At 35.0% G+C, this 72,089-nt stretch overlaps 4 protein-coding genes across 4 annotated transcripts; 2 read left to right on the plus strand and 2 right to left on the minus strand.

Annotated features, from left to right (window-relative positions):
• The first annotated feature begins 31,074 nt into the window (after positions 1–31,074).
• LOC133037307 (uncharacterized) lies at positions 31,075–36,428 on the plus strand. The gene is made up of 3 exons (XM_061114320.1): positions 31,075–35,082; positions 35,165–35,272; positions 35,363–36,428. Exons 1-3 carry the CDS (start codon positions 34,288–34,290, stop codon positions 35,627–35,629), a joined length of 1,170 nt encoding a protein of 389 aa, XP_060970303.1. The 5' UTR covers positions 31,075–34,287; the 3' UTR covers positions 35,630–36,428.
• Positions 36,429–37,095: 667 nt separating this feature from the next.
• LOC133037305 (uncharacterized) lies at positions 37,096–40,375 on the plus strand. Its single transcript, XM_061114317.1, has 2 exons — positions 37,096–37,943; positions 38,094–40,375. The coding sequence occupies exons 1-2, from the start codon at positions 37,429–37,431 to the stop codon at positions 38,338–38,340; spliced, it is 762 nt and encodes a 253-aa protein (XP_060970300.1). The 5' UTR covers positions 37,096–37,428; the 3' UTR covers positions 38,341–40,375.
• LOC133037076 (uncharacterized) lies at positions 39,113–41,776 on the minus strand. The gene is made up of 3 exons (XM_061113890.1): positions 40,435–41,776; positions 39,724–40,232; positions 39,113–39,586 (listed from the first exon to the last, which is right to left on the minus strand). The coding sequence occupies exons 1-3, from the start codon at positions 41,774–41,776 to the stop codon at positions 39,113–39,115; spliced, it is 2,325 nt and encodes a 774-aa protein (XP_060969873.1).
• A 16,728-nt stretch (positions 41,777–58,504) lies between these two features.
• On the minus strand, positions 58,505–59,697 carry LOC133037308 (classical arabinogalactan protein 9-like). The gene has a single exon (XM_061114322.1). It carries the CDS (start codon positions 59,313–59,315, stop codon positions 58,839–58,841), a length of 477 nt encoding a protein of 158 aa, XP_060970305.1. The 5' UTR covers positions 59,316–59,697; the 3' UTR covers positions 58,505–58,838.
• Positions 59,698–72,089: the final 12,392 nt, after the last annotated feature.

Here is a 72,089-nt window from a genome sequence, read left to right on the forward strand (position 1 = left end):
GATTCTAATATATACCCCTATCATTTAACATATAGGTCACTTTCAGATATTTTTCTTGACTGTCTCCTAATGTTCCTTGTTTGATTACATCTTAGATGGCTCCCACTGAACAGTAGGAGTCCGGTTAAATTCGTACATAGAAGTAGATTTAACCTCTTACTATTGTTTCTCAGGGACATCTTGTTGTGACGTATTATCTTAGTCTGAAACTGTAAGTTTCTTCTAGACTAAGTTATCAACATAGCAATCTAGTATTAATTAATGTAAAATACTTGCTTAAGATTAAGTAATCATTAGAGATACCATACAAAATTTCATGAAGATTAGGGAATTTTTGCCTAAGTCAGTCGAATGGACTATGCAAAAATTCTCCTATCTTATCCTCAAAATTCTGATAAGTTATTTCTATCCATATGAATGGTTAGATTTACTTTCGCAGTTGAATTCTAAAGCTCATATCACAAGTGTCATCCAAATAAAGATGGGCTTAGAATTTTAAAATCCTCCCACTCAAATAAGGTACTGTGATACTATGTCCGAGAACTTTATTGGTATCAATTTCTATTACAATACTAATATATTAATTGGAACAGAAATACAGGATCAAGAATAAGTTCTAATAATTTGCTAATTTGATCATTATATTACATCCATGATTAATCAAAAACATGTGTGCCATAGAGATATGTGGTGTATTGAGTATAGTCTAGAGTTCAAAATGAACTACATATGTCAATAGCTTTATCCACCCCTAAGTGTTATAGAGATCATGTGGGGTTATGAATATAAGCCAGAGTTCAATAGATATAAAAGATCATTGAACTGCATATATTATTCTTAACTTCTTCCACCCCTATCAGATCAAAAGATCTGTTTATTAAACAAAATCTTAATAATTGTTTAAGAATTAACAATTATTCATGAACTTCGAATTGAAAATTCTAGGTGTTTATGTGATATTATCTCTTTGCAGAGAAGAATATACCATAGATTTTGTATCAATAATAAAACACAAACACATACAAACATTATAAATATATAAATATAATTGGTATTGGCATACACAAGATAAAGAAAAATAAAGATCAATTCATAAATGTAATTCATTACTAAAAGAGAAAACTTTATTATTATTCTCAAAAAAAAAAAAATAAATGAATTGCCTGCATAAAATTGAAACAGGGAATAAAATCCTAAACCAATAATTGAAATCAAATTGTTCATAAATTAAAACAATTAATTTGAGAATTATTTCAAGAAGATTTCGAGCTTCATTCTTCAATCTTGGAAAATCTCCACCCTTCTGTCCAACCATCCGACTCAACTCGCTAGGATAGCAATCCAAGTTTAAGCAGCTGGAGCTGAAATAAGAAAAAAATAAACATGGTTAGTAGATCCAGAATTAATAACCCAAGGGGATAATAATTCTCTAAAATACATGAGTTTATAGCATAGAAAGAAATACCTTGTTTCTTTGCTAGAAACTTAGGGCATTGGGGTTTCCAGTGGCCCTATTCATTCCAATAGAAGCATTTTCCTTTTGGCTTTTCTTTGGGATTAGCAGCCTTTTTCGTTTTAACTGTTTTCACAGCTTGATCAGGCTTCTTGCTATTCTTTCACTTCTTCTTGTTGTTGGGTTTTGAAGTAGAGGCAATGTTTGCCTCAGCCTTGGCTGTACCATTAGTATTGCTAGAACTGGGAGCTTTAGATCCTCCTTTCTGTGGTCCTCCATTCAAATTTTCAAATGTTTGAAGGTTGTTGATCAACTCGTGAAAGTCAAGTTCCAACTTGTTCATGACATAATTTGAAGTAAAGGGCAGAAAGACTGAAGTCAAACTGTTCAAGATCAGACTCACTTGAGTTGTCTGATCCATAATAGCTCCATGATTCTCAGCCTCTTGGAAGTAAATCGTCATCTGGAGAAGGTGATCACGCACGCTCTAATGAGGTCTCATCCGTGCATTGATGAAATTCTTTGTCGCCTCAAAGCGAGCTTGAATTGATGCAATCCCGAATAGTTCAGTAAACTTGTTCATGATGTCTGCAGTCGTGAGAGTATTCGCAAACCTTGTTTTTAAGGTGTCGACCATACTAGACAGCATAAAATATCGAGCTTTGTTGTTGGCATTCTGCCAACGCTCGAACTTTTCCTTAACTGCCTTGGTTGCATTCTCACCTGGCTACTCAGGAGCCTCTTTAGTCAACACAAACAGGGAATTTTCACCAATGAGAGCAATATTAATATTCTCTCTCCATTTGACAAAGTTATCTCCATTGAGCTTGTTGTCAGTCAACAGTGACACCATGGGATTGTTCATAGTCATATTGGATACTACAAATAACAATAAATAGAAATCAAGTAAAGTTCAACACAAAATCACATTTAGAAATTATTAGCACTTAGCAAGTAGGAATGACAAGTGAAAATACTAAAACATACAATCCTAAATAATTTCCAAGGTCTTTAACAAACTGATATCAGTGTCCCGTTTAGGCGAGAGTCAAAGATACCATCCATTAAATAGAGTTGTCAGCTCATCTAAAATGATAAACATTCTAGCAACCTTTTATTTGATCAAGATGAGAATCCAGCGTTGTCCCGTTTAGGCGAGAGTCAAGGCCATTCTATCTTATGAGCTTCTACCATTGTTTCATACTTTTGTAAGTCTTACTCTTAGTCGCCACCATTAGGGTGATCCATACTAAGAATAAAACACTTACAAATAATACTTATCTTTCGAGATTCTACGGCGTTAAATTGCTAATGAACGTTCATCCATTAGGGATGATTACTCACTAAAACAAGAACTATGTAGAACCAACAATGGAGATCGAATGTCCTTATAATAAAGCTCATTATTTAAAGTGTATTTTCTTCTAATATTTATTTTAATCTATTTATTTTTAAATATACATATTTATTTAATTAAAATTTCTAATTTAGAAAAAAAATTCTAAATATAAATTTTAATTTAATATTTATAAAATTATACTTAGATTGATCTGAAAATAAATTAAATTATTTTCCATCTTAGTAATAATTTTCAATAAATATTTCGAAAATTATTCAATTTAAGTTGATCCAAAATTAATTTTCAACTCAAATTTAATTTTCTATAAATATATTGCAAAATTCGAAAATCCAATGTATTTAAAATAAACACATTTTTTGAATATACTTTAAATAAAATAAAATAAATCCTGAAAAATTATTTTGATTTATGTTGGTCCAAAATTAATTAAAAAAATTAATTTTTAACACAAATATAATTTTTCTATTTAATTAAATATTAAGAAAATTATCAAATATTTAAGTATCATGAATAAAATCAACTTAAATATTAATTTCATATTTAATTAAATATAACTAGAAAAATACTTCAAGCAAACAGAAAATAACTATCTAGACTTTCACTAACTAATTACTTTACTTTCTAATTATAATATATATTACTCCATTTATTTTATATAATCATTAATGAAAAATTTATTGATTTAAGTTGATCTAAAATTAATTTTCAACTTTAATATATTTTTCAAAAAAAAATTCAAAAAAATTGTCTCCATTAAAATAATGCAATTTTGAATTTATTAAAAAAGGATTAATAAAATAAAATAAAATAAAATAAATTTAAAAAAATTATTCAAATTTAAGTTGTTCTAAAATTAAATTTCGAACTTAAAATAATTTTCTATTTAATTAAATATTCTGAAAATAATAATATTTAAGTATCAAGAATAAAATCAACTTAAATATTTAATTTTCATTTTAATTAAATGTATTAATTAAATATTAGAATTAAATAATCAAGAATAAAAATAACTTAATTATTAATTCTAATTTAATACTAGGAAAGATGTTCTAATTTAAGTTGGTCCGAAATTAATTAATAAATAATTAATTTTCAACTTAAAATATTTTCCTAATTAAATATTAGAAAATATAATTAGTTACTAGAAATAACTATCTAGAATATATCTCATTAACTAAGTGTTTTTCTAAAATTAACTTTAAAATATTCAATGAAAAATAAATTTCATATATTTTAAAGTTAATTATGTTACTAATTCAATTTTTATTAGGTTAGATTAATATAATTAACCTAATACAATTATTTAGATAAGGCAAATGGGCCTTCACAATTGGGGTAGTTCATGTGAGGGAGGGCTGGGTTCAGTATGTCGTACCCACTTCTATGGCCCCCTAACTCTCACACAAGGCCCAAAGGAGAGGAATTTAACCTTTAAATAAATAATTTTTATTCATTGAATAAGCCCAATTCTAATTGGGCCTAAATAAAATTACTTATGTGAAATTTTATTTAAGCAACCTAGTCCATTTAATTAATTAAAACTTAAATGGGCCTCCTATATGCATCTAAGCCCAAATCACACAGGTCAAATGATTTGGATGGGCCCTATCATGTTACTAGGTTTACATAGATGAGAGAAAATGCAAAATTTACCTGTTACAAATAATTTATAAGATCTATCGTCAATTGAACTATGATTAAAATCAGATCATTAGATCTATCAACAAGTTAATCATAGCAATTTAGATCAAATAAATAATAGGTTTGTAAAAAAAATTAAATAATTAAATAACTAAATAAACAAACATTACAAACCAACATGTAACAAATAACTGGAAAGTAGGTTAAGATATTTCTATTTCAAAATTTAAAAATTAAAATTTAAAATATATCTTAACTATAATTAAAAATTTAGGTTGTTAGTAAATATTTGAAAAAAATTCAAAAACAAAAAAACTAACAAAACTCCCAAATATCCTAAATTTTAACTTAAATTCAAATATCTAACCAATTTTTCAAATTTCAAGTTTATTTGAACAATTTAAATTAATTAAATCTCTAATAATATAATATAATATAATATAATATCTTGAATTATAAAATTTAAATATTCCTAATATTATATTCTGAATCTTATAATTGAATAAATTAAATATTACAAAAATAAATAATTTGAAAAATAAGATATTTTATGGTTACGATATTATCAATTTTTTTAAAAAAAATATCCTAAGTTTGAAAATTTTATGGTTAGAAACCCTAAAATTTCTATTCAAACCTAAACTAACAAATTTTCAAAATTTCATGTTATTTTGACAAAAATGAATTTTAATAAAAAAAATATCTAATAAGATAAAATGTTAAAACTAATATTTTTCAAATCTTATAATTTTAATTTAATAAAGTATATTTCAAAAATAACAAATTTTGAAAAAATATGATATGGTTGGCAAATTTTGAAATTTAAACTAGATTATTTTAGAAAAAAAAATATTTTAATATCAAAATAAGATCATTCAAATTTTAATAATAAAATAAGTAATATCTAATCTTATAATTAAAATAAATAAAATAATCAAAATTTCAAAATTAACCATAAGGCTATTTTTGTGGAAAAACAAATTTTCAAATGTAAAGCCTACTAATATCCAAAACTAATTTTAATTAATTGAAAAAAATAATAAAAATTAATTTTATTCTGATAATTAGATTTTTAATTGAAAATTTAGGTTCTACACAAAATTCTACCAAAATTTGAATTTTGTTTCAATGAATAACGATTTTTGAATGAAAAATTATGACGAAAATAAAATTGGTGCACAGGGGTATGCATTACATACCCTTGCGCGCGCAGAATGGGAGGAGTGGCCGAGAAAGGAGGCTGCGTGCAGCCTCTGACGACCAAAGATGCTCGGCGTGAGCACCCCTTCAGACAGGGGTGTCTGAGAATTCTCAGTCAGCTCATGTCTGAAGAGACGTGTTGTCCGAGTGACGCCTAGGGTCCGCGCGTGCACACGTGTACATCCGATTTCAGATATTTTCATCTAAATTCAAAAAAATCATAACTAATTCATAAAAATCCAAATTGGATTCTGTAAAGCCTAAATTCATTAATTATTTGTCTACTTTCCAGTAAAAATATTTCCAGAACGAAATAAAAAATATTTTACAACATACATTGCGATTTCCAAACAATCATCAAATAAGCACATAAAGCATCATGAAACCATCCAAATCAATACAAACATCGTTTTAAATCCATATTTTATGAAAGTAAATCATTACCATGGCTCTGAGGCCAATTGTTGGAATATATTTTACCAGTATCTAGATTTACTACCATGTATGTTATTTAACATCCTAAATATGAATTTCTAAAACAACGTAAATAAATACATATAAAGTTTGAGAAATCTTATAGTGGGTGCAGCGGAATGATAATGGCTCCTTCCGCTCAAACTCTAACCCTTGTATCCTGTCTGTAGCAGAGTATCACCAAGATCTAAGCCCGAATCTCCTTCTCTTGAATTTGGATTCTTCACAGCCTTACACACTATGATTAAGTACCACTTGATGTGTGTGGGCACTTACTCTATCACTATAGGGTTTGAAAAATATGAAGAGAGAAAGAGAGAAGAGAGGTCCGAATATGGTAGAAGAGATGGTTCAAAATTTGAGTGAAGGCTTGAATGTTCATCATCTTTTGATTTGAGGTCATCACTATCTATTTATAGGCAACCACCTAGGTTTAAGTTAGAATTATTTGGCATTAAAATATTGAAAAAATAAATGGAAAGATACCTCTTAAGTTAGAATTTTTTTCAACTATTTATCTTATTTTCCAGAAATGCCATTTTTCCAATTAAACCACTTAAATACCAGAACTATTTATTTAATAATTAAAAATAATTATCAAATAAAATTTCCATTTAATATATTTATTAATTAGACTCCATAAAGTCTCTTAATTAATAAACAAGCCTTAGAATCTCTTTTCTTCAAAATTAAGCATTTGCTTAGTGAAAAATTCTTAAACTAGACATAGTCTAATTTTAGAATTATAATTGATTAATTAAAATCAATTAATTGAGTCTTACAAGCAGTATGGTCTCAACTAGTATGGGGACCATGGGCCTATACAACGGAGCTTCCAATAAGCAGAACTAGAATTTACCAAGTAAATTCCCTAACTTATTAATTCCTTAGTGCATCCACCATAGAACTTAAAATTACACTCTCAGTTATATAGAACGCTCTATATGTTCCACGATATGGATACGCTATAAACATTTAACCATCGTTCTAATCCTAATAATCAAAGATCCTCTATAGATGATTTACACCGAGTGGGGATAAATTTACCGTTTCACCCCTCAATGTATTTTATCCTTGAAACACTTAGCTTCCTATAAATGATATTTCAGTGAACTAATATAATCACTGAAATAAGAGCTTTTCCATTTATCTCTCTTAAGCCAAGCTCGAAGGAAATCATCGTTTCACTTCTATCTCTAGATAGAAGCTATAGATTCCATATCTATGTTGAGCACTCCCACTCAATTGTACTATCATGTTCCCAAAATGTACGTATCACCCTGACCAAAAAGTAGGCTTAACTAACAAATCAAAGAACATGAAAAGCACTCCTGAGATTGAACCTAAGCATGTCAGGATTAAGATCTTTTGATCTAAGATCAACCAGTGATATTGACTTAGATAGATACAACGGTAAGATTATAATATCTTTACCAAGATCAATATTGGTCCCAGTCCAATGTATACTCCATACATCCGAAACTAGCATACTTTGCCAATGTTCTGGAAAGAACACAACACTTATCCAAGGTGTAAGTGTACTTTATCGCTGATTATCACATCAGTGTAAATCTAGTGCACTGATGAATCAGGGACATTATCTTTTGAAGCATATAATCACAATCACATTCCACTGTGTTGACATCACTGTAATTGTGAATAACTATATGTTCTGGACTTAACAAATTTTGTACACATTAAACCATAAACATGAAAACTATATGCAAACATAAATGACTTCTAATCTTTTTATTGATAACAAATCAGATTATATTGAAATGAGTTTTATTTAGGGCATAAAATCCCAACATTACAGCCAGTGGTGTTGGTCGCAGTGGTGGCTTCAGTGGGTGGTGGTGGCAATAGTGGTAGTTGGCTACGATGATGGTGTTGTGGGAAGAAGAAGAAGAAAGTAAAAAAAAAAAATAATTATATTTTATTTTTATAATATTTAAATAAATAAAATAACGTGGAGTAATGAAATCATGCCACCTGTACAGCATGACATATTTATTTGGCACTTAATAGCCAAAAATTAATAGAGTAGTAGATATCAAAACAATTCCGTAGGTTGAAGAGTTTAACCCTAATTATTTCATTAAGGGGTTGATCATGTCAAACTCCAAAAGTTTAGGAAATTTGACTGCTAGTTATCTAAACTGTAAATATATTCAAAAAAAAAATCATAAAATAAAAAAAAAATCTCCATATGACTTTCTCTATTGTTTTACTATAGAATTTTTCCATATATTAAAATCTCCTAATAGGTATTGTCTATAGATAAATACTATTAGCAAAATTTTTAATTTTATGTTTATTTTTGTTAATTAATAAAAAAAAAAAACATTTTTACACTATATGTGGATTGAGATTGTTCCATCAATTAAAAGAGATTAAAAAAATTAAGTTTGAGTTAGATAATTTTTATATAGACATCTTTTTAATATCGTGTAAAAAAATACTACTATAAAAAAAAAAAAAAGTCAATAATTATTAAACAGTATATATAAATATGTTTTTATAATTTATTGAATTGTCTCAATGAATTGACATGCCATGTTTGAATTTATTAAATTTGATCAGCTCTCAAATTAATGAAGTTAACCACTAAAATATAAATATATGATTAATATTAATATTTATATTACACTAATAATAATAAGCAACTCATTTAATTCATTTCAAAAATAAATAAACACTCATTTTTATTTTTCATAAATTTCAATCACACGTAGCATTAATTCAATTACATCTAGGTTGAACTAATACCGAATATAATCTTAATCACTACTACAAAAATAGTTTTTCTTTACGTTTTTAAACATTCGTTTAAAGTATTCCCGTCGTTTTCTATAACTGTCGCTATACGGCCGTAGCAAAAGGGGCAAAATAGACAACGGTTAAAAACCGTCGCTAATGTGGACTTCCCGACAGTTTAAAACTGACGTCTATAGTATAGGGTACGGTTTAAAACCGTCCCCTATACCCTGTTATAGGCAAGGGTTTAAATCGTCAGGAATGTAAAAAAAATGAGAAAAAAAATACTAGAAAAATCTGTATTTTCCCCTATTTTTTTCTCTTGCATTAGTTTTATAATTTTACCTAAATTAAAATAAAACACCTAATTAATTTTGTTACAATAACAACTAACTATAAAACACATTAAATTTATACAATAACAAAATAAATATATATAATAAATAAAAAAGTATATAAATAAATAAATGTATTTATAACGAGCTCGGAGAGAGAGAGAGAGAGAGAGAGAGAGAGAGAGAGAGAGAGAGAGAGAGAGAGAGAGAGAGAGAGAGAGAGAGAGAGAGAGATGGACGGGAGGTGGTGGTGGTGGTGGTCTAACATATGAGATGGAGATGAGAGGGACACCGACGGGAGGTGGTGGTGGTCCGATGTATGCGACGGAGAGTGGAGGGAGACCGACGGGTGGAGGGGTGGGTGGAGATCGATAGAAGAGAGAGATGAGAGGAGGGCGATGGTGCGGAGGCGTGGGTGGGTTTTGGAGAGTTAAGATTTTTCGTTTTACGGTGTGGGAAATGGAGAAGAAATTAAGTGAGAAGAAATAGGTGGGCATGTGGGAAATAGAAAAAAAAAATGTAAGAGGGCACGTGGAAAATGTGGCGAGAAGTAAGTGACAATTTTTTAATGGACCCTTATAGGCGACGGTTTAAAATTGTCGCCTATACTATACCCAACGGTTTTAAACCGTCGGGTATAAGGCTCCATTAAAAAATTGCATTTTATTAAAAAAACGTCGCCTATTTTGTTTACTACGGTTTTAAACTGTCGGGAATACTAAATTTTTCTCGACGATTTTAAATAGTTACTTAATTTTTTTAGCGACGGTCTCCAAAAAAATTATTTTTAGGACCGTCGCTAATTTTGATATTTGTAGTAGTGAATTCTTAAGAAGAAGCAGTTGGTTATTATGGGTGACCTAAGACCAAGTTCCCTTTGTAATGTTTTATATAAGGTGGTCTCTAAGGTGTTAGCCAACCACCTTAATTAAGATTATTCTTCTTGGTATCATGTTGGACAATCAAAGTATATTTATAAAAGGGTGGACTCATCTCAGATAATATAATGGTCATGTTTGAGGTTATGAATTATTTGAAGAGGAAAAGGAAAGGAAGGAAAAACTATATGGTTTTGACAAGATAGAGTGGGGTTACCTTCGAGCGGTTCTTGAATGAATGGATTTTGATGGTTGTTGGATTAATTTGTTGATGCAATGTGTGAGTTCAGTCTCTTATACCATTGTTCATAGTAGTAGGGAGATGGGTCCTATTATTCCAGTGTGAGGCATTTAGCAAGACGATCCACTTTGGTCTTACTTATTTACCTTATGCGCAGAAGGGCTATCTATGGTTATATGACCCAACCACCAGGTTTTGTTGACAAAAACTCTCCTAAACTTGTCTGCAAACTAAACAAGGTAATCTATGGTTTAAGACAAACTCCTAGGGCTTAGTTTGACAAGCTCAAATCAGCTCTCAAAGTATTCACTTTCACCTCTGCCAAAGCTGACCAATCTTTATTCATAAGTGTTGCCCTGAAGTTCATCCAAAATATGTGGACCAACGCGACTGCGACACGTGGATTTAAGGAATATGGTCTTGAGATAATTTAGCTAAGTCTTTGAGTTAAGAGGATTAGCAAGAAACAGACCTCCCAAAGAAGGGATGAGAGGTCCACGTACTCCCGGACGGCAAAGCTATAGCAAAGCACTTCTGGGAGGTATCAAACTTCATCTGAACAGTCACCTCGCATTTAATGCCACATGGGAGAAAGCGTATTGGAACTGCCATAAGTATTAAGTCTTACGGCGTAACCCCCCTTCTACAGCTATTACACTATGATTAATAAGCCTAGTGACGGCTACTTTATGAGGAATCATATCAGTCAAGAGGGGATAATGGATTACATCCACCTAACCCCTAAAGAACCTAGGGGATAGACCATGCATTTCCTATATTACTCTTATTGGGAATGTGTGATCCTACTGAAAAATACAGAAAGACATGTGGCTCGATTCTAAGGATTACCCCACAAAAACACTATAAATACCCCCCAAACAGATTCAGGCAGGGGGTCGAGATTTTTGTGTTTCATAAGAACCAAAGAGAGAAAAAGCTACCCAGAACATTCTCTGTAATAAATACTCGCATAAATACTAAAGACTCGTGGACTAAGGCTCATTAATGCCCCAACTGTTGGGTTTTATGCCCTAAATAAAACTCCATTTCAATGTAATCTATTTTATTTAACATCAATAAAGAAATAGAAGTATTTTTCATTCATTTGTGTATGTTTTGGTTCACTTTATCAATTGCTTGTCTATTTGATTTATAAATTCATCTTAAACCCTTTTCACATACTTGATCCTGTTTATTGTGTCGTCAACACATTGGAAAGTAAACATGACTATGTGAATAAAGTTTCCTAGATTTATCAGACACAGGGTTTACTGATATGATAATCTACAACAAGAGTTTACTTGCATTTGGAGAAATGCTATGTTCTTTCCAAGACATTGGTTAAAGTAAAGCTCAGGTTGGATGCATGGAGTATGCATCGGAAGGGACTGATATTGAACTTTGACTTAGATTTAATTAAACTTACCGTAAAATCTATTCAAGTCAATATCGCCTAGTTGATCCTAGATCAAATGTTCTTAATCCTGTTATGATTAGGCTCAATCTTGAAAGGCTATTCGTGTTCTTTGACTTTTTAGTTAAGCCTACTTTTAGGACAGGGTGATACGTACATTTTGGGAACACGGTAGTGCAATTGAGTGGGAGCGCTAACATAAACATGGAATCTATAACTTCTATCTGGCGAATAGTAAGCAAAGGATGATCTCCTTCGAGCTCTACCAAACGAACATAAAAGGTGGAGTACTCATTTCACATAAGCTGAAATATCATTTATACGGGGTCAAGTGTTTTAAGGATAAAATACATAGTAAGGTGTAACGGTAACCTAATCCCTTTACAGTGTAGATCTTCATATAGAGGATCATTGATCAAATTAGGATTATAACAATGGATAACTAATGATGTGTCTATATGGTTGAACATATAGAGCATTCTATATACTGAGAGTGCAATTCTAAGTTCTATGCGTGGATTCAACGAAGAATTAATAAGTTAGTGAATTTTAGTGATAAATTCTTGATCTACTTATTGGAAGCTCGGTTATATAGACCCATGGTCCCCGCACTAGTTGAGATAATATTGCTTGTAAGACTCATGTAATTTGTTTTGATTAATCAATTATAATTCTCAAGTTAGACTATGTCTATTTGTGAAATTTTCACTAAGGGCGAAATTGTAAAGAAAGGGTTATTAGGGGCATATTTGTTAATTATGGTACTTTGTATGGTTCTATTAATAAATATGATAAATGACAATATTATTTAATAATTATTTATGGTTATTAAATAGTTAGAATTGGCATTTAAGTGGTTGAATTTGAAAATTGGCGTTTTTGAGAAAATCAGATACAAAAGTGATAAAACTGCAAAATTGCAAAAAGTGAGGCCCAAATCCAATAAGCCATGGCCGGCCACTTTTATAGGAGTCTTACCTCTGATATTTTCATTATTTTAATGCCAAATAATTCAAACCTAACCCTAGTGGAATGCTATAAATAGGTAGTGAAGGCTTCAGGAAAATTACACTTCTCATTTAGAAAAACCTGAGCCTCTTTCTCTACCTTTGGCCGCCACTCTCTCTCTCTCTTCTTCCTTCATATTTCGAAACCCTTAGTGATTAGAGTAGTACCCACACAAAGCAAGCAATACCTCAATCATAGTGAGGAAGATCGTGAAGAAAGATTTTCAGCAAATGGAGTTTCAGCATCAAAGATTCAGAGAAAGAGATCCAGGTTCAGATCTTGATAATACTCTGCGACAGAAAGGATACAAGGGTTAGAGATCTAAACGGAAGGAGTCATTTAATTCCGCTACACCCAATGTAAGGTTTCCTAAACTTTATATGTGTTTATTTTATCGTTATAGAAAGTTCATATTTAGGGTGTTAATCAACATACTTGTGAGTAGATCTAATATCCTGGTAAAATAATTTCCAACAACAACCACGTAAAAATCTCGTGCATTAATCTTCCTACAGCTTTTTTATATATTATTAAGTTGGTTGCCGAAAATCTCGGTCAACATTTTGGTGCTTTCATTGAAAGTTGAAGAAAGCGTCTGCAAATAGACAACAACCTTATAACCTAAAACAACAATGGTGGAGACTCGTAACACGCGTCAACCCCGTCCTCCTCAAGACGCCCAAGATCCTGAAGATGAGGAGGTGGCCTCAAGAGTTAACGTGGGCTCTGAGGAAGGAGAAGGAACATACGACGACGAATATGAAGGAAACTTCGACGAGTATGACGCCTATGACGAAGGTAGTTATACGGAACTAGTGCTCTTAAGACAAAAGGCTGCTGATCACGAAGCTGAAATCACAGCCCAAAAAGAGCAAAACAAAAAGATGCAAGAGGTGATGCTTGCCATGCAAAAAGCCATGGAGGCAGCAGGAATCCACCTGCATCCTAAACCTATCCCTGCTGGACTTGGAGAAACACCAGAAGAGTCCTCACCAAGTACCCAAAAGCAGAAGTCTAGGGAACCTAGCCCCATAAGGTATCCCTCTGAAGGGAACCAGCAGAAAAATTCTACTTCCACTCCTGGGAAAAAGAAAAAGGCGCAGGATCCCCAAAAGGTCCGCTCAGATTTCCCGAAAGGGAAAGGTCTGCAGAGGGGAAAACTCCAAAAGGAGAGTCTTGGCCCTCAGGATCGAGAGGACCGAAAGAGCATTTCTGTGCACCAGGAACCCGAAGGTAGAGGAAGAAGGAACCAAAGATACCCTCCCGTCGATCTGAGACATCAAATTAACGGAAAACACGGTGACCTCCGGGATCACCTGGACCAGAAAAAACACGAGTCAGCCGTCTCCACGGGAACGCTGAACGAAAGAATCATGGCCGAGCTCGCCATACTGCGTAAGGACATTGCTCGAGTCTTCCGGAGACAAAAAGGTGATGACTCCGACTCTGACTGTGAAGACCGTGAGCCATGTGCCAGGCACATCCTGGAGGCGGAGCTCCCCAAAAATTTCAAGATGCCCGAAATGGCAGCTTATACCGGGAACTCAGATCCTAGCGATCACCTGTCACGGTTCAACCGAGTAATGACGGTCATGAGAGTCAGCAATGACGCCAAATGTTTATGCTTCCCACTAACGTTAAGCGGGTCTGCGGAGGAATGGTTCAAGAAACTGGAACCAGGATCCGTGGACTGCTGGAACAAGCTGCAAGTCAGCTTCCGGAGACATTTCGTCGCCGCGAGAAAGGTTAATCTGGAGGTCAGCGCCTTGACAAACATCAAGCAGCTGCCCACGGAGACGCTGAAAAATTTCATAAAGAGGTTTAAGGAAGAAGCCTCAAAGACTAAGAAAGTTGATGACGGACAACAGCTCGCGCTTCTTCAAGCAGGGATCCGTACAGGGACTCCGTTCTGGAACGAGTTACAACAATAAGGAGCTTCTAACCTTCAAGACTTCCAGAAAAGATTCCAAAAATATATCAACTTAGAAGAAACCCAGATAGTGGCTTACGAGGGATACTCTCCGACCAGAATAGTAGGGTATGTACCCGGAGCCCGGCTCCCAGGGGCCTTACCGGCAGCTACTCCACCAATGAGCGGCATACAATTTTCCGCTACCCCAAGATATAATCAGAGCCAGGCATTGGCTCCTGCATCTTCTCATTACGAGAATCCTTCTGGGATAAGTGGACAAATCCCGTCTCACTCTGCTCCAACTGCAAGCCTAGCAGGTCCTTCTCAAGGCTCTCGGAGCAAGAGGTCCTCGAAAGGCAGCAACCAGACGGAGGACAAGCGGCAGAAAAGGGGGTACACTCCCCAATACACCCAGTACACGGAACTGACGGACTCCCAGGAACGTGGGTATTTCGCTACTAGGAAAAATACGCACTACCGGAGACCGCCTCCTCTGTACAGAGACAGCTCCTGAAGGGATCCCAACAAAAGGTGCGAGTATCATAACGACATTGGACACAGCACCAACGAATGCAAAAACCTTAAAGATGAGATCGAAAACTTGATTCGATTGGGCCATCTTTATGAGTGGATTAAGAACCGATTACCTCATCTCAACCCGGTTCAAGCAGCAGGACCTTTGCCCCAAGGAACATCAGGGGGTGCGCCCGGAGCATTGGCACCAGTCGCTCTCCCGGGGGAGCCACATCATGTTCCAGGCCTGCCACCAAGATCCAATGGACGAGTAGCTATGATCTCCGGAGGACCCCATATTTGAGGGACTACTCGAAAGGAATGAAAACATTACGCTGGGGCCATAAAACATAGTGAGGTCTGGGAAGTTACGCAGCTCCCAGCTCAAAGGCCCCGACTCATGGATCAACCTATTACATTCACAGAAGAGGATGCTAAGGCAGTGCATTTTCCTCATCATGACCTTCTGGTCATAGAGACCCCTATCGCCAACAAGATTGTGGCCAGAATCGTAATCGACAATGGGAGTTCTGTGAATTTATTATTCAAAGAAGCCTTCACGGCAATCGGCCTCACAGACCGGGATCTCTCGCCGAGTGGTTCCCAGCTCACGGGGTTTAATGGGACAACACTTATCCCCATGGGAAAAGTGAGGCTCCCAGTCACCTTGTGCCCAGACACACCCCAGAGCACTTTCAAATATTGCACGTTTGTGGTGGTGGACTGCCCGACAGCTTACAACGCAATCCTCGGCCGACCGACCCTGGTGGATTTTTGCTCAGTTACATCAATCAAACACGTGTGTCTAAAGTTTTCTACTCAGGAGGCTGGGATAGGGACCGTGAGAGGAAACTAGGGAGAGGCCAGGCAGTGTTACAATGTTGCTGCCCACCTACCCGTATTGATGGTCCGCGAAGTTATTGAGCCAGGAATGGCGGAAGAAGATGAATTGGATCCTCCGTGGGATCCGAAAAAATTGTAGAACCTATGGAGGATGTCGAGGAAGTATCGGTGTGCGACCTCGATCCCACCAAGGTCCTCCGGCTAGGAAAAAGCCTAGAGCCAGAGGAAAATGAAAAAATAATTAAAACGCTAAAGGCAGCTAGCCACGGACGTTTTCGCGTGGTGTTAAGGGGACATGACCGGCATAAGTCCCCACGTCATAAATCATGTCCTTAATGTTAACCCGGACATGCCACCGGTCCAGCAGAAGCGACGCCCCCTCAACTCAGTAAAGGCAGAAGCCCTAGAGAAAGAGGTGGACAAATTACTGACTAGTGGCATGATTCGAGATGTATATTATCCGGAATGGCTGGCCAATCCGGTACTGGTGCCGAAACCAAACGGGACATGGCGGGTGTGTATAGATTTTACCGATCTAAACAAAGCTTGCCTGAAGGACTGTTTCCCTCTACCACGAATAGACCAAATGGTGGACGCCACCTCCAGATTCAAGCTATTATCCTTCATGGACGCATACGCCGGCTACAGCCGAATCAAGATGCATGTCGCAGATCAAGAATGCACCAGCTTCAGGACCGATAAGGGGGTATACTGCTACCTGGGCATGCCTTTCAATTTAAAGAACGCTGGGGCAACCTATCAGCGAATGGTGAACCGGATGTTTAAAGGTCTTCTGGGGCGGAACATGGAAGTATGCGTGGACGAAATGTTGGTCAAGTCGAAGGCAAACGCAAGCCATGCGAATGACCTCGAAGAATGCTTTGAAGTGGTTCGGAGATACGGAATGAAACTCAACCCGAAGAAATGCACATTTGGGGTCAAATCAGGAAAGTTTTTGGGCTTCATTGTCAGCCAATGAGGGATAGAGGCAAACCCAGAGAAATTCCAAGCTCTCCTAAACATGCCTTCCCCCAAGAAACATAAAGATGTACAAAGCCTAACCAGAAAGGTTGCTGCACTGAGCCGGTTTATCTCCTGATCCACAGACAAGTGCATCCCCTTCTTCAACATCCTGAAGAAATGCCAAAAATTTGAATGGTCTGACGAGTGCGAGGAGGCATTCAAAAAACTAAAAGAGCACATGGATAAACCCCAATCCTATTAAAACCTGTTCTCGGAGAAGACTTGTTTCTATACTTGGCCGTCTCCGAGAACGCGGTTAGCACGGCCTTAGTACGGGAGGAGGCAAAAACTCAGCATCCCGTGTACTATGTCAGCAAACACATGATAGGGGCTGAGACACGATACCCCGTTATCGAGAAACTAGTTTTTTGCCTACTAATGGCCTCGAGAAAGTTGAGACCTTATTTTCAGGCTCACCAAATCAAAGTATTAACCAACCACCCGCTCCGACAGGTCCTACAAAAACTAGAAGCGTCCGGGAGACTTCTCAAATGGGCTATGGAATTAAGCCAATTTGATCTACATTACATTCCACGCAACTCCATAAAAGGACAAGCATTAGCGGACTTTATTACTGAGCGCCACGAGGCAGAGGCTAACGCAAGCATGCCCACAACGCAAGTCCCGACGTGGAAAGTATTTGTGGATGGCGCCTCCAACGAAAATGGATCCGGAGCGGGGGTAGCAATGGTATCCCCAAACGGACTTCGACTCCAGGCAGCCCTACGGTTTGAATTCACAGCTTCTAACAATGAGGCTGAATACGAAGCCTTGATAGCAGGGCTGAAATTAGCAAAAGCCGTGGGGGCCAAAAGAGTAGAAGTCTACAGTGATTCACAACTGGGAGTGAACCAGGTATCGGGAAAGTATCAGATGCGCGGAGAAAAGATGGCTGCATACGTAGCAATAGTCCGGGAACTACTTCACGATTTCACAGACTACAAAGTAGAAAGAATCCCCAGAGAAAAAGACGCCCACGCAGACTGTTTGGGTAAGTTAGCTTCAAATAGTGAAATTGAGAAACTGGGGGTAGTACCTGTGGAACGCCTTGCGAAGCCAAGCATTAAAGTCAAGAGTACCATAGCAACAGTTGAACCGGAGCTCAACTGGATGGTCCCCATCATCAAATACATAACGAAAGACGACTTGCCTCAAGAAAAGTCATGATCCAAAAGGATACAATATCAAGCGCACCGTTATGTGATGATGGACAATATTCTCTATCGAAGAGGCTCAGCATGCCCTACCTAAGGTGTGTATCGGACCCTGAAGCTAAGAAAATTATGCTAGAGGTCCACGAGGGGTTCTGCGGAGACCATACAGGAGGCCCAAGTCTCTCAAAGAAAATATTGAGGCAAGGGTACTTCTGGCCAACTATGAAAAAAGATTGCATAGACTACGTCCAGAAATGTGATTCGTGCCAAAGGTTCGCGAACATACCTAGAGCTCCTCCCAATGAAATTACCATGATGACTAGTCCCTGGCCCTTTGCGGTCTGGAGAATAGATCTTATTGGGTCCCTGCCAACAGGAAATGGAGGGGTAAAGTATGCCATAGTAGCAGTAGACTACTTCACAAAATGGACAGAGGCTGAGCCCATGAAGACTATAACTGCTAAAAAAGCACTAGACTTTGTTATCAAAAACATAGTGTGTCGATATGGCTTGCCTCACAAGATAGTCTCAGACAATGGAAAGCAGTTTGACTGCGAAGAATTCACCGACTTCTGCAATCAACACGGAGTCATCAAAAGCTTCTCCGTAGTGGCAAAGCCACAAACAAACGGACAAGCAGAAGCGGTTAATAAAATCCGAAAAGTCACCCTAAAGAAAAAGCTGCTGGTTAGCAAAAACAATTGGCCCGAAGAATTGCCAAGAGTGTTATGGGCCTACCGGACAACCCCAAGGACCACGACCGGCCACTCGCCATTTTCAATGGCATACGGTTGTGAGGCAATGGTCCCGGTGGAAACGTTATTCCCATCCCACAGGAGAACAACTTATGATCCAACAACAAACAAGGCTTTATTACAAGAAGCGTTGGATCAGATTGAGGAACTCCGGGATGAGTCTCAAATACGAATGGCGGCTTACTAAAAAAAAGGTAACTAAGTACTTTAACTCCAAGGTTAAAAGTAGAAAATTTGCTATTGGTGATATGGTCCTAAGAAGAGTCTTCTCAGCCACTCAAGAACCCGGAGTAGGGGTACTTGGGCCAAATTGGGAAGGACCATATGAAATCGAGGATGAGATCGGCTCCGGGACCTACAAGCTAAAGAGAATGGACGGAACCATGGTGCCTAGGGCCTGGAACGCTGATCACCTCCGAAAGTATTACCAATAGTTAGAAAATATAAACTTAGGCTTTGTTAAGAAAATTTGTACCAAAAAGTATATGCAACCTCCAAATTCATGTATAAAGGTGAGTGCCTTGAAAACAATTTTTCCATGCCACTCAGGGGGCTAGTAAGGCATACCACGCGGATAAATGTAAAAGAGGCCAAAAGTTTAGCAAAGTTAAGCGAGATATGTATTTAAGAAAAATATGTATTTTAGCATAAATATAAAGATGTCCTGACCCAATAACAGGTCCAAAAAAAACATTAAGGGCCTGGGGACGGGCCTTAAAATTGTCTCCCCTTAAAGATAATAATTAAAATTGTCTGAAAAAAGGGAAAAGAGGTTGTAAATAAATAATAAAAAAAAAGATAGTGATTGTGATAAACTGGTTGGCTTAGTGAGTTCAGGGTGGAAGACGAGGCCCCATACGCTCCTCGAGCAAGGCATCAAGTCTCTTCTTCTTCTCCCAGAAGCGAACAAGGACTTACTCAGGCTTAGGGTAAAAATCGAGCTTGATGTTCTGGGCGTTTGTTTGCTAGGCCATGAAGACGCCATCGTTAAAGCGCTTGGTGCAGTGCTTGCAGACAACGAAAGGGCGAAGAGTTCATCTCTTTTAGCCTTCTTCAAGGCTTGATCTTTGAAGTCCCTTAGCTCCTTCACCTCCACGGTCAAATTGGTCGTTGATTGGAAGTCCGCTTGGTGCAGCTCCTCCATGGATTTCAGCTTGGCGGTCAGCTCCTCCACGGTCTCCTTGGCTTCCCTCAGCTCGCGCTTGGCCTTGGCCATGACCTCACCTTGAACCTTCAGCTCCTCCTGGTGCTTCTCCTCCGCCTGAGCTTCCCTCTGCTGGCCTCCTCCCAAAATGCTCTCCTCTCAGCCGCCAAGTCTCGCAGACTCTTTATGGCCTCGTCCATGCCCCCAAATTCGAACATGACATACCCATGGTCAATCAGGGTCTTTGAGAGGCGGCCGGTCTCTGCAGTTATCTGAAAAAGGAAACAAGAATGAGATCAAATGCCTTAAGACAAAATACAAGCAAAAAGATAGGAATGAATCACAAGAACTTAACGTAGCCATAGCAGCACTGATATCCTGAACCTGGTAAATAGAGTTCATGGAAGCACAGGCCGCATATCTCTTGGCCGGGAGTTGGGTCAGATGGGAGATAAACTGGCTAGTCAGCTCAGAAGTGAAGGGAGCAAGAGCAGCACCGACGAACCGGTTAAACCAATACGTCAGGGGGTCCATATTCAAGTCCCAGGCATTTTTGAAGGCCTCCTCGCGTAATGAATCTTGTTGAGCTTCCTGCAAGACCTTCTTTAGGGCTTCCACCTCAGTATTTCCCCGGTTGTACTCGTCCATGGCGTAATTATGTTTGGCAATACAAAATTTTTGCCTCTCCTCATCTGCGGGAACCGCAGTGAGAACAATACCGGGGGGTACGACATACTCCTCTACTTCGGGAGGAATCCTTGAGTCCGAGCTGACGGTCGGGGTGTCCTTCATCCTAGGCTTCTTGGAAGACTCAGCCTCGATCATTTTACCCTTACGCTTGCGGTCAAGGGAAACCACAATCTCGCCCTCCTCCTCCTCCTCCTCCTCCCCTTCCTCGTCGATTAAGACGATTGTGCCTAAGGGGGCACTGGAAGACGACCTCCCCGGGGTCATCACTTGGGTAGGAGCTGAAGGAAGAGAAGAGTCTGGGCTATAGGTCTCAGCGAGAGTTGCCAAAAGATCCTCCATGGGCCTGGCTGCTGCAAAAAGAAATAAACAAAGTGTTAGAATGACAATAAAATGGCATATGCCTAACAGCAAAACAATAAAGCTAGTCCTACCCTGGCTCTCTAATTCAGCCCTAGCAAAGTCTTGAACTACAATGCTAGCTTCGTCATCCCCAACAAAGCTGTCCGAGGGAGGAAACCAGCTAGAAGACAAGTAAGCTGAGTGATCCAGAGGGATGGGTGCAGGAGGTCCGAAACCCATCCGGGACCGGCCTAAAAAATGACCCAAGTGGGAAAAATAAAAAGCCTTGGTGTGATCCCCCCACCGATTGGGGGGCATCCTAAACCTAAGAACGCGTTCGTCGAATTCTACAGGCCTATACCGGGAATACTCTTGGACCGAAGGAACATGATAGACCTTTAAAGGAGACTTACTGGAGCCGGATGTGCTGGCATCTGGAGCCCCAGTGTTAGGAACCAGGACAAAAGGCTTAGGCCTGGAAGGCATCCGATCTGTGCTCGCTTCCAAGCGAAGGGTCCTCTCAGCTGCGGCTTGGGCCTTGATATAAGCCAGCTCCTATTCCCTCCTAAAGAGGTACTTTTGATACCGGTCTTCCGCCGAAGCTATAATCTCCGCCCGGAGCGCCTTCTCTGCGGCTGGGGTGCGAACGTTTGGGCAGAGGACCTTAGAGAGATTAAAGTGATCCACCGACTGGCTCCCGGAGATCAGCTTAGCCTTCCAGCAGTTCTCCGTCGTGACCAAGTCTCCAACGTTGAGATCATTTTTGTCGTAAGTGGAGAAGGTCTTGACATGTCGGAGAAACATCTGGGTGGGAGCAGTGCGAAGAAGGGGCGGAATCCTAACCCACTCCGTGAGGAGCTTCGGGCGGTCCACGGCCTGGAAGCCAGAAGAAAAGAAAAAACAATGGTGGTACTCTTTGACATTCTTTTGGTAATTAAAAGGGACCGGGCCCTCATTCAAAGGATGGGCCCGGAGGGTGAAAAAATTGTCCTTAAACTTGTCCCCTTTCTTGGGGACTGAAACGAGTTCATAAAAATATAAAATTTTGGCCGGGCTAGGTGCAGCCCAGCCTCTGGCAACGTAAAAAATAAAAAAGCCTGAGAGCAGGCGGTAAGGTTGTGGGATGAGTTGATAAGGCGCAAGGCCAACAAAAACAAGAAAATTAATGAAGTAATCTTGAAGAAGGAGCATGGCCCCGGACATAAGGTGGGTTTGGCTCCAAGCTCCAAACCCCCCGTAGTTGTGGTTGGGCGTCTCCTCGTCGCGAGGCAAGCGGTGTACAACCCCGGACGCAGACGGCTTGATGTCTGCCACCGTCACGATCTTCTCAAAATGATGAGCGCAAACCAAAGTAGAATGGAGCTCATCCGCTTCCCAGCCATTGGCGCGACAAGTATAGTTATCTTGGGCAACTGGTCCTTTCATAACCTCCTCCAGGGTGGCCAGGGTATTCGCCCCCTTCTTAGAAGGTTTCGTCCCGGAGATAGGAGCAGACATTTTTCTGTAAAAAGAGGAAATCCAGCAGTTAGGCCCCAAACCAAACCCTAATGTTTAAAAAGGGAATAGGGGTCCCCTAACCGCTAAAAAGAGGCCCCCTCCGAATGCTTGCCCAATAAGGAAACCCCAAAGACTTTCCTTGACAAGCATCTGGTGCAAAAATCCCAAAGGCAGCGACAGTGAAGAAAAAGAAAAAAGAAAGAGAAAAGGGGAAAAAGAGAAATGCCAAGAAAACAAGAATCATCCTATGCCCTAAAAGCGTTATGGCGATAGAAGAGATAATTCCACGAGAAAAAGCAACCAATCGAAACAACAAGGGCACAAATAAAGAGAGATTCTACGCATTACACAGTAAATTCAGGCAAGATTATTTCCCAGAAACTCAACATTCAACCCAGATACTCTAAACATGCAATACGAACAAACAATAGGCGAGTATAAGGTATCCTGAAAACTTACATGAAGTTTGAAGGTTGGGGGTTGGTGTTGATCGTCGATACAGTGAAGACTAGCAACGGCGAAAGAAAAGGAGCAGATAATCTATGGTGTCTGGAATTTTTTCTCTCTGTGGAAGCTCTGAGAAAATTTGGCAAACTAGCGAAAGTAACCAAATAAAATGAGAAGGCTGGCTTTTATAGGCCAAAAACGGGTGTGAAGTATCTGTGATCAGGCATCATCGTACGGTGAGAATAGCAATCAATTCACATTCTACAGATCTAACGGTTGGGATGAGCGCTCATCAAGGCGGTTGGAAATGCTTGAGTACTTGAGTGACACCCATTAAATGCGTCGGATCATTAATGGATAGGAAACGAATTGTTGCCTGCAAAAAAGTAAAAACTGCAATGATGATAGTCATAAATGCGCCCCACGCGCCTGAAGCACGTGCCAGGAAGTTAATAAGACAACTGGAGGCCCTCAAGCAAGCCTCGTTTACTTCCCACCAAACAAGGCTTGGGGGTAAATGTTGCCCTGAATTTCATCCAAAATACGTGGACCAACGCGACTGCGACACGTGGATTTGAGGAATATGGTCTTGAGATAATTCGGCTAAGTTTTTGAGTTAAGAGGATTAGCAAGAAATAGACCTCCCGGAGAAGGGATGAGAGGTCCACGTACTCCCGAAGGGTAGAGCTATAGCAAAGCACTTGCGGGAGGTATCAAACCCCATCTGAACAGTCACCTCGCATTTAATGCCGCATGGGAGAAAGCGTATTGGAACTGCCATAAGTATTAAGTTTGACGGAGTAACCCCCCTTCTGCAGCTATTACGCTATGATTAATAAGCCTAGTGACGGCTACTTTATGAGGAATCACATCAGTCAAGAGGGGATAATGGATTACATCCACCTAACCCCTAAAGAACCTAGGGTATAGACCATGCATTTCCTATATTACTCTTATTGGGAATGTGTGATCCTACTGAAAAATACAGAAAGAGATGTGGCTTGGTTCTAGGGATTACCCGACAAAAACACTATAAATACCCCCCAAACACATTAAGGTATGGGTCGAGATTTCTGGGTTTCATAAGAACCAAAGAGAGAAAAAGCTACCCAGAACATTCTCTGTAATAAATACTCTCATAAATACTAAAGACTCGTGGACTAAGGCTCATTAATGCCCCAACCACGTAAAAATCTCGTGCATTAATCTTCCTACAGCTTTTTTATATATTATTAAGTTGGTTGCCGAAAACCTCGGTCAACAATAAGGATCACCAAATATCACACCACATATGTGCTTGTCTATGTGGATGATATACTGATCACAGGGAGCTCCATCACTGCTATCACAAGCTTAATCACAGCTTTAAATGAGTCATTTGCCTTAACAGGTCTAGGTGAAAGTGATTGCTTCATCGGAATTCAAGTGCAGCACCCAGAATCTGGAATGCACTTATGTCAAAAAAAGTACATCATGGATCTACTGTCTAGAGAAAAAATAGAATTCGCTAACTCACTACCTTCACCTATGACAGGTGATGAAAAAGTCTCTGCCTACAACAGTGATCCTATTGTAGATCCTAAGAACTACAGAAGCTTAGTAGATGCCTTACAGTATGCTGTCATTACTCGACCCAAAATTGCCTATTCAGTAAACAAGATATCTCAGTTTACGCATAATCCCCTTGAGTCTCATCTCAAAGTGGTCAAAAAAATTTTAAGGTACCTCAAAGGGACACTTGATATAGGACTGCACCTCAAACCATGTTCCAAACTGGTTCTAACAGGATTCTGTGATGCAGATTGGGTATCTGATCCTGATGATCGAAGATCTACATCAGGCTTCTGTATTTTCCTCGGTTCAAATCTGGTTTCATGTTGGAGTTCCAAGAAACAAAGAACTGTGTCTCGTTCTAGCACAAAGGCATAGTACAGAAGCCTTATAAATGCTACTGCAGAAATGTTCTGGCTTCAATCTTTGCTGACTGAAGTTGGGTTACCTACTCAGCCTATTCCTACCATTTGGTGTGACAATGAGTTCACGGTTCTACTGTCTGCTAATCTAGTACTGCACTTTCAAACCAAGCATATAGAACTGGACCTTTATTTTGTTCAGGAAAGAGTACTTCACAATAAACTTCAAGTCAAGCATACTCTTGCTGTTGATCGAATTGCAGACATACTCACAAAAGTTTTGTCTACACCTAAATTTCAGTTGCTTAGAGACAAACTAAGTCTAGTTCCTTTGTCCCAGCTTAGTTTGAGGGGGGTGTTAGATAAGCATGGTCCCACGTGCTTTATTCACCTAAGTTAGTTATATTCTAGTATTTTCTTGTTGCTGATCTAACTGTTTATAATTAGCTTCCGTCATGATTGTAACTAACTTATCATATTGTTATTGTATATAAGAGCTCTTCAGTTCTGTTTAGTAATAATATACAGAAAGTATTTTTCCCTAACCTTTTCTTTCTCTCATGTTTTATTATTATTTTTTATTTTTAGTCTACGATTATAATTGCTATTTGAATTTCAGTTTAACTCAATTTAAATCAAAGCACAAATAACTTTTCTTTTAAGTTTATCAATTGGAGTTGGGAGTCTTCTCATGTTTGTATCATTCTTCTTTTGATATAGTGTTTAATTAAAATTTTGACTCCGATGAAAAAAAGGAAGAAAAACAAATAATAATGTAGGAATGTGTGATCTGAGATTAAAAGATCACAATAAAATATGCTTCTTTTTTAATCCAACTTCAAATAATATCAAAATCCAAAGTTTTATTAATAGTTAGCATCAAAAGTTTCAGTTATACAGACATGACATATATGCTACATCTTAAATATTTTACAATATTTATGCTCAGTTTTAATAATAATAATAATAATAATAATAATAATAATATAATAACATCAACTAATATAAAAATTTTATCTCTATTTCAACGGACCAAATGATTTTTTTTAAAAGGTAAAAATAAAAAATATAATTAATAATAAAAAGATAAATAAAAGAGGAATTTTCATAAATATGCGAATTGAGGGTATAGTTTACTTTTTTATGGCATAAATAAATAATACTATAGGATTATGGGTTTTTTTTTATTTTTTTACATTTATATGGGATTTTTTTATGTCATATTTTTGTTAAAACAAATAGAAATCTCATATTTATAAAACAACAATAAGTTTTATCGGAAAAATTGTCGGCAGCGGAAAAATCGTCGGAAAAAGTCATCGGCACCGGGAAAGCCGTCGGAAAAATTACCGCCACCGGAAAAATCACCGAAAAAGTCGTCGAAAAAGTCATCGTCGCCGGAAAAGTCACCAGAAGTAAATGTCTTATATATAACTAAAAATATAATCGGTTATATGAATAAAAACTAATAACTCAAACCGGTTATAATTGAAATATAACCGGTTATGTAACATAATATATAAATACAAATAACATAAAATAAATCAAACCAGTTATAATCAAAATATAACCGGTTCCAAAACAGAATTATAATGAATAAAAATAAATAACAACGAAATAACTCAAACCGGTTATAACTAAAATAAAACTGGTTATATAACATAATAAATACAAACAAGTAACACGCAATAACTCAAACTGATTACAATTAAAAACAAAGAAGAAATCAGTTCCTAAAACACTGAAATATAAATTAAAAACAAAATTAGTTCACAATAAAATAGTTCATAACACATAATACCTCATAAAACCGGTTATAATTTTTTTAAAAAAAAAATGTGGGGATCAAATGTCTCGGATATAATAAAAATAGAACTGGTTCTATAACATAATGAATAAAAATAAATAAAACAAAATAACTCAAACCGGTTATAATTAACTCAAACCAGTTATAATTAAAATAGAACCGGTTCTATAATAGTGTTATAATGAATAAAAATCAATAACACGAAATAACTCAAAACTGATTATAACTAAAATAGAACCGGTTATAAAACATAATGAATACAAACAAGTAACACACAATAATTTAAACCGATTACAATTAAAAAATAAAGTAAAAATTAGTTCCTAAAACACTGAAACATAAATTAAAAACAAAACTAGTTCTACAATAAAAAACCTCTTAACACATAATACCTCATAAAACCGATTATAATTTTTTTTTCAAAAGGTGAGGATCAATTTGAAAAAATACTGAGGCATAAATATGAAAAGAACCAGCTCCATAACAAAATAAATAACACAAATAATAATACACAATAACTAAAAATATAATATAAAAAATCAGTTATATTTATCAACTAGTTAAAAATTTGAGGAAAAATAACTAGTTTCATATAGCAACTAAGAAAAAAACCAGTTAAATAAAACAAATCAATAAAAAACTAGTTCCTTGATTAACTAAATAAAAAATCAGTTCCTGAAATAACTAAATTAAAAACTAGTTTCTAAAATAAATAATTCAAGAATTAATTTTTGAATTGATTATAAAAAACCTGTTCAGTAAATTCCACTTATAACCAGTCCCTTTACACACAAATATCCACATAAGCATTTTACAACAGAAATAAACAACAAAGGACTCAATCCTAGGTGGCTTCGCCTCTACTGGATCAAGAAATAGGAGTTAGTTACAACTGTTATTGTAACCAACTCCTAGATCTTTGATCAACCGACTTTGACACAAATATAAAAGCAGGAAATCAAAACAAATACAGGTAGACAACACAGATCAGAAGAGAGAGAGGGAGAGAAGGAGTAAACCCTAGTGTTCTGAAGACCTCAGCTCCACGATCCAAAGACGAGAATGGAGTTCTCGTGGTGAGGAATCAGAGGAAAGGAAGTACATGCACAACAAACAGAAACTGAGTTAGATCGAGAACAAATCAGAAAGAAAACAAAAGCAAAAGTGTACAAAAGAGAAAATTGAGTTTACCTGGTCGATCTTATGTGACAGGAAGCTCCAAAACTTGTAAATCGACATTGTTGATAGTGGATATCAAGCTAAAATCTCTGAAATGAGCTTGATAGAGACGTAGCCCAGTTTTGGGTGAACTCTGAAATAAATTTCTTGGTGTTTTCTCTCCCTTACTTTGTTTTTCATTTTGCTAAACCTAAATCTGTGTGTGTGTGGGTGTGATTCTGGGTTTTGTGCTTAGAATCGAGCAAGTTCTTGAAGAGAACTTGCTCTGCTAGGGTTTCGAGTTGTGAGGCTGAGAGTGCATTGTGTCTGAGTGTTAAGGTTTCTAGACTCTTCTTGGAGAGTCTTTAACCCGGGGAACCAAACGACACAAGAGTTGGTGTCGTGTTGTTTAAATGTTGCTGTTTTTTGTCTAAAGCTAAGTTAGACAAGGAAAGGTCAATTTTAACCTTGTATACTGATATTAATAAGTTTTGTTGGTGTAGGTTAAATTGGTAAAATCCTACAAAACCAGATGACATAAATTAAAATAGACTCGGTTCAAGAACAAAATGACTAAAAACAAATAACACACAATAACTCAGAAACTGGTTATAATTTAAAAATAATTAAGATTGAATTAGTTTAAAAATAAAAACATAGAGACAAAATAAAATAGAACCGGTTCCACAATAAAATGAGTAAAAAAAATAACACACAATAACTCAGAAAGCAAGTTATAATTAAAACATAAGAGAAAATCAATTCCAAATATACTAATAAATAAATTCAATAGAACCGGGTCCACAATTAAATAACGAGATGACTCAACCACACCTAGAACCTAACACTGATACATAAATTAAAGCAAAACTAGTTCGACAATAAAATGAGCAAAAACAAATTACACACAATAAATCACACAAAGATTTTGTTGCATCCCTTATCCCCTTTCTCTATAACCATTATACATTACGATATCATATTTTATCAAATAAACAATTTGCCAAACTTTAGCATTTTTGTCAGAACCCTTTCAAAGAAATATTCTTAGTAGTCATTAATTCCAAAATTCTCATAACATTGCTGGTTTATGAGAGAAAATGGAGTTTACAGCTCTACAGTATAGAAATAAGAGACACACCTATACTAGATTCTAAATCTGCCAAAAGTGATGGGAGTAAATTTATTATGCTTAGTGTTTGCATATCACTGCTACAATACATATAATCTCAATATCAAAACGTAGACTGGTTAGAAAAATAATATTCCAAGTCATTAATTTAAAGATCCACTTAAAAAGACTGGATTATCATTTAGAAACAAAAACACCAAACAAACCACTATAGTTTTGACAAACAAGACCAACAGTTGGAGTATAATTTAAGAGATTATATTTATGCCTAGTCTGAAATAATAGTTTCTATGAATCTGGGCCTCATTTAAAGTGAAAGAGAGCTGTAATATGGTATTTGTGTGTGTGCGCGCAATTTAATTTCATTACTTAAGTAAAAATGAGAGAAAATTGTGACTATGTACCTTTTTTCACGTCCAACTTTGGCACTCTGCCTTTATCAAATCTAATGTAAGTAAAATTTCTTCATGCAGAGAGGTCAAGCGGAAGACGTGTCCTTAACTACTGGACAGTTTGAAAAAATTGTCAATGAAGATATCTCTGTGAAATTGAAAAAATGCACAAGTGAAAATTCTGAAACTAACATAGTCGTATCAGAAAACAAGCAAGTTTCAGATAGCACCAAGGTCGAAATCATAAAGAAAGTAGTTGGCAAAAACTTTGGGAACTTAGAGGATGGAAGTTTTTTGACAGCACCCTCAGCTCCCATTGTTTGCAAAGAAGAGGCTAGTAAACCAGAACATTGTCTGAAAATCACCCAAAAATGTTTATCTTTCATGCAATTGTTAGAGTTTTAGTTGTTTAATTTATGAGATTATATTTGACAGGGTTATGCTTGTGGGATGGGGTGGAAACAATGGCTCAACTCTCACTGGAGGTGTCATAGCTAACCGAGAGTGAGTTTTCTTGGTTATTTTCAGGCTTTCAGCACTACCAAGATCGTAGTCATTTTCAATTTTCATTTCAGTTTTTAATTCCTAGTTGCTAAGATTTTGATTCTCTTTTTGATACCTGTTTGAAGCTATTAATTTAATAAACAGTGTTTAACGTTTTGTTTAATTTGTCTTTTTATATGATATGATTATTATAATGCTTATTTTTTGTCCATTTAGTAATGTTGTGAGTAATTTGAGTTCATTTTAACATTGGGTACTGATTATTTTCAGAGGCATCTCGTGGGCAACCAATAACAAAGTGCAACAGGCCAACTACTTTGGCTCTCTACCCAAGCATCGTCCATTCGTGTTGGGTCTTTCAATGGAGAAGAAATTTATGCGCCATGTAAGAGCCTACTTCCCATGGTATACTAAATAATTAAGTATCCTCCATTTTGCCACTGTGTATGGAACAGAAGGTCCATCTCTTGCTTCCACTTCGTACCTCTTCAAATCAGCCATGAATCGTTCAATTTGTTGGTCTGTTGACATGACATTTGGTGGAAGAAACCCTCTCAGACTAATTACCAACCAAAATAATAAATTATTTCATACCAGCTATACAGAACAGAGCAAGGTCAAGGTATAGAAAAGGAATCCATTAATGGTGCCTGCTGCTTCTGCTTTGGATCTTGTATCTTGACCTAAAACCGACAGAGATGAGAGATGTGACGGAAGGCCATCTAATTAAGGCATGAACTCCGGCGAGAAAACAAAATCAGGTGGCTGAGCTGTACCCGCTGCAAAGGGTGTTCCTGGTTTGGGAGTCGTCGTTATTGGGTTCTTCCCAAAAATCTCTTTGGGGAATAAAACCTCTGAAATCCCAAAAATGGCGACTGAGATTTGATCAAAAACTGTTTGGGTCACAGATACTTGAACGATGCATGTGTTGATTGCCACTCATCCATTAACTCTATAAATGTTGAGCTTGAAGCTTCCTGCGCCCATGTCTTCCCATATTTATTATTTTTTAAATTAGTTTAATATAATATAAATGGAAGTAATGAAAAAACTTAAAAGTATGGGATTTTTATCTTTCTTTATAAAAATATGAGTTAAAAAAGTCCATCTAAACATATCTCATTAACTTTATTTAATTTATGCCAAAAAAAGTAAATACTAAAAAATTCCCATAATTTATGTAATTTCAACTAAATAAAAAAAAGTGAAAATTACACCAAATATGGGATTCTACAAAAAAGTTTGAAAAATATGGCATTTTTAAGTTTACCACCCTTATATGGCATTTATTTAAATTTAAAGTTATATATGGTATTTACTTTGCCACATTTTTGTAAATTCAATTTTAAATCCCATATTGTGTATTCAGCCCAATTTGAAAGGGTATGTTTGTAATTTTATATTATTTTTTGCCAACCGTTTTTTTTTCATGGGTTGTTCTTTTTTTTTTAAGAAAAAAAATAAAAAAAAAATCAAAACCAGCCTTTGTCTTTTCAACTTCTGCATGTAATGAGTACCTCTATTACTCATCTACCATTTTCCTTTCATATCATTTCAAAGTTTCTCTTCTAACCAGTTTGTGCATCCCATTCTAGGGTTTCTTTCTCTTTATTTTTTTCTTCTCTTCGTTGATATTCATCCCATTATCTTTGTTTTGTTCTTCTTTTTATTCCTTTTTCTTAACAGTTTTTTCCCTTCATATTTCGACGGCGTCATCCTCACGCAAGTCATCGGCGGAAACCGGTTTGCATTTTCGTTTGTGGTGTGGATTGGAGTTGCTATAAGGTTTGTTCATATTATCTTTTGATTTTTTTTTATGTTTTTGATTAGTGGGTATCTTAGTGTTGTTGTTGTTGTTACAAGTTTCAAATATGGAAATGTTATATTATTTATGTTGCTTTATGGGTTCGGGTTATATTTGTTTTTTATGGGTTGTTTTAAATTTCTAGTGTTATATTTGAATTTATTTTTGTTGGTGGGTGTGTGGTTTTGTGTTTCAATTTTTGTTGTGTTTAATAAGGTGGTAAGTTGATGTTGTTCTCTTAATTTTTCAAGCCTCATAATGATGCTGTGAAGCAAGTTTTGTGCTTTTGAATAGGTGTTGTTTGTCTTGTTTTTGCTGAGTTTATGTAGGTGTGTGTCGAGTGTTGGGGGAATGGGTGTTAGAGTATCGGTTGCTATTTTGAGTTAAAAATTTTGTTATCAAAATGTAGAGCAGAATGAGAATAAGTGGGGGACTGTTTATTAGCTTTTTTGATGTGTTTATGTTTTGTTGTACTTTTTTTTTTGGAATGGAAGCCCTTTTTAGTGATTTCTGAGGTAATTAATTAAAAAGTAAAAGAAGCTATTAGCTATATATCATAAACTAAAAACAGTGAATCTCTTAGTGATTTACAACATTGTTAAGCACTTTGACATTGTGTGAGATTTATGGTTGTGAGTTAATACAATAAAAGAGAGAGAGAGAGAGAGAGAGAGAGAGAGAGAGAGAGAGAGAGAGAGAGAGAGAGAGAGAGAGAGTATGGTAATGATCAATAGTGAAGAGTGTGAGTTTCAACGTTGAATGGGTAAGCGTTGTTAGATCTAATTGTTTTTCCTGTTTTATCTTCTTAAACATTTCTGACCCAAACTTTGTTATCTTTGTTTCAAAGTCTTATCTTAAGTTGGAAATTGTTGAACACTACAACTGTTGATTAGATTTCTGATCATTGTTTGTGTCTTTTGCATATTGCTTGATGTACCATGCCAAAATGTAGTTGCTTTAATTTTCTCATTGTTTTTAGGAACTTAATCTTGGTTGTCTACTAATGCTAAGAAATCTTGTAGACACAAACACTAGTTACTTGAAATTCGGAGCACGAGAGAATTACAGTCTTCACAAGTGGTTTAGTTTTACTACCCCTAGTAAAGATACAAGTTGGTTTGATTTAACATTTAGATTGATCACAAGTTGCTTGGGTGTGAGATTTATGGTTGTGTGTATATATATTCATATTGTACTTAATCTCCCCATGTCTGAACCAATCAAGCGAAGAGTGTACTCAATTAATGGTGCATCCTAATGATTAATTTGTTAGTATTGATGATATTAACTCAATAATTTTTTTTAACATATAAATATAAAGATTTATTTACCTCATAGTGATCAACAAGCTCATGGAAGTAAGAGTAGACTTTATTACAAGTATTAGAGTTCCACACAAACTCATTGGTGGGATCAAGAATAAAGGTGAGCTTATCCATATGGGTTTGATCAAATTCGCATGTAACAGGGTCTATATAAGATGCATAGATCCTCACATGTCGAGTCACACTACTCAACCATTGCCCACCATATTCTCTGTTCATGGTCTTGCTTTTGACATTTTACTATTTTACTCAACCATTACTATTTTTCATACTCTTTATTTTATCTTTTCTAGAAAAAGAATGTCTTTATTGTACTTGTTATAAACCGGTTTTATTTATTAAATTTTGGTAGCTATGGAAGAGCTCATAAACCAGTTTTAGACTTTAATTATTAAATTGTATTTATTTGTGTTTGTTATCATCCTTTCTATTTTATTTCGTTTTCACTTTGTATTTATGTTTTTTAACAGATGGAACAAGTTGCTGAAACTGGTTCAGTCGTTGGCGGTAAAAGAAAATCTTCTCGTAATATTAGTGGTATATCAAAAAAGGGTAAAGCAAAAAAAAATACGGTATGTTTATACATTTTACATGGTATGTGTTTGTATTATTGTATTAAGATATGTTTTTTTTTCTTTTTTTTTTTAATTTGAAAATGTTTCATTATTATTTACATTATTTTTTTGTTATTTTTTAGGAAAAGTTGTCTGATTCCATAGATGATGAGCATATTGTTGATTTTATAAGTAAAGATAAAAAGAAAACCCTGTTGAAGTCTGTGACAAGAAGAAAGCGCCCGACGGAACCGAGTGTTTCATCTATTCCTGCTGCCCCTACGGTAATTATAACAGGAAACTGGTTTCTTTTTGTCAATTGTATATTTTGTTATAATTTAGTTTTATTGTTGTGAAACTGGTTTTTATCCCTTATATATTTATTTGTAGGTTATATATTTCATTATTAAACTGGTTTTATGTAGATCAAAGTTGTTTCGATTTTTGTGAAACTTTTTTTTTTTTGTATTTGTTTCTTTATTTTTGTTATTTGACATTTTAAATTGTTTTTCTGTTTGTTTCTTGAATTTATATCTCAGGTGTTTTATTTTAAAATTAAACCCAAAAAGAGATTCGGAGGTGTTGCTCAAGATTTCAACGATACAAGTGTCCTCCTTGAAATGAAGTTAAGATTTTCACGTGAGCAAGAAAAAATCTTTCGAAAGACGCCATTTGGGTTTTTGTTTGATATGCATACACTTGTTTTTCAAAAAGAATTGGTGCATCTTATGTTATTAAGGCAACTTAACACGGAGAGGGATGATCAGGAGTGTTGGTATAAGATAGGTTCTAAAGCCGTTAGATTTGGAGTAGAGGAGTTTTCCGCTATAACTGGTTTTAATTGTGGTGGTCAATACGACTTGAAACCTCTTAGCAAAAAGAAGATGTTAAAGTTTAAATCTAGGATGTTTCCTAACTTTGGCATTACTGACAAAGTCACAAGAAGGGATGTGAGAGATGTTTTTCTTGATCAAGAATTTCTCATTGATGATGATGATGTAGTTAAGATGGGTGTTGTGTATTTACTCTCTTGCTACTTGTTTGGATTTACACATGACAAAAAGGTAGATAATTTTCTTTTTGGGCTTGTTAATGGTGATGATTATCTAGATGTTCTAAATGGTTTTGCATTTGGAAAAATGCTTTGGGAGAGGACATTCTACTATTTGACAATTGCTATTAAGGATGGTAATTCTATATTTGATGAACTTGAAGCAAAGGGTAAGAATTTCAAGAAGTACAAACTTCCTGGATTTGTTGTTCCCTTTCATGTTTGGCTTTATGAGATTATTCCTAGCTTGTCCCCTGAATATTGTGTGAGGAAAGGTTCTGAGTTTCGCCGAATACTTAATTGGCAAAGTTTCGATGTTCCTGGTTTTGTGACTTTACTCGAAAAGGTTTTCAATAACCCTGAGGTATAATAGTCTTTGTACCTGGTTTTACTATTATATTTTTTTATTTGGCTTTTTTTATAGTATAGAAACTGGTTTTTAACAGGTCATTGTAGATGATTTTCGTCTTACTGATGCTGAGAGACGTAATCGTCTTTTGAAGAATTTTAAGTTTCAACCCGTGTATCTTCCTAAGAGTGTGGATGATGAGAAGGTAAGAAACCAGTTTTCAAACATTTTTTTTACAAATTGTTTTGCTAACATTTCATATTATCTTTTTTAATATTTTTTGTGTCTTTTGTAGGATTTTGAGGAGAAGTTTGAGAATATTTGCAGAAATTTATCATTTATTAAAGATTCTCAAGCATCCATTCGTATTGAGATGGCAATCTTCAAAGATGAGTTCTCTCGGGATTTGGCTAAGTTGAGTGGGATGATTGAAAAGATGACCTCCGAAAATCATGAAAAGATGGACACAACCGATTTGTTTGGTGCTTCTGATAGAGAGGTAGATCGTTTATTATTGTTTATATTAACGAAATTATTAGTTTCTTTTAATTTTTATATGTAATTATTTTTTAGTATAATTGATTATCACGTTGAAACTGGTTTTTTTTTAAGTTACTATTTTTTGATTAATTTTTCTTTTTGTATTGTATTTTTTTCTTTATGTTTTTTTAAGAAACTGTTCTTTTTAAAAAAAAAAATTGAAGAATTAGTTTAATTTGTTGTTGATTAAACTAGTTTTAATGTTGGCACCGTTTTTTAAGTTATTTTTTGTTCCATTATTTTATTTTTTTTATGTTGTTGTTGAAATAGCTTTTTGAAGTTAATATGACTTTTTTAATATAGTTACCCTTATGTTTTTTCTTATTGTTTTTTGTATGAAACTGGTTTTCTTCTCTTTTAGTCAAAATATTTATTTTTTTCTTATTGTTTTGTGTATGAAACTGGTTTTCTTATCTTTTAATCAAATTATTTAATTTTTTACAGGCTTATTATCGGGATTTGTCTAATGATGTTGGTGGTCTAGAATTGTCAGTTCCCAGTGTTAAGTCTGCGGTACATGTTTTAACCATTTTTTTGTTATATTTTGAAACCAGTTTATGTGATTTTGAATCTTTTTTTTTCCCTTTTTATATAACTAGTTTCTTTTTGTTATGTAGGTTCATGAGGACAATGTTGATTATGGTCAATATTATTTGTCTCCTGATGTTATGAAAGTTGTTGACAATACAATCAAAGACGTTTTGTGTTCAAAAGATCAGCCTTCTTGTGAAAAAAATAATAATATGGAAATGGTTGTGTTTGATGATTCTTATCAAACGCCAGAAAACCCAAAGCGCATTCGGAAGGAGAGTTCTATTGTATTGTCTCTGTTGAGAATCATGGGGTTCCATCTCAAAACCAATTGGCAATGAGTGGAGTAATCCATGTTCTTATATATGGCTCAATACTTTTACATTTAATCCATGTGGGACAATGTTCTCCAATATCCCCCCTCAAGATGGTGGCTATTTTTGCTCACTAATCTTGAATCACCTTATCACAGGTCATGTCATTTGCTCGCTTATTTTTGTTCGGATCTCAGGCGTCATTGCACCATCTGGATCTCGTGCGGCTGGCTAACCATCTGGATAGGTGTGGATCGAAAGCCCGCTAGGGATATGGCTCTGATACCATGTTGAGAATCATGGGGTTCCATCTCAAAACCAATTGGCAATGAGTGGAGTAATCCATGTTCTTATATATGGCTCAATACTTTTACATTTAATCCATGTGGGACAATGTTCTCCAATAGTCTCCTTTTATAACTAATTTTGGATCATCTGATTCAGGCAAAGACAGCTTGATGAATATTTTGATTGGAGATAAATTGATAGTTGATGGGCTTAATCCTTTTAAAAATGAGATTGGAGATAATAACACTAGTGAGCAGTGTTTGAAGTTCATTCAATGGTTAAAGCATAATATAAATATGAAAAGGTAATCTAAGTTTTTTAGTTTTTTATTTTGCGTTTTGTATTATGTGTTTTTGTTAGCTTTCTAATTTTTTCTTTATTTTTTTATATGTAGAACTAAGAAGAAATACTCCGACATTGATAATAAGATTGATCCCCCTATGGACTTCAGTTTTATTCAAATTGATGAGAAAATGTGGTTTTACACACTCCAAACTTGTGGGAAGTTCCTTTCAGATTCTGTAAGTTTTTTTTAATTGTTTTCTTATACATTATATTTTTTGTGTTTGTTGTTTTAATGTTTGTATAAAACTAGTTTTATTATGTGTTTTATTTTTGAATAACGAGTTTTAGTTTATTTGTTTAATAACTGGTTTCTTGTGTTGTTTTTTTTTTCCCTGTGTAGCATATGAATGTTGCTTTCTATTATCTAAGAAAGAAAGTTAAACAAGATCAATCTTTGAACCAAAGGATAACAACAACTGATTGTGTGTTTGATCAGTTGATTTTCAGCGAATATAACAAATTTTTGGAAAATCATTCCAATCCGAGCACAATTAATTTTGATAGTGTTATATCTCGCTATATTCTTGGAGAATATTTGTTTTCAAATACTGCTTGGGTTTTCACAGATCATGTTCTTATAATTGTTCATGTGAAAGATAAATCTCACTCGATTTTGATCCATTTTAGCATCAAGGACAGGATGCTTAATGTTTACAACTCTTTATCTGGGTTACGCAATCAGAACAAGGCCTTGCCCCATGTTAAGGCATATTCTGTGATGTTGCCTTATTTCTTGGAATTCCTCAACTTTTATGCATCGAGGCCAGATCTTAGCATGGAAGCTGGTCCATATTCTGTGGGAATTAGGGAGCCTATTAATTATACCTTCATTAAGGGGCTGCCTACTCAAAAGAAGAGGTAAATTTTCTAACTCTATAATAGAAACTAGTTTTCTTAATACTGTTTATTAATATTCCTTTAATTTTCTTATTATAACCAGTTTTATAATATATATTTTATGTTTGATATTTTTATATTTTTGTTTGTTAAAACTTTTATTAAATACAGTGATTGTGGAGTTTTTGTGATTAAGTTTGCTGATTTGTTCATCAATGGGAAGATAAATGAGATACCACGAAATATGGCTGATAGGATTGCAACTTACAGAGATGATTTGGCTGTTAGTTTATTTACTCATGCTTGGAGGAAACAGATTGGTGGGTATCAGACTGAAGATGATGTTCAAGTCAGAAAGGAGAAGTCAAAGAAACTAAAGGAGAAGAAAAATGCTAAAGGCAAAGGGAAAGAAGTTTGAGAAGAGGATGTTGATGTTCTAGAGCAGTCTTTTTGTTAATTTTTTTTATTTCATTTAGATAACTGGTTTTAGTAATGACAATGATACTTAACGGTTTAAATGTTTTTGTTTCTCTTTTGTTATCTTGGATATATGTTAAACACACTGTGTTATGGTTATTAATGGAAATAGATGTTATATCCAAAAAGTGGTTTTTATAAGTAGTTTTGCGTTAATTTTTTCAATTTTTAAAAATCTATTTTTGTAGCTAATTTGTATTTCAGGTAAAACTGGTTTTATAATGTTGTTTATTATTTTATTAGAAATTTGTGAAGGTAATTTTTTCACTGGTTATGTATTGTGGGTGTTTTTTTTTTTGTTTATTAATTTGGTTATAACTGGTTTTTTGTTTTGTTTAATGTTGTTTTGTAGGATATGGTGTGTTTTGCGAGTACTAGGAGGCACATATTATTCAAATTTCAAGGTATCTATATTTTGTAATTTTTATTGTTGATGCATAACCAGTTTCTTTAATTTTATTAATATTTATAGTAAATATGATAATTATATATTATTTATCTTGGTAAAATCTAAAAAAAATTATTTTTAAGCTGCCTTAATATCAAAATATCTATTTTCCTCTCTAAAAAAAGCAAATAAAATAATAATAATAAAAAAAATCTAGTTTCAAAGCAATTTTATCAAATGTCATAATAGCAAAGTAACCAGTTTGTAGCTTTTGTAATTGTAATTTTTGAAAGCTACTTTTTTTTCCAAGTGTTTGTTCTATTACTTATTGTTGCTTTGTGTCCATCTTCTGTTTCTTCCGATTGGTTTGTTTGTAAATCTGTGGATTATTGCATGTTCGTCGGTTGTGTCCAAGCTGTCCACATCTTGAGCATTTCATTACAACTTTTGCTTCTCCTCTAGATCTGATTCTTTTTTTTCTAGGTCTCCCTGAGGTCTTTTTTGTTTTTGGTGGCATGACAATCTTCTCCAAGCTCTCAGGTAGTCTCCATTCACTTTCATTAGGTAGAGGATGTACGGTTGTATCATATGTTGCTCTCATAGTTGATGTTTTGTAGTAGTCAGCCACATAGTCATAAGTTTTTAGTCCTCTTTTAGCAAAAACTGCTATTGCATGTGCACATGGTATCTGATCTTGTTGGAACCTTCTACATGTGCATGTCTTGTCAAGTAAGTTTATTGTGAAATCCCCTTTGTTTACCACTTTTACTTGGTATAGTATAGTAGTTATTGCTTCAACCTGTTTATATATGAAATTGTAACAAGTAAGAAAAATTATAAGCACATGTTAGTAACTGGTTTTTATGTATTAATATGTATTTTCTTTATATATGTAATAACTGGTTTCTCAACTTATTATAAATATAGTATACATACCTGGTACTTCATTCCCTTAACAAGATTATCTCTAAGTACTGTTTCAGCTTCAACAGATACTTCTGTGAATATTCCATTAGCTTCATTTCCATTCTTCCACACCCATTTTTGAACTAAACTTCTTAGACATTCAATCATTAATGTAATAGGCACTGATCTTGCAGCTGTGATTGCAGAATTGATTGACTCTGCTATGTTTGAAGTCATCATAGTGTACCTCCTTGTTGGGCAGTGGCTTCTAGTCCAAATATGATGTCCTATATTTTCCAAGTAAGGTCTTATGCGAATGTCAAATTTGTCTATTTCTGACATGTAATGCTCAAATGAGCTGACCCTGTATGTTTTGGCAGCTTTCACAAAGTTTATAGTGAGCTCATCTCCATGTCCACCAAAGTTTGATTTGATGTTGTTAAGCAAGTGGAATATGCAAGCTCCATGAAAGTGGTCCGGGTAAACATTCTTCACTGTTTTTTCAATACTTTTATGTCTGTCTGATATTATTGTTAATCCTGCATGTTAAAACTGGTTTTAGTTATGTATGACATATATATATTTGTATTATGTCAGTAACTGGTTTCTTCAACAGGATTAAAAGTGATTAATGATGATTTTTTTTATTGAATTTGAATTTTATTGTAACTTGTTACCATTCAAAAAATATATATTATGTATATATAAAAATAAACATAAAACCAGTTTTTGATATTGTACCTTCTCTATCACCAAATGTTTCTCTTATCTTGTTGAAAAACCAATCCCAAGAGTCATCATTTTCTGAGTCCCCTATTCCGAATGCCAATATGAAAATGTTGTTGTTTGCATCCATTGTAGAAGCTGAAAATAAAGTCCCGCCAAATGATGTTTTTAAGAAGGTTCCATCTGTGACAATGACTGGTCTACAATGTTTCCAGCCTCTTATTGAATTTGCGAATGCTAGAAACAAGTATTTGAAACGATTTTTTGTATCTGTTTCCAAGTGTGTGATTGTTCCTGGATTTGATACTTTCAGCATGTGTAAGTACATTGGTAGCTGTTGATAAGAGTCATCTTGTCTCCCTCTTGCCAATTCTAATGCTTTTTCTCTTGCTCTCCATGCCTTTTGATATCCCATTGACACCCCATAATCATATAGTGTGTCCATTACAATGTCTTTTGGTCTATGTATTCTTTTGATATCTAGGAATTTTTTTTTTACTATTTCTCCAATGATATTGCTATTTGCTTGTCTGTGGTCTCCCATGATTACATCCAATGAGCATTTGTGATCCTGGACATACTTCCTCACTTTGAATGTTGTTGTATTCTTGAATTTTGATGCTCTAAGTAACCAGTTACAGTTATCATCAATACATGTAACCAGGTACTCCCTTGGTTCCGATCTCTTTGTTTTAAATTGAAAGTTGTGCAATATAGCATAAAAGCATAGTGCACATTTCAGCATCTTTTTATCTTTGTAAATTTGTCCTTCTTCAATTTTGAAAACCCTATGATCTGTTATAATCTCCTTCTCTTCTCCATTCCTTTTCTTCTTGTGTTCTTCTGTTTTCTCAATTATAAAATCAGCAACATTGTCAGCTACCTGAAATATGTTTGACATTGATAGGAACTGGTTATTTGTTTCGGATGCCTCATCTTCATATTCTATGTCTTGAAATGATGGCTGGTTTGTAATTTGTAAAACCAGTTGTTGAACATCGGTGTTTTGTGTTACTGTTCCAGTGTCAGTGAATTGTTGTGGATTTAGTTGCATTGCATGCTGTTCAATTCTTGTGATGCAAAGTGGAGAGTCGCTCACTCCAAGCTGCTTCTTTCTTAGTTCAATGTAAAACAATAGTGAGTTGTCACTTATGATCTTCATTGGTAATGAACCGGGGCTTAGCTGGTAGTTCATTTCAATTGGTGTGTTGCAGTTGATCTCATTCTTTACCAATTCAACTAATTCTTTCAGAGAACATTTTGTTGGTATTAGCAGTCCAGTCATTGTGTAGTCTTGGTAGTTATTGTCATCTGTCCAATATCCTCCATATTGAATAACACACATGATTGTTTCCATTCCTGAATAAATTACAACATATCATTAAAAAAAAAAACCAGTTTCGTATGCATCTATATAAAAAAAAAAACCAGTTTCGTTTGTTGTAGTGTTATTATTTTAGTTATGGTAACTGGTTTTTTTTTTTTTTTTAATTTTCATATTTTGTTTTTTTTTTAAAGTTATCTTCAGTTGTTGTATAAAGTATATTGTCTAATAGTGTAGTTTATTAAACTGGTTTCGTATTTGATTTATTTCAGTATTCAATTCAAGTTTATTTGCAAATTTATTGTTTTTTATGTGATATTATATAGTACTTATATATATATTTATTAAAAATTATAGTTTTACATTAATTTATATATACATTTTGTTTCTTTATAGGAAGATGATAATGAAACATGTTATGATAAAAATGAGTTGTTTTAAATTTTTGCATAATGCATATATATATAATCATTGAATATATCATGAAAAGATGATCATTTATTATGATTTATCTAACCTTGTAATATGTGTAGATAGGATGATGTGAATTTCTCTTGAGTATTCTTCAATTGTTGCTGCCGATGATGAACATTGGAGATGAGTTTGATTGTTGTTGTCAGATTTGATTTGTGCAGATTGTTTGCTGGAGAACTGATTGATCGGTGTGGAGAAAATATTAATTGATGCTTGCAGATTTCGATCCAAGAAAATTTGACTGCGATTTTGATCGCAGGTTGAATCGCTATGGGAGAGAGAAGAATTAACAGTGAGAGAGAGAAGCTATCGTGAAATTGTAGAGAGAGAAAAAAAGTGGAGAGTGTTTTTAGCTTTTCTGTTTTTGGTTAGTTTTTAAATTTAAAGGAGAAAAAATCTGATTTGATTTTTAATATTTTTTATGGTATTAGACATGTCATTTCCCATATTTGTTAACTTTTTTGTTTTGAATGCCATATTTAGTGGCATTAAGTTTTCTTGCCATATATATGTAAACTATAGTATATTTTCCCATATTTATGTAAATAGCCCTAAAAAGAAAGGGCAAGTCAGGCCCGATCCTGGTTAAGCGGCTGAACGACCAAGTTCAAAGGAGCTATTGGGCCGGGCTGGATCAGACCAAAATGTTATCATGCCGGGCCATATCGATGCCAGGACATTCCTAGTCCAACCGTTACCACTACTAAGAAGTTCGAACTAGCTATTAAGGTTTTTTTTTTCTAAAAAAGAAAAGGAATTTTTACATCTGGAGACGTTTTTCTCCATTTAACGTGTATGTTTAAATTATTAATATTACCGTGGGTTTTTGGCTTTTTAATTTTAAAGTATTTAATTGCTTACTGTTCGTTAGTGTCATGATTAATTTTCAGATTGCATTTATCAACCTATGGGGTTTGGAGTCGCTCTAGGTGTTGATGTTAACTGATGATGTCACATACCATCATGTCTAATAGCTAGGGATGTTCACTGTAAAGCCCGCTTAGTTAATTTGGAAATTAGCAGTTATTTATGTTAATCAGGAAATTATTTATAGCTATTTAAATAATTTATCATTGATAATTATGGAATTCAGATATGCATAATTATGTCATCAGCAGTTTTTATATTTCGCATTTCCGGTGTCCGGTATTTTGGAACGCGGCGTTTGGCTCAGTAGAAATCACAACTTAGTATGTTAGTATTTTGGGGACGGGTTTTAGACATTGGGAATGTCGGGAATGGCCGGGAATTTAGAATGTCCCAAAAATACCCCTTTAGTGATTTTTATGTGGTTTTAGTATGGAGGGGCAAAATGGTCTTTTTGCCCCAATGATATTTTGTCTTATGTGATTTTTTAAATGGAAATTAAATAATTATTTATGTGATTATTTGGCTGAAATGAAATGGTATTATATGGCTTTAGTTTCATTTATTTTCCACACTTAGTCATTTTTGAAGAAATTTCCAAAAAAACTCACACACACACACAAAGCTCTCTCTTTTCTCTCTTGTTCGGCCAAGCTTGGGGAGCAGCTAGGGCTGGAGTTTCTTGTCAAATTCAAGTTGTTCTTAGCAAGATCATAGTAATTTTTAATTGAGGTAACTCTTGGCTTTAATTCTTACTTGTTTTCTTGAAGAAAAGGTGTGAAAATGTGAGATGCATGTTGGTTTTCTATGTGATTCTTGCTGCTGTAATTTGAGGTTAATTTCTGAGTTTAAAGCTTGTTAGATTGAAGTTAATTTAGGTTGTTTTGAAGCATGATAGTTAGATTGAGCTAAGCTTTGTTGTTTTTATGTAAAAAAGTATGAATTTTGGAAGGAAAGTGTTGTGTTTATGTTCTGTGTTGTTGCTGTTGTTCTTGTTAGTTTGCAGAGGTTAGATTATGCTTAGTTATGTTGAATTATGTTGGTTTGCATGCTGGTTTTGGTGGTTTGCTCAAGCTTGAGTTTGGAACTCAAAGCTTGAGCTCCAATGGTGAATTTTGCATGTGGGATTTCTGGGTAGGTTTGATGCTCTAGAATTGTTATTTGGGACCTATAGAGGAGGTCTGGAAAGTTTGGGATCAATTGGGTTCGAATTGGTCAAGTTATGTGAATTTTTGCTTGCTGCCTGCGAGGAACCGGAATTCCGGTTGAGCATCCGGAATTCCGGATGGGGTCCTGAATTTTCCCAGAACCGGAATTCCGGTTGGGCAACCGGACTTCCGGATGGGGGATTTTCAGAACCCTAGTTTTCCTCGTTTTTGGGTTTTTAGGGGTATTGCCATGCTTTTTATCGATAGGGAAACTTTTAGTTTCAAGTTTTAGTCCCCGGGAAGTGATTTAGCGTGTCACTTATAGCGTTGTGGTTTTTATGGTTTAGGAGCCAGTAATCCGCCGTTCAGCTTCAGTTCCAGTCAAGTTGGCACACCCGAAATCGAATCCGGGTAAGATTAGTATAACGGTATGCATATGTAGATTACATGTTTAGCGTGCATGTAGGAAGCCCGTTAGTTTACATTAGATATGTATTTAGGCTTCGAACCACCCAACCCCGTCACGTCGGTACGAGTGGAGTATGACCAAGAAATGGGAGTATGACCGGCTCGACCGATCAGCCGACACTTTGGTTGGTGGTTCGGTGCTATTGACCTATCCCGTCGGTACAGGTGGAGTATGACCAGCAATCGGAGTATGACCGGCTCGACCGATCGGGAGGATACTTGTCAATAGTACCGTCCCCCGAACGTTCAAAACTCGGTACCATGTTGGACATGGCGGTAGTGCTCGCACCATGTTGGACATGGCGGTAGCGGGACTCGCATCGTGTTGGACACGGCGATCAGTTTTATGTATGATATTAGTATGCTTTTCTTGCGAGTCCGTCGACTCACGGTTTACGTTCATGTGTAGGTAAAGGCAAAGCGATTCTTGATGGACCGTGAGCGAGCTTATGGGATTGTACATGCCTGGGCGGTTAGGCCTGGAGCGTACGATCCTCGGGACAGCAGGGCTGGGATTTTTGTAACGGTCGTTAGATGACCTTATTTTGATGTAAAAGTTGAATAGTAAAAACGTTTGTAAATATTTTTATAAATCGGGATCCCGAGACTTTTTGGTAAAATGGTTTATAAGTTTAATGAAAAAGCAAAATTTTAATTAATCACGTTTTTCCATAAACCTCGTTGATTAGCAACGAGCTGCACAGTACGTTTAAAAATCACGTAATACGCCTAAATTAGTTAGGGTGTTACAACTTGGTATCGTAGCCGCTGTGTTGTCTTCCGAAGATCGTCACGACATGTACAATCATCATCGCCAGCTTAGCTCGGTTCACGGTTCGGTAAGCCTTTATTGCTTTAGTAGTTTATTTTATTCAGTTATGAAAAAGAAAAGCCTGTTAGGAAGCATGTTAGTAGCCTGATAGTAGAATAGGCGCATGTTTCATTTCTAATTTCCAAATTAAGCGGCATTAGTAAGCTCGCCTTGAATACGACCTGATATGCCAACTCTTGGTTTCGCAGGCGGTTCTAACTAGATGGACGCCAGGCGGACTACCAGGAGTCGAGGCAACTCAGTGGGGTCGAATCAGGGAGAGGGAGCTCGGTTTCCCCCACCTGCTAGGGGCCGAGGTAGAGGTCCCCGAGGCAGGGCTCGTGGTCGGGGTGATGAGAACCCGCCACAGGCTGCCCAGCTCCCCGCCGATCGGGGAGCCCCGAACGGGAGTTACGGTTTGCGGAGATGCAAGCCGAATCGAAGAGCAAGACCTCGAGAGTCAGAGGTTGAGACAGCAGGGTGCTCCTGCAGTTCCAGTGCCAGTAGTTCCAGTGGCACCTACCCCTGCTGCCCAGGCCGAGATGGTAGTGGCGGCCCATAGATTGGAGCCTTTATATGAGAGGTTCCGGAAACAAGCACCTCCGGTATTCCTGGGAGGTCCAGATGTGTCGAAAGCCGAGCAGTGGCTTACGGTGATCACCAGAATCTTAAACTTTATGGGTATCACCGGCAACGACAGAGTGGTGTGCGCCACATTTCAGTTCCAGGAGGATGCCCTGGTATGGTGGGACATGGTGTCTCAGATTCACGATGTCACCACCATGACTTGGGAGAGGTTCCAGGAACTCTTCAACGCGAAGTACTACAACGAGGCGGTTAGAAGCGCCAAGAGAAAGGAATTCGTTCACCTGACCCAGCGGGAGAACATGAGTGTCACTGAGTATACTACTCAGTTTGACCGGTTGGCGAGGTTAGCCTCGGGAATCGTGCCGACCGACTTCAGCAGAAAGGAGAAGTATCTGGACGGGTTGAATCCCAAGATCAGGCATGACCTGATGATTACCACTGACGACAGCACCACCTACGCTCAGATGGTGGAGAAGGCACTGCGAGCGGGGGCGCGGTGGGATGTATGTCGATTCGGCCCGGTACTCGGTTGGTGGCGGAGCTCCTACCCCTCCTGCATCAGGATTTAGCAGGGGGAGTAGTGGTTCGGCCATTGATCAGAGGAAGAGGGCACCCACTGCTTCCGGCGGCTCGAGTCAGAACAAGAGGTTCCGGGGGAACCAGAACAGAGGGAGTCGTCCTGGTGGTAATGAGACTCGCTTCTCCTATCCCGAGTGCCCTAGCTGCAAGAGGCACCATCGGGGAGAGTGCAAGGGGCAGGGATGCTTTCATTGTGGCATGCCCGGGCACTTCAAGAGGGAATGTCCCCAGCTCCGGCCAGAGGCACCGAGAGCTCCAGCGATGCCCACTCCGGCCGGGGTATTCGCGATCACGCAGCCGATGCGGATGCCGGCCCATCCGTTGTTACAGGTCAGATTCTTATTAACGACTCGCTTTATTCAAGGTCGTTTGATTACGGGGCTACACGTTCTTATGTGGCGGCCAGAGTCTTTAGTAAGTTGGGTAGACCCTTTGATAGATATGAGTCAGGGTTTGGAACCCTGTTACCTGGCGGAGAATTGGTTATCTCCAATAGGTGGATTAGGTCTATGCCGATCAGGATAGATGGTAGAGAGTTGAGCGCTGATCTGATAGAGATGAGCTTAGTCGAATTTGATATTATTTTAGGAATGGATTTCCTATCTAAATATTCGGCGAGCATTGACTGTAAGAGGAAGATGGTGATCTTCCAACCGGAAAGTGAAGAACCGTTCGTATTTGTGGGTTCGGTTCAGGGATCTCGGATCCCGGTGATCTCGGCTATGTCAGCGAGAGAATTATTGCACGGTGGGTGCTTAGGGTTTCTGGCCGTGGTGGTGGACACCACTCGGCCAGACACCATTCGGCCAGAGGACATCAGCGTGGTTCGGGAATTTTTGGACGTGTTTCCCGAAGAACTCTGTGGTTACCACCTCAACGGGAGATTGACTTCGTGATTGACTTGGCACTGTGGGTGGATCCGGTTTCTAAAGCCCCGTATAGGATGGCTCCAGCTGAACTTAAGGAGTTAAAGATTCAGCTCCAAGGGTTGCTTGACATAGGGTTCATTCGGCCCAGTGTGTCACCTTGGGGAGCCCCGGTTTTGTTCGTGAAGAAGAAGGATGGATCTATGAGGATGTGCATCGACTACAGGGAGTTGAACAAGCTGACGGTGAAGAATAGATATCCATTACCTAGGATCGATGACTTGTTCGATCAGCTTCAGGGGAAGACGGTCTTTTCTAAGATTGATCTCCGTTCGGGTTATCATCAGTTGAGAATCCGAGAGGAGGACATTCCAAAGACGGCTTTCCGCACTAGGTATGGACACTACGAGTTCCTGGTTATGTCATTCGGACTAACCAATGCTCCTGCAGCATTCATGGACCTGATGAATAGGGTATTCAAGGATTTCCTCGATATCTGTGTGATTGTGTTTATTGACGACATCCTCGTGTACTCTCAGTCAGAAGAGGAGCATGAGTTACATCTTCAGATGGTACTGCAACGACTTCGAGAACATAGACTTTACGCCAAGTTCAAGAAATGTGAGTTCTGGTTGTCTCAGGTGTCCTTCCTAGGGCACATTGTGAGTAAAGATGGGATCAAGGTGGATCCCGGGAAGATCGAATCCGTCAGGGATTGGCCGAGACCGAAGACAGTGACCGAGATCAGAAGCTTTTTGGGATTAGCTGGGTATTACCGTAGGTTCGTGGAGGGGTTCTCCAAAATTTCTATGCCCCTAACCGAGCTTACAAGGAAGAATCAGCGATTTATCTGGACAGATAAATGCGAAGCTAGTTTTCAGGAACTGAAACAGAGATTGATTACTGCGCCGGTACTAGCTTTGCCTTCGGACGAGGAGAAGTTCGTGGTCTATTGTGACGCATCCAAACAGGGTTTGGGGTGCGTATTGATGCAAGCCGATCGGGTTATCGCTTATGCCTCCCGTCAGTTAAAGGATTATGAACAGCGATACCCGACTCATGATTTAGAATTGGCCGCAGTGGTTTTTGCACTGAAGATTTGGCGGCATTACTTGTATGGAGAGAAGTGCGAGATCTATACCGACCATAAAAGTCTCAAGTATTTCTTTACTCAGAAAGATTTGAACATGAGACAAAGGCGTTGGTTGGAATTAGTGAAGGACTATGATTGTGAGATCCTTTACCATCCCGGGAAAGCCAATGTAGTGGCCGATGCCCTGAGCAGAAAGGGTCCCGGGCAAGTAGCTAGCATGGTTCAGATCTCACCTCAGCTAGCAGAGGATATGGTTAGATCCAGCATTGAGTTTGTGGTAGGACAGCTTCACAACTTAACGCTGCAATCTGATCTGTTAGAAAAAATAAAGGTTGCTCAGACGTCAGATCCGGAGTTAGTGAAGATCCGAGATGAGGTATTGGCTGGTCAAGCCAAAGACTTTTCAGTGTCAGCTAGTGGAATGCTTTTGTATAAAGCCAGGGTTTGTGTCCCGAGCAGTGTGGACTTGAGGAACGAGATCTTTGAGGAGGCTCATTCTACTCCATATTCTCTACATCCCGGCACCACCAAGATGTACCAAGATTTGAAACCGTACTTCTGGTGGAGCGGTATGAAGAAGAATTTGGTAGAATTCGTTTCGAGATGCCTCACTTGTCAGCAGATCAAGGCTGAACATCAGAGACCAGCAGGGTTGTTGCAGCCTCTAACCCTACCAGAATGGAAATGGGAGGATATTACGATGGATTTTGTGGCTCGGGTTACCTAGGACCACGGGTATGTATGACTCCATCCGGGTAGTGGTGGATCGATTTACGAAATCTGCTCATTTTCTCACGGTTAGAACAACGTTTACGGTGGATCGAGTTGGCGTAGTTATACGTCGTGGGAAATAGTGAGACTTCACGGGTACCGAAGTCTATAGTTTCGGACGGGGATCCGAAATTCACCTCCAAATTTTGGCAAAGTTTGCAACGGGCAATGGGTACGAAGCTAAAATTCAGTACAGCATTCCATCCTCAGACAGATGGTCAGTCCGAAAGGACAATTCAGATATTGGAGGATATGTTGAGAGCCTGTGTTATGGACTTTGAGGGTTCATGGAATAAATACCTACCGTTAGTGGAGTTCTCGTACAACAACAGTTACCAGAGTACGATAGGGATGGCACCCTACGAACTGTTGTACGGTAGGAAGTGTAGATCCCCTATCCACTCGGGATGAGACGGGGAGAGGAAATACCTAGGTCCAGAGTCGGTTCGGCGGACCAATGAGGCAATAGAGAAGATTAAAGCTAGAATGCTTGCCTCCCGTGAGCGGACGTAAGAGTTACGCAGATCCGAAACGTAGAGATGTTGAGTTCCGAGTAGGGGACCATGTGTTTTTGCGAGTATCTCCGATGAAGGGGATTAAACGTTTCGGGAAAAGAGGCAAGTTATGCCCTAGATTTACAGGACCTTTCGAGATTCTCGAGAAGATAGGTCAAGTGGCATATCGGTTAGCATTGCCTCCAGCTTTATCAAGCGATTGCACAACGTATTTCATGTCTCAATGTTGAGAAAATACGTTTCAGACCCCTCTCATATACTCAGTTATGAGAGCCTTCAGCTTCAGTCAGATATGTCTTATGAGGAACAGCCAGTGCAGATCCTGGATAGAAAGGATAAAGTCCTTCGGAATAAGACCATAGCGTTGGTCAAGGTTCTCTGGAGAAACAGTAAGGTGGAAGAAGCCACCTGGGAGCTTGAGTCAGATATGCGAGCTCAATATCCAGAGTTATTCAGGTTAGATTTCGGGGACGAAATCCTTTTAAGGGGGGGATAGTTGTAAAGCCCGCTTAGTTAATTTGGAAATTAGCAGTTATTTATGTTAATCAGGAAATTATTTATAGCTATTTAAATAATTTATCATTGATAATTATGGAATTCAGATATGCATAATTATGTCATCAGCAGTTTTTATATTTCGCATTTCCGGTGTCCGGTATTTTGGAACGCGGCGTTTGGCTCAGTAGAAATCACAACTTAGTATGTTAGTATTTTGGGGACGGGTTTTAGACATTGGGAATGTCGGGAATGGCCGGGAATTTAGAATGTCCCAAAAATACCCCTTTAGTGATTTTTATGTGGTTTTAGTATGGAGGGGCAAAATGGTCTTTTTGCCCCAATGATATTTTGTCTTATGTGATTTTTTAAATGGAAATTAAATAATTATTTATGTGATTATTTGGCTGAAATGAAATGGTATTATATGGCTTTAGTTTAATTTATTTTCCACACTTAGTCATTTTTGAAGAAATTTCCAAAAAAACTCACACACACACACAAAGCTCTCTCTTTTCTCTCTTGTTCGGCCAAGCTTGGGGAGCAGCTAGGGCTGGAGTTTCTTGTCAAATTCAAGTTGTTCTTAGCAAGATCATAGTAATTTTTAATTGAGGTAACTCTTGGCTTTAATTCTTACTTGTTTTCTTGAAGAAAAGGTGTGAAAATGTGAGATGCATGTTGGTTTTCTATGTGATTCTTGCTGCTGTAATTTGAGGTTAATTTCTGAGTTTAAAGCTTGTTAGATTGAAGTTAATTTAGGTTGTTTTGAAGCATGATAGTTAGATTGAGCTAAGCTTTGTTGTTTTTATGTAAAAAAGTATGAATTTTGGAAGGAAAGTGTTGTGTTTATGTTCTGTGTTGTTGCTGTTGTTCTTGTTAGTTTGCAGAGGTTAGATTATGCTTAGTTATGTTGAATTATGTTGGTTTGCATGCTGGTTTTGGTGGTTTGCTCAAGCTTGAGTTTGGAACTCAAAGCTTGAGCTCCAATGGTGAATTTTGCATGTGGGATTTCTGGGTAGGTTTGATGCTCTAGAATTGTTATTTGGGACCTATAGAGGAGGTCTGGAAAGTTTGGGATCAATTGGGTTCGAATTGGTCAAGTTATGTGAATTTTTGCCTGCTGCCTGCGAGGAACCGGATTCCGGTTGAGCATCCGGAATTCGGATGGGGTCCCGAATTTTCCCGAACCGGAATTCGGTTGGGCAACCGGACTTCCGGATGGGGGATTTTCAGAACCCTAGTTTTCCTCGTTTTTGGGTTTTTAGGGGTATTGCCATGCTTTTTATCGATAGGGAAACTTTTAGTTTCAAGTTTTAGTCCCCGGGAAGTGATTTAGCGTGTCACTTATAGCGTTGTGGTTTTTATGGTTTAGGAGCCGATGTCCGCCGTTCGGCTTCGGTTCCGGTCGGGTTGACCGCACACCTGAAATCGGAATCCAGGTAAGATTAGTATAACAGTATGCATATGTAGATTACATGTTTAGCGTGCATGTAGGAAGCCTGTTAGTTTACATTAGATATGTATTTAGGCTTCGAACCACCCAACCCTGTCACGTCGGTACGAGTGGAGTATGACCGACGGCGGAGTATGACCGGTTCGACCGATCAGTCGACACCGGTTGGTGGTTCGGTGCTATTGACCTATCCCGTCGGTACAGTGGAGTATGACCGGCGGCGGAGTATGACCGGTTCGACCGATCAGGAGGATACTTGTCAATAGTACCGTCCCCTGAACGTTCAAAACTCAGTACCATGTTGGACATGGCAGTAGTGCTCAGTACCATGTTGGACATGGCAGTAGCGGGACTCAGTATCGTGTTGGACACGGCAGTCAGTTTTATGTATGATATTAGTATGCTTTTCTTACTGAGTCTGTCGACTCACAGTTTACGTTCATGTGTAGGTAAAGGCAAAGCAGTTGCTGATGGACCGTGAGCGAGCTTATGGGATTGTACATGTCGGGGCGGTTAGGCCTGGAGCGTACGATCCTCGGGACAACAAATGGGATTTTTGTAACGGTCGTTAGATGACCTTATTTTGATGTAAAAGTTGAATAGTAAAAACGTTTGTAAATATTTTTATAAATCGGGATCCCGAGACTTTTTGGTAAAATGGTTTATAAGTTTAATGAAAAAGCAAAATTTTAATTAATCACGTTTTTCCATAAACCTCGTTGATTAGCAACGAGCTGCACAGTACGTTTAAAAATCACGTAATACGCCTAAATTAGTTAGGGTGTTACATTCACAAAGTATCCGATCTAATCCAATCGGCACGATCCAATCTAATCCAATCCACAAAATGCGGATATCCGCACTTGTGCGGATGGGATTGGATTGAAAAATCTAAAATCCGCACTTGTGCGGATTGGATGTTGTTTGACCTCAAAAAGTAACCGATCCAATCCAATCCGCACTTAATTATATATATTTTTAAAAAATTATAATAGGTAATATATATTAATTAAAAAAAGACACAAACTTCTAATTTTGTAATCTTTTTTAGTAATATATTGAGTTGGTGCATTTTATTTATTTTGTAATAAAAAAACACAAGAAAAATAATTCTTATTACACATACACATAAAGTTTAAATATATATATACTAGCTTATTTATTTTAGTAATTAGATACATATATATTTTAGTGTAAATCTAAAGATAAGTATATATACAGGGCCGGCCCTGGGCATAGGCGGGCTAGGCCTGTGCCTAGGGCCCACCTAGTTCAGGGGCCCAAAAAAAAAAAATTTGCCCTTTTAAAATTACACAATTTTTTTGCTGATTTTGTTTAATACCATTTTTTTTCTAAATAAGGGCCCAAAAAATAATTTTTACCCTATAGCCCACTACATTTCAGAGCCGGCCCTGTATATATATATATATTATTAAGATAAGTATATATATTGATATATATATGTATATTGGTTTAATTTGTATATAAATAGAGATGGAAATAGATTAGTATTGGAGATTAAGAAATAATAGTCTTTTTTTAATTTTTTTTTCTATGAAATATTAAATAATTTATTATTAAAAAAGTAACCGATCCAATCCGCACTATTGCGAATTGGATTGGATTGGATTTAAACTCTTATGCGGATCGGATTGGATCCAAAATATGAAATCCGCACTTAGTGCGGATTGGATATTGTTTGACTAAAAAAGTACGGATTGGATCGAATGAACACCCCTATTAATAGCTTGCAAAAATTACATACTTTACCATATTAGTTGTTTTTTGATATAAAAATTTTATTTATTATTGAAAGTGAGTAAAAATTTATTAATATTTACTTATTTACTTAAGTTTATTTCTTAAGAATACATCATTTACCTATTTTCTCTCTTTTTATCTTTTCTATTTTTTCTTTCTCTCTCTTTTATCTTTAACTTTAAAAAGAATTTCTAACAATGTGCTTACTAGATTGAACCTAAGAATATTATTTTATAGGCATACATAATGATAGATTGTGTTTGAAAAAATGAATTGTTATTCCAATATATGAAAAATAGACTAATAGATTTATTGGTGTATATCATTATGTTTGATTATAGCTTACTCTGTATTGAAAAATATAAATTATTGTTCTAACACATAGAAACTAGTAGGTTTATTGGCATATATAATAGTAGCCTATATGAAATAAGATGAATTGTTGTTCCAATATACGAAAGGAAAAATAAAATTTTGTTTTAATATGTCAGAATAAACTAATAGATTTATTAGCATATACGATAGTATAGGCTATACAAAAAGGCTATCATGTAAACAATGGGTAAATTTTTAGTTGAATATGCTAAAATAAAGTAATTCGTTTATTTTGCATGTATGAGTTTAGGCATAGTATAGCCATATATGCCAAATAACCATATGAACAAGACATTTTATGTGAGCAAGACATCTCATCATATTCAAATATTTGACAAGTGCATATATTGTTATCCAAGTTTACTATGTAAGTTTGTAAGACATGTTACAGTCATGTACATTGTATACAACCAATTTTGATGTCTTAACCTGAAAAAAAAAAAAATAGACTAATTAGTTTGTTATTGTATAGGCAAGCATTATGTTTGAAAATAAATTATTGTTCCAATATACAAAAAATAGACTAATAGGTTTATTGGTGTTTGATTATAGTATAATCTGTATTGAAAAAAATAAAATATTATTCCAACAAACAGAAACTAGTAAGTTTATTGACATATATAATGGTAAGCTATATGAAATGAAATGAATTATTGTTCAAATATACAAAAATAAAAATAAAAATTTGCTTCAATATGTCAAAATAAACCAATAGATTTATTAACATATATAATGGTAGGCTATACAAAAAATGTAAACAAAGAATAAAAATTTGTTTCAATATGCAATAATAAATAATATACCAAAATACACTAATAAGTTTATTTGGCATATATAACTACATGCATATCTGATTATAGGATATTTAGTATGATCATCATCTTTTTATTTTAAAATTAATTATTCTATTAAAAGTAACCAATTGGTATCTTATCGAAATCATAACTAATTTGTCCAAAAAAATGTGTCTTATTTGTAATAATTTTAAAGTTATTTGTAACTTGATTCTTTATTTAACTATTCAAAATATATATATTAATTTGTATTTAAAAAATATGGGTGACTTAAACATTCATGATATATATATATTTTTTTAAAATATAGTTTATTAAAATGGCAACTTACTGAATGATAACTCATTATTTTCGAAAATAAACTTGAAGGTTACTCAAATATATTTATATAATTTTAATAAATAATTAATTATTAAAGTGTATACACGTAAGTTTTATAGGTAACCAAAATATATCTCACATTACATAATATAAAAGTGATACTTTTTTATGAAGAAGTTACTTACTGGTTTCTTATCAACATCATAAGTAACCAAAAGGTTACTTTTGAAACGCAGGAAAATTAAAAAAAAAATCGGGATTAGTTCATTTCAGGCATATTATTTTAGAATTAAGGTATTTTTTGATGACGTGGCAAGACATTATTGTAATTGAGATTTGTTAAGTTATTTTTGTAATTATTTTATATTTTAAGTATATTTTTGAAAAAATCCAAAAAAAAAATTATAACCTTTATTTTCAAATGATAGCAATATCTCACGAATCACTATCAAGTTCACACCTAAGATGGGCTCTCTCTGGTTTGTGAGTGAATAATTACATAAGGTATTATTTTTTATTAAAAAAATTACATACCTTTAATGATTTTTTTTTTATATTTTTACAATTTTCGTAAAAATAATACGAAAACAACAAGAAAACTACATAAAAGTAACATGAAAATAACATTTAAATAACATCAAAATAACAACAAAAAATAACATACAGACAACAAAAAATAACAATAAATTTTATTATACATAAATATAATATATCATAGTACAAAATAACTATACAGAACACTAAACTATTATTCAATTCTTTTAATTTTATTTTTATTTCTTTCCTTCATGATATATAATATAACATACAAATACTATACCTTAAAGTAATATGAATATACCACAACAATTTTATAGTCAAATAAATATATATATATAAAAAAACTTAAATAAACTTCCACAAGTTTTTTTTCCTCTTTCTTTCACGATATACCATAACAAATAAAATAATATACCACTCTATTTATTTATTTTTTATTTATTAATATATCATAGCACATAATAAAAATATACCGTACAAAATAAAAAAAAAATACTAAAAATTTAAATTAATATTTAATAGTTTTTTTTTTCTTTCTTTCCTTCAAGATATACCATATCACATACAAACGATATACCTTAGACCAATATGAATATACCATAAACTTAAACTAATATACTATTAAATAATTTTTTTCCACGATATACAATAGCATATAAAAACTATATTCTGCAATCATAAGCATAAATACTATAGTGAAAAATTAACATACCACCTGTATAGTGAAAAAAATATATATATACCAAAAACATAATTTAATATTCCACGATTTTTTTTCTTCTTTTTCTTTCCTTCATGATATACCAATGAACATAGAAACAATATTCCCTAGTAAAATGTAACTATACCTCAAACTTAAATTAATATTTTTACGTTTTTTCCCTCTTTCGTTCACTACATACCATAACACATTAAAATAATATTCCACAATCTTAAATTAACATACTATCTTTTTTAAAAATATATATATATATATACTATTACACATAAAAATAATATACCATTGTCCAAAATAATTATACCAAACACTTAAAAATATGAGATTATTTCACAAAAACATAAAAACAACAAAAAAATTACAAAAATACGGTTTCACGAAATTTTAAACATTTTTAAGATTTTTTTGATTTTATTTACAGAAAATTAATACAGTCTTTTTATGTTGTAATCTTGTTAATTTATTGTTGATTTTTTGATATATGTATGTTACTTTTTGTTGTTATTTTGATGTTATTTTCATGTTACTTTTATGTAGTTTTTTTGTTGATTTTATGTTGTTTTCATGTTATTTTTTGGAAAACCATAAAAATGTAAAAAAAACATTATTTGAACGTAAAAATGTAATTATTTTACAAAAAATTGTGCCTTATGTAATTTTTCCTAAAAATATTATACCACAAACTGAAAATAATATATTACTCTTTAATTTTTTTTTTTATTTCTTAATGTATCATAGCACGTACATAATAAAGATATATCATAGTGCAAAATCTAAGAGGCGAGAGAGGAACAGAGAGAGAAGGAGGTGAGACTTTTGGCCTTGACACGAGAGACAAAGAGGTAGAAAACTGAGGTAAATTTTTTGATAGTGACGATCTGCGGTGGTAATACTCAAGGGGTGGCGGTCGGACTGGTAGAGGCAAGATGGTCTTGGTGTTGAGGGAGAAGAAAGAGACGAGTTGTCTAAACACAAGAAAATGAGAATAGGGTAAAAAGTTAGGGTTTATTATCCAAGGTTATAATTGTAATTTCATTCTCAAATTTTTAGGACATTTTGTTAATTTTTTATAAAAAATGATATTTGTTAACTTAATTATTAGATTTAGGACCATTTTACATTTTGACCCTAAAAATAGATAAGAAATTTTTACAAAAATACTGAATTTTGGGTATTACAATTTTACTCACACCGAATTTTTTATAAAAATACTGTTTTTCTATAAAATAACCGTAAAACAACAAAACAGAATAATTAAAACAACTAAATAACCGTGGAACAACCGTAAAAACTTAACACATAACACAATACACAATATAAAACTTACACAGTATTTTTTTTTAAAAAAAAAAACAAAAAAAAGTAACAAAATTGGAAATTTCACTGTGTAAAAACCCCAATAAATAAAAACATAAAATTATTGCATTTTTATTGTGCAAAGTACAGCTGGGGACAAGCAAAGCCCAAAGGTCCTTAGGAATCTTCAATCTTGAACACAAATTTTATGCAGCAATTAATAGTAGTGGTGGCTTTTCAACTGTATATTAGTTCAATGTCAATCTCTAAGTATCAAAATTATATATCTATGTATATGTACAACATGAAGGTTAGATAACTTGTCCTATTCCTTATTCTTTGACAAACTAAACACACTATATAGAAATAGAAGAAAATAGAGACTTCTTACTTACTACTCTCTATTCATTTGTATTCTTTTCAAATTTAGACTAATATGTGTCACAATTTGATACCAAACAAATACTCTACAAATTAAGGAAAGCCATCCTGTAAAAGTTAATCTTATCTTTAAAGTTACTACTCTATTATGCCAAGTGCCACCTTCATGAGCTGTACACACATTGTATTATGTTACATCCATCAACAGTAATAATATAAAATGCACAAAGTCACAAAACTAATACCTTTTATACCATTAAAAAACAATAATTATTAAAACTTTAATCAATTAAAACTGATTAGCTATTTTCAAGAGATAATGAGAATTACATTATCAGAAGGAATTCTGTAAAAATATATGCTATAGTTCTATATATAATTTTATGATTTGTTATCAAGTTAGCATTAGCACTAAATATGCTATATTATTTGATAAATCACAAGAAAAAGAATGAAAAACTGTTTTATTCAACTATTATTAGATTTACATCAGACTCATCTACATAAAAATCAATACACGTGTCGACAGCAAAACAAATGAATCATAGAGCGTAGTCTTCCCCATCCCAAAATTCCACCTCTCCACTCAAATCATTCAAGCCCAAATAATGTAGAAGAAATAGAATGAACAAACACAACAGAGAAAGTAAAAAAAAAATGAAAAAGAGAATAATAATTAACCCCGAAAAAAAAATAGACAAATAAAATAAATAGATCTCAACCGTCCAATCCCATCATAGATCTAAACGCCAATAAATCTCTCACGTGGAAGAAATCCATTCTAAGCCAAAGCAACAGCAACGAATGTACCGGCAAGAGCGGTACCAACGAGAACGGCTCGGCTAGCCCAGGTAGAAGCGGCGTTGGGTGAGTCGGAAGCTGGAGAGTCAGCAGAGGGAGCACCGGCTGGTGAGCCGGAAGGAGTGGGAGCTGATGGTGAAGAAGCGTCGGGACCAGGAGATGAAGCTGGTGAGTTGGAGCTGGGGGCTGGAGCAGCCGAGCTGGGAGTTGGGGCAGCGGTTGGGGTTGGGGCTGGGGTTGGGGCAGGTGGTGAGGCAACTGGTGCTGGTGGAGGTGAGGCGGTGGGTGGTGAAGCAGTGGGTGGGGTGGCGGTGGGAGGAGTTGCGGTGGGGGGTGTGGCTGTTGGTGGTGTGGCGGTTGGTGGTGAGGCTGTTGGTGGTGATGATGGGGCTTGGGCCATGCATGAGGTGGCCAATAGAGCCAAGATGATGAAAACTCGAAGCCCAGATGAACCCATTTTCGTATGAGAAAACAGAGAAAGAAAACACAGAGGGGAGAGAGAGAGATGTAAGGGAGAGTTGTGCTTAGACAGAGAGAGTTAGAGCTTGAGTTGTGAGTTGTGAGTGGAAAAGAGAAGAATGAGAATATAAAAAGGGGAGGAAGAAAGTGGAGAGCTGAACAAAGACAGCGCTTAATCAATAATAATGCTTGAGATTCCTCGAATCGTTTAATAAATATATAGAGATATTATTATTATTATTATTATTATTATATTTTCGTATACTTGTAGTCACGTATGAATTATATATATACATGTACAACTATTAATGTGCTAATATTTAGCAAAAAAAAAACTATAATTGTGCTAATGGCGGTGTGAATAATTGGTCAGCCTTCTATACCCTCTAATTTCGTAGAATTTTCTTCTAATAATCAGATAAGGGGAGGCGCACCTAATTGCGATGTGACATTGCTACACGTGTACAAATAGGGTCATTTTGGGATCTGGATACGGGTTGAGGAGAATGAAATTACAAATAAGGACATTTGAGTTGGACATGTGTCGGTCACTGGGAAGGTAGTTAGTAAAACGTCCTTATCCGAAGCCACCGGGCGTTTAGGTTTTCGGCGTTATATAATATTGTCTGTAAAGAAGCGTCGAAGCTTTCACAAGTCTGTATTGCGCGTTAACCTTTTCAACAACTCCGAATCCCTTGATTTTACCAAATTACCCCGCTAATTTTTGAAAAAATAACTAAACTCCGCACAAAAAATATGATGTACGAACTAACCTGACCGTGGTATACTTCCGTTTTGACACGCGGCATGATATCATTGGCTGACATTGTTCTGATTACAAAATTGCCAAGTCAAAAATTCAAGTTTAGTACACGTGGCGTTTCGTACAGCTCTGATTAAGACGTCATACGAGAAACTTCTTGGTAGTCTTTTTTAACATTATTTTATTTTATTTGTTACAATATTTTAATTAGCTGTGTGATTAGCCAGCCTTATTAAACACATATAAATAAAAATATATTAATAATGTAACCGTTGTAAATGGGAAACAACTAACATGTTCATATGGACTGATTAAAATGTGTATTGATAATAATTTTATTGGCTTTAATAAAATCTCATTGTCTTTCTTGTCGTGACCTAGCTCAGCCCTGAAGGTGTATGGAAAACCACATAAAACTGCATTTGTATGAAGACACGTGTCATAAAACAATTGTCAGGTACACGTGGCGTAAAGGGGGTGACAGTGGTGCTTATTCTCTGTTATAGGAATTAGGAAATAGCAAATTGATTTAGTTTATCAAAGTGTTGGTTGTTTATATAGATATAGTATATAAACATATAGATATATAGATATATTATTAGTAGAATGAATGAATAGGAGCTGGCAAAAGCTGGCAAAGAAAAGATGGTTAGATAGAAGAGGGTCGTGTGTGCATGTGCAACTCACATAATAATTATGATTATTTTTGTAGTTGGCCCGCATAATGGTGTTATGCTCCAAAAAGTTGAAAAATTTTGTATTTGTAGATTGACATATAATGTAGTGTTTTTTATTTATAGTGCACCCCATATTGTTGTTTTCATTTGTTTTACTTTGTCTTCTATTATTATTTATTTTTCTCTATCTCCTTTTCATATTGTCATTAAAAGAACATATAAAATTAATGAATAGCAATTTATAAAAACTAAAACACTATGATCTCATTGGTTATGAAAGCAATAACTCACCATAATGATCTAGTCTCCGAATATTTGTATTTTGGTATATTCTAAATTTTATTCATTGAAATAGAAAGGGCATTTTGATGGGATAATTGCAAAATTACATTAGTATTTTAAGATAACTTATTATTCCACCCAAGTTATATCATAAATATATATATATAAATATATATATAATTATGTTATGATGATAACTTCTTTTGTTGCACATGAATCAGATCCATGCCATTTGGGTGGGTATCTATAACCCACAAGAAACTTATATAGTACAAAGTGTTTTGAAACTTTGTTCAAGAATAAAAAATACGATTAAAAAATATTTTATCTTAATAAATGTTAGATTTAAAAATTAATTTTCTAGAATCACAATTAAATTTTATTAAATTATTTATTATTTCTATAAATAAATATATTTAAAAGATTTTAAAATTTTCATTTATTATTGGATAATTTATATTTAGAATCATAATTAAATTTTATTAAATTAGTTATTCTTACCATAAATATTTTTTAAAATTTTAATTAGGTTTTTGACTTTTAAAATTCATAAAAGTTTTTAAAATACATAACAATTATATATATATATCTTTTGTTAAATAGAGCTATATAAAAAAAATTATTAATTTAACAATATTTTTTTATTAAAATTAACCATTAAAACTAACACGGTTAAATTAATTAATTATTAAATTTTTTAAAAAATAATTTTAAATATTTAAATTTAATTTATGTATAAAAATATAACATAGATAATTATTTAAAAGTATAAAAAATAACAGTTTTTTTATATATAAACCTTAATTTAAATTTTAATTAATTAATCACATTTTATAATAAATTTATTTGATTCAAAAAAATATATATTTATTGTTTAACAAAATTAGTTAGATATATTTTTTTATAAAAGAATTAGATTAAATTTAATATATTTAAAAATATAATTGAATTGTATCTGATTTAATTTTTATTATACACAATTGCACATTATTAATACCTACTATATATATAAATATATTTACAGATCGATTCCTTAAATATATATACATATTTTTGTAGATGCTAATGTTATTGTTATCTCTAATAAGTAATTTTTATTTTTTTTTAATGTTTTTTTATTAATATGGTGGTTTGGTTACATACAACTCCCACTCTTTTTTATTTTTTTTTTATTTTGAATACTTGCGTAATTATATTAAGTGTCAAAGAAGTTAGACCTCGTGGTCATTATAAATTAAACTAACTACCATACCAGTCACATTATAGCTGAAAGCTCATTTAGCTACATTATGAGCAACAAAGTTACAAAATTTGAAAATAAACGAAAAATTACAACTAGTTAATAGGTTTGAGAGCATTTTACATTGAAGCATATAATTATTAATACCCCAAACAGAAGAAGTTCCCTTCAGAGTATTGATCCCCATTTCAGAGTCGCTCTCTATAATCACAAAAGAATGCTTTTGATGTATCGCTAATTTCAGGGCTAACAGACATGCTACAGCTTCTCCAATGAGAGGGTCAGAGAAGTTGAGAATATTGCTAGCCACCCCCAAAATCGACTCCTTATGATCTCTTGCCAAGGCCACCACACACATTGAGCCGCTACCAACTTTAACGTCACAGTTGATTTTGACCCAATCGTCCGGTGAGGGGAACCAAGTAGGAGGCGTGATAAGCATCGGCGTAAGAAACGAACAAGGGCCAAAATCTGCATAACATGTAGAAATATAGTCAATACAGTGCTTAATGTTACATATATAATTATTAGTATGAACCTTATCGTTCTGGGTTTTCAAATAGTGTCCACTATAATTGAAGCATACAAAAACACTTCTTTAACCTCCACTCCTTTTTCCTTCATGCTCCATAAGAATTTGACCCAATCTCACATTCAAGCCCCAGACTCTGGCACTGGCATCACGCCCAGGGGGAGAACCTTCAAAGGTGAAAAGCAAAGTTACAATAAAGGAAGAGATGTTCCATAGTTTGCTCTTCCTAAGTGCAAAAGGGGAAAGACACATCCTCAATCTGTATTCTTCTATCCAGAGCTGACCTGATCGTTAAGGCGTTTGAGAGAATACTCCACCAAAAAAGCTTATGGCGTTCCAAGATTCTAGAATTCCAAAGTTTGTTCAAAAGAGCGGGAGCCACCGTGGTAGGTGGTGCTCTTGTCAAGGCCTGAGCAAGACATGCTTAGTCCAAATTCATTTATCACTGCCTTGGCCCCTGGCCTACCCCCTTTGAGGATATTGTCGGTTTTCTTTGGGTTAAACAGGAAGTTGAGCTTGGAGACATCCCAATTCCATTATCAGTAAGTAGGTCCGCAACTTTCTCCTAACTCTCGGGACGACCCTTTTTAGGATGGGGATGAAAATCATGACCATGAATTACCCACGGATCATCCTAGATATCTGTATCTTTTCCATCTGAAATGAGCTTACATGCTCCTTCCTTAATTATTTCTTTGGACTTGACAATATTCTTCCAGAACCACGAGTTTGAATTCTTATACAAACACTTCAAGAAAGGTCTACGTTTAAGGTACTTAGCACTCAAAACTTTACAACACAACGAATTATCCTTGGTAAGGAGGGCCCAACCTCATTTAGCTAGAAAATTATGATTCATTTTTGAGGTCCTTTGGAACCCAAGACCACCTCTAGACTTGGAGAGGCACAACTTATCCTAGGCCTTAAGATAGATGCCATGGTTTCCTTTTTTACAACTACACCAAAAATCTCTAACAATACCATCTATTTTAGCCGCAAATTTCTTGGACAACTTCGTCGTTTGCATGGTATACACACCACTGATTTAATCAAAGTAGCACGATCGGCTTTAGATAAGGATTTTAACTTCCACCCATGCAACTTTGAGACCAAGTTATCCATTATGAAATTTAAGTCTGCATCCTTCTTACGACTTCAGAGTAACGGGAGACCCAGGTAGTTAATGTTATTCACTACCGAGTTGAGCCCCGGAGCCTGTTTAATAATACGCTTCATCCCATCACTGGTATTTTTGCTAAAAGATGAATGTTTTCACTTTATTGATACGTTGACTCGACCAGACACAAAATTTCTCTAGGCACTGTCAAAATCTCGTAGCTTTCTCCATCGTGGCCCTACCCACAAAAATAAGATCATTGGCATAGAACAAATGGGAAATTTGAGGGCCATTCCGGCTCAACTTGATCCCTTTAATGCTACCCTTGTCTAGGGCATTCTCTAAGAGTTGCGAGAGAATTTCAGCGGCCCATATAAAAAGGTACGGGGAAAGGGGATCCCCTTCCCTAATACTGCACTCTAGATTAAGTCTACTCACCTTACCACCATTAAGGCAAATATTGAATGTTGTCGTAGAAATGCACTGACGGACCCACCCACAGAACTTTTTCGGAGCTTTGAAGCTGTGAAGCACGTGATTTATAAATTTCCAGATTAACTTATCATACGCTTTAACCAGATCAATTTTTATAACAAAGAAGCCCTCTTTTCCATTTTTGTGCTTAAATGAATGGATGATTTCCTGCACTAGCACATTGGTAGCATATATGGTAGTTTGTCTTATATAGTGGTTTGTTTAAACCATTTCTTGGGCTGATCCTAAGAATGGTGTAAGGTAGCAATGACACCCTCAACTCTAAGAATATCAAAGATAAGTTATTTCTTCATGAAAGTAATAATTTGATTTTTTTTCTAACAATGAAATTAAAATCTCTACTTTAATTTAATATTATCAGTAAGAAGTGTGTTAACTAAATTTTATATATTTATCTTTTATGTTTATTTTAATTCACTCTCTTGGTTATTCAAGGAATCCAAAGATTTCAATGAGAGAAGTTTTTATTACAATTCAATTTCTTAAAATTACTATATCATGAATTTTATTGAAAGGATGCATGATTGATGACTGCTTATAATGGGTGATTTTGTGTTACAAGTTTACTAACAGTCTTCCAAGTAAGGATTATGGACCCAAGATGTTGGACTACCTATCGTTGAAATCTTCTCAGTTTCGACGTTCTTTGTGTTGGCTTTAGAGTCATCCATAGTGTACCAGATTGAGATGGAGGTATCTTTTCAGGTATTAAAGTCTTATTGTCTAGTTTTTCGGGGACATCTCTCTCTTATATTAGGCACAATGGTAATGTTGTGGCACATGAATTGACTATGCATGCCCTTATGATAGACAATGAGTTTTTTGAATAATGAAAATCTCTCCATATTTTGTGTGATGACAATTCTTTGTTACCCTTAAAAATATATAGAAATATATAAGGGAATCATTTCTCCCATATACCATTTTTGAACCTTTTTTTTTTTTTTTCATTTTTACGGTATGGGTTGTTCAAATGGTTGCTATATGGATTTGAGTTACAATTTAAGTTGTTATGTTGGTTGTTACATGAATTTCCGTAAAAATATATATAAAAAAAACTGCTATAAAATATAAAAATAAAAAAACTTCATATATTTCCTCAAAAAAAACTTCATATTTATAATAATAAAATAAATTGTTTAAGAAACCTTAAAAAAAGTTCAAGAGAAGAGGTTAACTAATATAAGCTTTCACTTACAAACACATTTGGTCTTTTTTATATATACTAGGTGATTGTTACGTGCCAAGCCACGTAGTGTTAGTTTTATTTAATATTTTAGTTTTTTATTTTAATTAATAATTAAAATAGTATAATTATTTGAAGGATTTGTTTTATAAAAATAAAATATGTGTCAGTATATTTAGTAAGTAAAACATAGTTGTGTTATAATAATGTATGTTATTAATAGTAAAATGTACATTAATCTTCTAATTGAAAAAAATTCTATTATCTCATTTCATATTTAATAATAGCTACACAACTATATATTTATAGACTTTCACATTCTTTGCAAATTACTAATAAGCACCAATAATATTTTCATATTCTAATATTTTTCAACCTTCTCCTCTTGGTGGTAAAATTAAAAATAAAACTAAAAATAAGCACAATCATATAAGGTAAATACTAATTACAGCCCATTTCATCTTTTTTTTTTTTTAAGCCCAAGCCCAAAAATAAATAAAAAAATTATTAATATTCTCCCAAGATAAGATATGTGGCTAAGATGATTTTTTTAATTTAAAAAGAAATTATTAATATTTAAAATATTGTTTATTTAAAAGATTGTTTAATTTTTTGGGTTTAATTATTGGGTTTATTTTTTAACGGGAGATCAAACCTAATCGTTAAATTTAACAGAATATTCTTTTATTTTTAAGTATATTCTGTTAAACCAAGAAATGCCGTTAGATAGGCACTTTTAATATATAAAGATATATTTATAGTGTCTTCTAGTCATCGTTATTTTAGTATGTTATCAAACTCTAAGACCAAATCCAATCAAGTAATTTAAGTAAGTTATTAAAATTGGGAAAATAATGAATAACAATTTTAAATAATCAAATTATTAAATATGTTAATTACCCATGAATGAGTTTCATTTTCTTATATATATAGTTGAAAAAAAAAATCAATTTTTGAAAAATTTAATGTACCCTTTGAGCATCTCCAAGTGTTAAATTTATGTGTGGATCATGGATGGTATATTGAAGACAACATTTTGGTCTGTATTTAAGAATATTTTTAACTTGTCATTTTTATAAGTTGAAAACAATAAGAAATTTTGTTAACTGTTTTATAGTTGGTATAATTGGGTTATAAGAAAAACATTATAAATGACATTTTCTTTTTCCAACTAAAAAAGAAAAACTAGTAGTAGTAGATAAGAATATTTAGGCACACAGATTGAGTGAGACCCAAAACAAAGATGAGGTACTTGGTGACCAAAATAAAATCCAAAAGAACAGGTAATCTTGGAAAGAGCGTAGGAAGACATTAGGCTAAGTTTTCCTTTTCTTTTATTAATTACTACTCCCCAAAACTCTTTTTTAAAATCCTTGTAAATTGGGAAAGGGAAACAGAAACTCATTCCTTATAGTTTGGTCCCTCCGATAAGTCTTCCTAGAGAAAAGTTATTTATTTATTTTTCAAAACAACTGTGACCACGTGCATAGCCGTTGTGACAAATTGCCTAAATATTATTAATAATAATTACAATTATTATAGTTGTATTAGTCTACCTAAAAGTGACAAAAACTGTGGTCATATTTTGACAATTTCGACATACACTAAACTCTTCACTACTGCTTCAGAAAGTTTAGTGTTGGTAATATCTTATTAGAAGCTTTATCATGACGGGAAAATGATTTTGTCCTGTTATTGTACTTTTGCGGATTGTAATTCGTGATGTACGGCAGCCGTCAGATGAATGAGTTATTTGATTTGACGGCTGACATTGATCTAAGGGTAATTAGGGTTAAAAAGTAGAAATGTACCTTGACACTTATTTAATGTACCCTGAGATTCATCTAATGTATCATGAAATACATTCCGTGAAAGTACATCAGGGGACAAAATCATATCCTTATCATGATGCAAGAAGATTAGGTGTTTAAAATGAAAACTTCTAGGAGATCTATTGAGTTGTGGAGGATAATGATTACTGGGAATGACCAAGTAAAAGAAAAAAAACAAATATAAACCAATTAGATTTTTGCGTGTTGACTGAAGTTTTTTCTTTTACTACTCGGTCCTGATCAAGTAAGAAAAAAGTTTTAAATGACTAGCCAAACTTGAGCAAAACTATAGGATTACAATTACTTGTACTTGTAGGAACTATTCTGTTGTTTTTAATCTACAACGGAAATCAATAATAATTAATGTAAAGTAAAACAATATTGCAGGCATAGTGCACAAGCCACTCCTGTCATTATTTTTGGTGCAATTATAGGATCCGCGCGCATTTAACTCATTTATGGGCTATGTGGCATCTAGACTCTAGAGATTATATTAGTTTTAGTTTATTAATACTTTTAAATTATGAAAACAACTAATAAAACAATTAGGAAAAAACTATGTACAAAATTTCTTTTTATTTTATTTATCTATATAGAGTAGGGTGATAATTTGTGTTGGCGTGTTGTGTTCAGATAATACTGACCCAAACACAACCCGTGCACGAAAATTTTATAAAACACGGACACGAACACGACTACGACTTGATCATAATTCATGTCGTGTTAGTTAAAAAGAGAAGAAAATAATTGAATGCTCCTTTAATGACAAATATTTGATATTCTCAGCGATTGGTTTATACAATGTTAAATACTTCTATATATACAGAGTAAAAGCAAAGTATAAAGGGAATACGAAATTACAGCTGGAATATACAATCGTATAGAGTAAAATGTATAGCCGAAAATAGCTGTCACAATGGTACAAATATTCCCTCACAATGTTAGCTCTCATATTGATTGTCCTCATCAAATTTTGTTATGCAATTCTGTTATGGCAATTTTATCATTTTCAATACGCCCCTAAAGCTTTGCTGTATGGGGTGAGATACAACAAGCTTGTTCTTGAAATAATGAAATAGTGAGATGCTAAGAGATTTTTTAAGTATATCTAAGATTTGTTCTTGTGTTGGTATATATCTCACATCAACTTCCTTATTCAGAACCTTTTCTCTGATGAAGTGCGCGTCTATTTCGATGTGTTTAGTTCTGGGATAGAATACTAGATTTGATGCAAGTTGTCGTGCACAGCATTGTCACACCAAAGAACAGCTGGTTCATTGTATTTGATTCCAATTTTAGTAAGTAAAGATTGTAACCAAACCACATTAGTACAAGCTTGAGCAAAGCTCTATACTCTGCTTCGGTTCTTGATCGAGCAACGACCTTTTGTTTTCGAGAGCTCCAACTAACTAAATTATTGTCGAAGTAGATGAAAAAACCTATAGTTGATTTTCTGTCATCTAACGAGCTTTCCCAATCTGAATCACAATAGCCTTTAATGATAAGTTTGGCTGCTTTGGTGAATGTAATTTCCTCTCCAATTGAACCAGCAAGATACCTTAAGATTTTCTTGCAAGCACTCCAATGATTTTGAGTAGGTACTTGAAGAAATTGGCTTAACTTGTTAACTGAATAAGCGATGTTGGGCCGGCTAAGGGTGAGGTATTGAAGAGCCCCTATGACACTTTGAAAGATGGTTGGGTGCTTAAACTCGGCACTATCTTGCAGGCTGAGTTTATTGCTTTGTTTTATGGGAGTGGGACATGGTTTGGCGTTGATCATGTTTATTTTCTTGAGAAGGTCAATTGTATATTTAGTTTGAGATAAGTTTAATGCATCATGCCCCCTACTGATCTCAAAGCCAAAAAGTAGGTAACAGATCAGAGAGATTTGAGGGCAAAAAGACTTTAAAGCTTGGCAATGATGGTGGTAACTTGAGAGGCATTGTTTCCTGTTAGAAGAATATCATCAACGTAAACTAAGACAAAAAGCAAAGCATCACCATTGTTATAAAAGAACAAGGAAGTGTCAATAGAGGAGTTTCGAAAGCCAAAGGCAAGAAGAGAACTTTTGAGCTTATCAAACCATGCACGAGGAGCTTGTTTTTAACCATAGAGGGCTTGTTGAGCTTGCAAACAGTCGTGGGATTAGTGGAATCAATAAAACCAACAGGTTGTTCCATGTAAACTTCTTCGTGAAGAGTACCATTGAGAGTTGCATTGTTGATACCTATTTGTTGAATATCCCAATTATGTGTGACAGCAAAGGAGAGTATGACACGAATGGTGAAAGGCTTGACTACAGGACTAAAGGTTTCAAAAAAATTGATCCCTGACTATTATTGAAATTGTTTAATCACAAGACATGCTTTAAATTGACTAATGGAGCCATCAAAATTGTATTTGATGCGATACAACCACTTCTTGTCAACAATATGCATGTTTGGTTGGCGGGGTACAAGACTACAAGTGTCCATGTGTTGTTATTTTTTAGGGCAATATATTCATCATCCATTACAGCAAGCCAGTGAGGAAATTTAAGTGTTTGAGCAAGACATTCTAATATACGGTTAATTGGTATGTTGTGGTCAGCAATAGTAAGGAAGATTTTGGGTTTGAAGATGCCGACTTTTGAGCAAGTTATCATGGGGTGACGGGAAAGTTGAGGAGATGGAGGAATGGGTGAGGGAAGTGGGGAGGTGGAGCTATTATGAGGAACTGGTGAGGTTAAGAAAGGCAAGACAATTTCAAGTGGTAAAGTGGAATAAGATTCTACTGAATTTGGAGTTTTGCCTTGACTATTTGAGGATGATGATGGCATGGGAATTGCTGAATCATGGCCAGTAGCAACTTCAGAATTATTGACTTCATCTTGATCTTACACAGCTGTATGGGATTGAAGTGGAGCACGTACGTTAATATTAGATTTAAGGACTTTTATCTAATTTTAGTAAAAAAAATTTAACATGAATGAAAGTTCAGGGGCATGATTTAGTACATATCAAAGTTTGAGGGGCATGATTTGGTAGATATCAAAGTTTAAAGAGCATGGTTTAGTACATAAACAATCACTGAAACGGTAAAATTGAATGAAATTAGACAAAAATTCTTAAGTCTAATAATCTCAATAGTTCAGGTAAAATTTTTAACGGCAAAAAAAGTTTAAAGAGCATGATTTAGTATATCTCAAAATTCGGAAAAAACAATTACTAATTAACAAACACATTTTGTGAACCTAAAATTCAATTTAATTATATCCAGATTTGACAAGTGTATGTATGAAATTGATTTTGGATAAAACTGACATAAAGCAGTAATGATATTGGCAATCTAAAATACTCTAAATACTTATATGCACGTAAGATTCTTTATTTCTCTCTCATTCTCTTCTGTTTGTTTCATGGATTTATGCAAGTAACATTTGGGTGGTGGTTGATATTTTTTGTGATATTGTCCAGGTAGTAGTGTAGTGGTGGTAGTTGATATTGTTTAGGTGGCGGTGGTGGCTTGTTATGAAGAGCACAAACAGATGAAGAGAGAAGAACAAAAAAAATCAAAGATTTTTTATTATTATTATTTTAATGATTAATAATTTTTTATATTTTAAAATTACTTTTATAATATTTAAACAATTAATTACGGCCTTTACAGTACACTACTACTATTGTACACTACAAACTGTAACTGTTGACATGTCTATAATATATATGGAATCTATAATGTATTTTGAGTACTCCCAACAAATGTAAAGTTTGGAGAGTTTCCCCTCCAAAAAAAAAATGTGGGGTTAAACACACCATTAAGTAAAGTTTCAGTAATTTTGCTGTAAATTTTCCTTTTTTTTTTCCTGTCATATTATGGCAATTTGTAACACAAATAAGTCCAAAGACTCCAAAACAATATTTTTTCATACTTGTGCCAGCTTTTTGCTTTGTCAAAAATTCAGTTGTATTTACTGCTCAATTCCCAATCCTATTCTCCTATCTCCAACACTAACGTAGAGTATAATGTCAGATTGTCCTAAACATATTGGTTACAAGTCCAAGTAAACAAAATCCGATTTATGTTTGTGTTCCACTTTTTTCCTATCTCATTCATCTCCAATAATAATACAACCCAACTCTAGCAGATATATTTTGTGGAAAAAAAAAATTATGCAAGTAAATAAACTACTCCAATAGTTGTGGTGGAAGTTTTTTTTTTTTTTAAGATATGTAAAATTAGAATAAAAGACCACATTCTCATTTGCCTAAAATTCAGAATGTTGTTAAACTCTGCTGTTAGCATTGCCACATTTGGTGTTTTTATTAGAATCTAGACTATGCTATGTTAGGCGAACTAGACAAAATACAATGCAGAAGAAGCAACCTGATGTAAATATCAAAATTTTGCAAAATGATTATATTAGAAGATCGCATTGCCATGTCTCAAAGCACAATGCAAAAGCAAACAAGTTGAAAGAATTTGGTGAATATTAGTGTTAAGCAAAAATTTCACATTTAGAATATTAAAAATAAATGCAAAACACAATTTCACCTATGCCAAAATTATAGCATAAGAGTTTATTAACTTAAGTTCGACCCATCCAAGATTATAAGAATAATCTCTTAATTACAATCCTTTTATTTAAAGGAAATACCCTTTGATTC

Source organism: Cannabis sativa, chromosome 4 (genome assembly GCF_029168945.1).
Source record: "Cannabis sativa cultivar Pink pepper isolate KNU-18-1 chromosome 4, ASM2916894v1, whole genome shotgun sequence".
In the NCBI taxonomy this organism is placed as follows: Eukaryota; Viridiplantae; Streptophyta; class Magnoliopsida; order Rosales; family Cannabaceae; genus Cannabis; species Cannabis sativa.

Excerpts from the sequence above, each read along its gene's own strand:
- LOC133037305 (XM_061114317.1), top strand. The coding sequence starts at position 37,429 with ATGAATGTTGCTTTCTATTATCTAAGAAAGAAAGTTAAACAAGATCAA. Across the intron at positions 37,944-38,093 it reads CTGCCTACTCAAAAGAAGAG|TGATTGTGGAGTTTTTGTGA; the intron begins GTAAATTTTCTA and ends TATTAAATACAG.
- LOC133037307 (XM_061114320.1), top strand. The coding sequence starts at position 34,288 with ATGAAGTTAAGATTTTCACGTGAGCAAGAAAAAATCTTTCGAAAGACG. Across the intron at positions 35,083-35,164 it reads AGGTTTTCAATAACCCTGAG|GTCATTGTAGATGATTTTCG; the intron begins GTATAATAGTCT and ends GGTTTTTAACAG. Across the intron at positions 35,273-35,362 it reads AGAGTGTGGATGATGAGAAG|GATTTTGAGGAGAAGTTTGA; the intron begins GTAAGAAACCAG and ends TGTCTTTTGTAG.
- LOC133037308 (XM_061114322.1), bottom strand. The coding sequence starts at position 59,315 with ATGGGTTCATCTGGGCTTCGAGTTTTCATCATCTTGGCTCTATTGGCC.
- LOC133037076 (XM_061113890.1), bottom strand. The coding sequence starts at position 41,776 with ATGGAAACAATCATGTGTGTTATTCAATATGGAGGATATTGGACAGAT. Across the intron at positions 40,233-40,434 it reads AACATTTGGTGATAGAGAAG|GATTAACAATAATATCAGAC; the intron begins GTACAATATCAA and ends TTTAACATGCAG. Across the intron at positions 39,587-39,723 it reads TTAAGGGAATGAAGTACCAG|GTTGAAGCAATAACTACTAT; the intron begins GTATGTATACTA and ends ATATATAAACAG.